At 41.9% G+C, this 72,089-nt stretch overlaps 1 protein-coding gene across 2 annotated transcripts; it reads right to left on the reverse strand.

Moving 5' to 3' along the window:
- Positions 1–5,902: 5,902 nt before the first annotated feature.
- GCLC (glutamate-cysteine ligase catalytic subunit) lies at positions 5,903–49,730 on the reverse strand. 2 transcript variants are annotated; one of them, XM_040643583.1, is made up of 16 exons: positions 49,153–49,730; positions 29,846–29,958; positions 28,821–29,003; positions 25,413–25,526; positions 23,829–23,887; positions 23,587–23,720; positions 19,644–19,718; positions 19,070–19,186; positions 17,887–18,025; positions 17,330–17,442; positions 16,755–16,847; positions 16,357–16,461; positions 9,193–9,274; positions 9,006–9,109; positions 8,813–8,933; positions 5,903–7,546 (listed from the first exon to the last, which is right to left on the reverse strand). In XM_040643583.1, the coding sequence occupies exons 1-16, from the start codon at positions 49,300–49,302 to the stop codon at positions 7,335–7,337; spliced, it is 1,914 nt and encodes a 637-aa protein (XP_040499517.1). In that variant the 5' UTR covers positions 49,303–49,730; the 3' UTR covers positions 5,903–7,334. The 2 variants fall into 2 exon arrangements, with proteins under 2 accessions (XP_040499517.1, XP_040499518.1); XM_040643584.1 differs by lacking the exons at positions 19,070–19,186; positions 19,644–19,718 and having other exon boundaries at positions 49,153–49,729.
- Positions 49,731–72,089: the final 22,359 nt, after the last annotated feature.

Genomic DNA, 72,089 nt, shown 5'->3' on the forward strand with positions numbered 1-72,089 from the left:
CTTGCATTCTTGGAATAAATTCCACTTGATTGTGGTGAATGATCCTTTTAAAGTATTTTTGAGTGCAGTTTGCTAATATTTTTGTTGAGGGTTTCTGCATCTATATTCATCATGGTTATTGGCCTGTAGTTTTCTTTTTCTTTTTTTTTTTTTTTTTTGTAGTGTCTTTGGCGTTTATATCAGGGTAATGTTGGCCTATAGAATATATTTAGAAGCTTTCTTTCCTCTTCTATTTTGGAACAGATTGAGAAGAATAGGTATTAACTCTTTTTCAAATGTTTGGTAGAATTCACTTGAAAAACCGTCTGGTCCTGGATTTTTGTTTGTTGGGAGTTTTTTATATACAAGTTCAATTTTGTTATTAGTAATTCGTTTATTTAGATTTTCTATTTCTTCCTGATTCAGTTTTGGAAGATTATACATTTCTAGGAATTTATCCATTTTTTCTTGGTTGTCCAATTTGGTGGCATATAGTTTTTTGTAGTATTCTCTAATAATCCTTTATAGCAATTGTTATCTGTGGTATCAATTGTTATTTCTCTTTCATTTATGATTTTATTTATATGAATCCTCCCTGTTTTTTTCTTGATGAGTCATCTAAAGATCTACCAATTTTCTTTATCTTTTCCAAGAGGTAGCCCTTGGTCTCATGGATCTTTTCCATTTCTTTTGAAAGTCTCTATGTCATATATTCCACTCTGTTTTTTATTATTTCCTTCCTTCTACTAATATTGGGTTTTGTTCTTGTTGTTGTAGCTCCTTTAAGTTTAGATTATTTGAGATTTTTGTTTCTCAAGGTGTGCTTGTATAAATTTTCCTCTTAGAACTGCTTTCACTGGATCCTAAAGATCTTTAGACTGCTGGGTGTTCGTTTTCCTTTGTCTTGATGAATTTTTAAATTTCCTTTTTGATTTCTTGGTTGACTTGTTGTTTAGTAGCATGTTGTTTAGCCTCCACGTTTGTGTTTTTTTCCAGTTTTTTTCTGTAATTGATTTCCTGTTTCATATCATTGTGCCATGAAAAGATGCTTGATATGATTTTAATCTCCTTAAATCTACTGAGACTTGTTTTGTGGCCTAACATGTGATCTCTCCTGGAGAATGTTCCATGAACTTGAAAAGAATGTATATGCTGTTATTTTTGGATGGAATATTCTGCATATATATGTTAAGTCCATCTGGTCTAATACGTTGTTTAAAAACACTGTTTCCTGGGGCGCCTGGGTAGCGCAGTCGTTAAGCGTCTGCCTTCGGCTCAGGGCGTGATCCTGGCGTTATGGGATCGAGCCCCACATTGGGCTCCTCCGCTGGGAGCCTGCTTCTTCCTCTCCCGCTCCCCCTGCTGTGTTCCCTCTCTCGCTGGCTGTCTCTCTGTCACATAAATAAATAAAATCTTAAAAAAAAAAAAAACACTGTTTCCTTCTTTATTATCTGGCTGGATGATCTTTTTTTTTTTTTCCTGTAGTAGTCTTGCAATCTAATATTTTTTTTAATATAATTTTTTATTATGTTATGTTAGTCACCATACAGTACATCCTAGGATGTTTTTGATACAGTGTTCCATGATTCATTGTTTGCCTATAACACCCAGTGCTCCATGCAATACATGCCCTCCTTAATAACCATCACTGGCCTATCCTAATCCCCCACTCCTTCCCCTCTGAAGCCCTCCGTTTGTTTCCCAGAGTCCATAGTCTCTCGTGGTTCATTCCCCTTTCTGTTTACCCCCCTCCTTCATTCCTCCCTTCCTTCTCCTACTGGTCTTCCTGCTATTTCTTATGTTCCATAAATGAGTGATCATATGGCTTCACTCATCTGTGGCTGGATGATCTATTCACTGATGTAAGTGGGATGTTGGAAAGTCCCCTACTATTATTGTATTACTGTCAATTTCTCCCTTTATGTCTATTAATATTTGGTTTCTGTATTTAGGTGCTCCCTCTTCTCTGATCAATCTCTTTATCCTTATGTAATGCCCTTCTTTGTATCTTGTTGCAATTATTGTTTTAAAGTCTATTTTGTCTAGGTATTGCTAACTGGTGTTTTTTCTTTCCCCTTCCATTTGCTTGGAACATCTTTCCCATCCCTTCACTTTCTGCTGCATTTGTCTTTCGGTTTGAAGTGACTCTCTTATAGGCAGCATATAAATGGGTCTTATTTTTTTATACATTAAGTCATCCCATGTCTTTTGATTGTGGAGCATTTAGGGCATTTACATTTAAAGTAATTATTGATAGGTATGTATTTAACTGCCATTTTGCTAATTGTTTCTGGTTATTTTTGCAGTTCTTCTCTGAATTTTTACTCCCCCTCTTGCATGCTTTATGTATGTTGTCATATTTTACATCTTTTAAAAATCCCCTTAACTAATGTTTAGATATAACTGATTTCACTACTTTGTCTTTTAACCTTCATACTACCTTTGTAAGTGATTGGTCTGTTACCTTTACTGTATGTTTGCTTTTACTCATGAATGTTTTTCCTTTCATAATTTTCTTCTAATCGTGGCTTTTTCTTTTCCACTTAAAAAGTCCCTTTAATATTTCTTGTAAGACTTGTTTCATAGTGATGAACCCTTTAAGTTTGTTTTGTTTTGTTTTGGTCTGGGAAACTCTTTATCCTCGCCTTCAATTCTGAATGATAATCTTGTCAGGTGGAGTATTCTTGGTTGTAGATTTTTTCCTTTAGTACTTTCAATATATTGTGCTATTTTCTCCTGGACTGCAAAGTTTCTGCCGAAAACTCAGTTGATAGCCCTATGGTATTTCCTTATATGTATAACCAGTTGCTTTTCTCTTGTTGCTTTTTAAGTTGTTATCTTTAATCTCTGACATTTTAATTATCACGTATCATGGTGTGGGCCTGTTTGGAACTCTCTGTGCAACCTGGATGTCTATTTTCTTCCCCAGATTAAGGAATTCCCAAGCTATTATTTCTTTCAGTTTTCTGCTCCTTTCTTCCTCTCTCCTCTTTCTTGGACCCCCTATAATGCGAATGTTTGTGTTTGATGTTCAAGAGATCTCTTAACCTGTCTTCATTTTAAAAAATTCTTTTCTTTTTGCTCTTCAGTGTGGGTGCTTTTTATTACTCTTGTCTTCCGATTTGCCGACCCATTTTTCTGCATGCTCTGTGTTGATTCTGTGTAATATATTTTTATTTCAGTTTTGTATTTTCTTCAGCTGATTGGTTTTTTTAAAAAAAATATTTTCTATCTCTTATTGATGTTCTGAGTTCATCCACTCCTCTCCAGTCCAGTGAGCATCTTTATGATTACTTTAAACTCCTTATCAAGTCGATTATCTGTTTCATTTACTTCTTTTTCTGAGATTTTTGTCTTGTTCTCTCATTTGGAGCATATTCTTGTCTCATTTGGCTTTACTTCTTGTGTTTCTGTGGATTAGGTGGGAGAGCTACTTCTAAATGTGAAAGAATGGTCTTGTGCACGGTTGTCATCTGTGTAGATTGTGTGTGCTTGGTGACTTTGGCTGGCTGGAGGTGTGGATGGCAGGAATGGTGGCTGGCATGAGTAGGGGGTCCCAGGATATGCCGAGAGCTGAAGTGGGCACAGGCTGGGCAGTTTCAGGGCTCTCTGGAAAGAGTGTCCCCAACAGGATAGCTGAAGTGGGTGCAAGCTGGGGTATCTCCACCTCTTCCTCTTAGGAGGCATTCGGGTGGGTGCCTGGGGCCCAGGCAGGGCCCAGGCTGGAGGAATCCCAGAGCACTCCACACAGGGGGTGTGCTGGCCGGGCAGCTGGAGGCAAAGTGAATGCAGGTTAGGTGTCCTGGCAAGTTATGGGGAGCTGAAGTGGTGCATACCTGGAAGGTTTTAGGACGCTTTGTGCCCGTGTCACCTTTGTGAGATGGCTAGAGCTATGTGTGTTCACTGGTAGTGTCCTGGTGTGTGCCACCTTGGGGGCCACTTTGGTGGAAAGGCTCAATCTGGTATGGCCTAGGGGCTGGGGCTCCGAGGTGGTGGACTGGGTCTGGCCCTGCTCCCGCTCATACTATGTAGGTGGAAGGGGAATGTAAACCAGAGAGAGTTCCAGCAGCTCCCCCCAGCGTTTCTAGGGCTGGAGCCTTCATACTGCAGTTGTTCTTATAAACTGCAGCTTTTTTCCCTCTGCCCTAGAGCACCCAGGGCTGCTGGGGGCTAGGGTCCCAGGGCTCACTGAGGCAGTAGGCCGGCTCGGGCCTGGAACCCTGCTCCCATCCACACTATCAAGGTGGAGGGGTAATGTAAACTGTGCTGCTCACCAGCCTCCCATCCAGAGAGTTCCACAGCTCTCCTGTCATTTGGCAGGATTCTAGGGCTGGTTCCTTTATATTCTAGTTCCCTTTTCACACCAGTTTCTTTTCTGCCCTAGAGAAGATCAATCTGCCCCCGGTCCCTCAGTACTGTCCTTCCCCATTGCAGTTTGCAGCATCAGGGGTGGCCTTTCCCTTGTTACGGTGTCTCTGTTGCTCTTGCTGTTCTCCATGTGGCCTCCCTAGCTTTGGTGGTGCCACTGCTCAGTGAGCCCCCAGGTCTTCAGGGAGGAGTTGCTCTATAAATAGGTGTTGATTTGGTTGATTTCCTGGAGGAGGTAAGTTCAGGGTCTTCCATCACCATGCCGTCTTACACCAGAAATTGTCTAGTCTTTAATTCGAGTTAGTAATCTAGTTCCCTTCTTTTGCATGTGGCTGTTCAGTATTCCCAACACCATTTATTGAAGAGACTGTCCTTTCCCCATTGTATATTCTTGGCTCTTTTGTCATAAATTAACCAGATATGCATGGGTTTATTCCTGGGCTAGTCTGTTCCATTAATCTGTGTTTTTATGCCAATACCATACTGTCTGGATTCCCACAGCTTTGTTATATAGCTTGCAATCAAAACAAAGCTGGATGCACCATTGCCCTTTCTTAATCCATCTTCCATACTTAACTTTGTAATATTTCATTTTATAGAATGTTAAGAGTGAGTGGGGCTTTAGGCATTACCCAGCTAGTTTCAGCCTTCACTTACAAGAAAAACACCATTAGTCTGAGGAGTGTATTCCTCCCAGCAAAGGTCACCTACCCACGTCTCTGCCTTTCCAACTCAGACCTCATCAGTTACCCTTGTAATTCACATTTTTCTAAGTATCTCTTGGCCTGTAAGTTCAGCACTGTTTACAAGGAGTGTTAAAACATTTACACAAAAGCATAATGGAAGAGAAAGCAGCCGGTAGAACTCAGCCGGCTTAAGGAAAGGGAAGGAAGCCTTAAAATAAATGAAAAGCTCATTAGCAGCACCTATAAAAAAAAACCTTGCAATTAAGCAGCCTATTTATAGCTCTGAAAGGGCCCCTTATCTAAGCCCACACCACATCCTGGATTTCCACACCTTTCGTGGTTCATGTTTGTGTAGGGGGGTGGTTTAGAAAGAAGTGGCCAAGGCAGGCTTTCTCCATTTTGAACAGAAAGGCTCACCAACAGCCTCAGGGATGAGCCAGATGGTAGGGTCAGAGGCATCCTGGGACCAGAAGCTGACCTCTTACTCATCCAGGAGACCTGACGGGTAGGAAAAGCCGCCTTTGGGTTAAGTAACAGCCAGCTGTATTCTAAGTGAGTGAGAGTCTGGGTCCGGCTGTAACTGTTTCCACCAGGGAGAAGGCCCTTCTTGCTCTTCTCGGTGCTTATAGTTCTATTCCTAAAACCCTGAATTCTGTTGTGCTCAGGTGGTAAAGCTCAGGGAAGGTGGTGGTCTGGTTTTCAGGAAGAGAAGAATCCAGCCACAACACATTAGAACTAAAGACAAGTGTCATTTGAGACTTAAATTGATTTGTCTGTAACTGAGGTACAGAAGAAATCTGGGCTAATTACAACAACCCCCACCACCCTCCTTGTAGCTGTGGAACTCACACATCCGAGAGTTGTCAGAATGCTAATTCCATTCGTTTATTTCCTCATACCACAAACATTTTAGTTCATCTGCCTTTTTACAATCTGATTTACACAAGCAAACTGCAAATGAAAAACAGGCATTCTTTAATCCCCCAAAATACATGTATGAAACATCGCACAAAGCGTAGTATTTATACACAAACAGGCTTAGCTGAAGCTTTATCACGGCTTGTTAAAATTAGCATTACAGTTTAAATATTTATGCCTGTAGAAGTTTGCATAATCTACTATACATAGTTATTTCAGAAGCAGTTAGGACCTAACTAATTGGCGTGGAAAAAAAAAACCTTCAACAGAAAGCGCTAACAATTATGTAAACTTAAATTATTTACAATTAAACATGGAGGGTCCTGATTCACAAAACTTAGTGCACATCATGATTCATTCATGGTTTTCATAGAGAAGGTAAGCACTATGTGGAATATTCCCCAGGTAAAATCTAGAATGGTTTTTAGGAGAATGTCAATCTGTTTACTGGAAACTAGAAAAAAAGTAAAACAAAGACTTCAGCAACTGCCTCTGATTTGAAAATTGAAGTATATATATATGGCAGCGATCAGAACCAACAGTGGCCACAAGAGAAGGGCTGGCGCCATTTCTGACCTTACTCTTACTATGTACAGGACGAGAAACAATTCTGCCCCTTTTTTTAAATAAAAAAATCACAGCCCCCTAATCACCACAGGTGAACTCAAAGAAATAGTCTTTCTTCCTACAGACTTCTCTTTAAACTTAAGGCCTAAATCGGCAAATTTAAACAAAGCAGTACCTTTTATAACAGCCTTCAGTTCAATGGATTTTATTTAGAGGTGAAAGCTTGAGGCAGGGTGACCAAGCTGGTAGCTATTCCAATTACACAAGAAACATCATAGACAAGGTGCCAGAAACCCAAGGTTACCCTTGAAGCGTTTCAAGGGATTCAATAGTGATTTTAAGTATACAACAACGGAGGGGGCTCAGAAAATTAACGAGAACAACTGTTTTTAAAGTGATAAATTTCAGTGAATCAGGTCCCAGGTAAAGTCTTTTAAAAAACCAAACATTTACAGTAAACATCTTAAACTCTGGAATGCAGGTATAGTACAGTTACCAGTTCGTTACATTTACAAAACTGCTCGGACAGTAGGTATTCCAGAGTAAGAACTGAGAAATGTACACGCCGTTCACAATGACTTTAGATACAATGTTATTAAAATACGTCGTTAATCATAAAAATACTTTACTATGTACATGTACACTGTATAAACTCTAGCTCCACCTACCGAAGGAAAGCCTCTAAATCCACCTCTGGCCGACTGGCCCGACAGACAGTGCCGTTCTAGGTTTGGTCTTCATACCACACACGGGCTGAGGGGTACTGCAGTCAGTTCCTCAATGAAACAGTCATGTGCGTTTCCTTCTGCAGAAGGTCTAGTTGGAAGAGTCAGTTTTACTTCCACTATATTTTACTTTCCTAAATGCTGGTCCAAGTAACTCTGGGCATTCACATAATTCATTTGCGATTTGGTTACACTTTAAAATAAGGCTATAGTTCATTTCATCAGTTAAAACACTGTCTTGCTTGTAGTCAGGATGGTTTGCAATAAACTCTCTCATCCACCTGGCAACTGTCATTAGTTCTCCTGGGGGAAAAAAAAATTAAGACAACATAAGTTAATAGAAGTACCTTTTTTTTTTTAAAGTTGACATTTAGTGACCAGCATAAACACAGTCCTGAAGAAAAATCAGTAGGACCTCCTGGTGTACCCACATGGCAGAGGCTGGGGGAAAGGTCTTCCAGGGTGTTGGAAGAATTCCTCCAGGGGAAGAATTTTAGGTTGCAGGCAGGCAACCAGAGCACACATCCCAAGGTTCGATGTTACCACGCAGGGACACTGCCAGCTCTTCGGAAATGGGGAGCCGCTAAGGATGTCACGTACACGAGGACTAGAGCTAATACTGATGTGCGACGTGGAAGTTCGTTAAGACAGTAGATCCTAGGAGTTCTCATCACCAGGAGAAATTTTCTTTTTCTTCTGTCTATACAACAAGAGGATCTTAACTGAGCCTACTGTGGTAATCACTTCACAATATGTGTCAATCAAACCGTCATGCTACATATAGGCCTTCCACTTCCACTTTGACGTATGTTAATTATTCTTCAACAAAACTGGAAAGAAACCCAAAACTGGGAGCTAACATGCGTACTAGAGCAGTGTCCTCCCATTTGGCCAAAAAAGCTGTAACTGATTCAGGAACTGTAGGGTCTGAAGTTCCCAGAACCATCTTTGATCAAAGAGGTGGAGAAAATAAGGACTAGTAAGTAGACTGAATGAAAGGAAGAACTGGCAGACACGCCATTTGGGGGTATATCCTTTGTGACTCCAGAAAGTTCATGAAAGTCTCAAGGGAAATGGTGACGCCATTACCATTACTCTTACAGCTGACGGCCCCCTTGTGCCAGGCCCTGGTTAGGCACCATCAATGTGATATCAAAAAAAGAGGGGTTCTGGGGCGCTCACTGGATGGGAAACAGGTTGAAGAGCCAGGCGTCCTAGCTGTGGCTCCTGTAACCTAGAGTTCCTTAGCCCCAAAGAGCAAGCCCAGGACGAGGTACAGCAAACACCGCTGCCCAAAGTGACTACCGGGCAATCTGCATACTCTAGTTCCTTGTCTGTGCACTTACTGATGGCTCGCTGCTTTACGAACCAGTAAGAGGAAAAGCACTGCTAATTAAACGGTCAACGATTTAAAGGTGTATTCCACTGCAGAGACCTCGAATGTGAAAAAGAATGCACTGATGAAATACGGTATACTTGAAAAGACTACGTCAAGAACCGTTAAGATGGTAAGATCGTACGGTTCTGCCTACTTTAAGATTTAAAACAAGAAAGCAAAGGATGCCATACCAGATGCTCTCTTCTTAATCAGCTTCAGGTAGTTCAGAATACTACATCTGGTGTCCACATCCACCTCCATGTTTTCAAGGTAAGAGTTCAGAATCGGGATCAGCCCAGGAAACACACCTTCCTACGAGAAGCAGGACACGTCGTTAGTGCTCCAGCCACGGGCGCAGCCAGTGGGGCGCGCAGCAGGCCCTACCTTCCCGTTGATGATGGTGTCTATGCTCATCAGGGCGTACTCCTCCACCGCCAGCTCCGGGCTGTTCTGGGCCTTGCCGTAGCCATCCACCACGGTGTTGCCACCTGCCGAGGACAGGACAGAGGCGCTTGAGTGGCCTGTTGCAGCCCACAGGAAGTGACCGGAGAAATCCAAGAGAACGTAGTACCTTTGCAAATATCTTTCCTGAAATAAAACATTCCCTGCAAGACAGCATCTCGCTTCTGTGCAACTTTCATGTTTTCATCAACCTAAGGGAGAAAAATAATCATGGCAATGTCAGAACATTCTCGATCCAACACAGAAGGTGTGGTGCCATCCTCGCTTTTGCAATTAAGCCTCACCCCGTAAGAACCCTACTTTCCCCTTCGACGCTTTCTGTTGTAGGAACAGACTTTTCACTTTTATGTGGGGCCTGTGTCATCCAACCACAGATCAACATGGGCTTTTTAGTAAGAATGGGCGAATTCTAAGTTTACTTTAAAAAACACCACAAAAACTTACAGGCTGCCTGCACTCCAAAGCACCTTTGTGACTAAGCCTAGTAGGAAATCTCTGGAGGGCAAGGGGTTGGTTCTCTTCACACAGCACAATGACTCACCCAAGATGCCAGGTAACCAAAGGGAGAGAACCCAGAGAGAACTTCTGGTTCGCTGCTGTGCCCTCCCTACCACTGGGGTTTGGCTGCCTCACTGTGGTGAGGAGAGGAAAAGAGTCAACAGGTTGTCAGATACGGAATAAGGTTAGCCCTCCAAGAACAGAAGATCCATCTGGTAGTTCTGGCCACATCAACTATACATGAGCCCAAAAAACGTTTTTAAAAACATATACCCAGGAGCGCCTGGGTAGCTCAGTTGGTTAAGCATCCAACTCTTGATCTCAGCTCCGGTCTTGACCTCAGGGTCATGAGTTCAAGCCCCATGTTGGGCTCCATGGTGGGCATGGAGCCTACTTAAAAAAGAAAAGAAGAAAAAGGGAAAAAAAAGAAAATATATATATATATATATTCAGCAGTAAGGCTGGATCATGTGGTATGCCCAGGCCACACAGCAGACCAGTTAAATCAGAGCCTGTGATTATGGGTCCCAGCTATCCGTATCTTTATTTTATATCAAAGCTTTGTTGACACACAATGTTATATTAGTTTCTGGTGTACAAAACAGTGATTCAACAACTCTATCCATTATGCTGTGCTTGCAACAAATGTAGCTCCCATCTGCCACCATACAGCGCCACTGCAGTACCACTGACTATGTTCCCTATACTTCATGCTTTCTCTGTCCTCCCTAGGACTTAGTCACTGATGACTGGAAGACTGTGCCACCTGCTGCCCTTCCCCATTTTGCTCGCTCGCTCCCCCACTTCCTTCCCTCTGGCAACTATCAGTTTGTTCTCTGTATTTAAGGGTCTGATTCCGGTTTTTTTTGTTCATTTTGCTTTTTTAGATGACACATAGAAGTGAAATCACAAGGAATTTGTCCTTCTCTGACTTGAATAATACTCTCTAGGTCCATCCATGCTGTTGCAAATGGCAAGATCTCATTCTTTTTTACGGCTGAGTACTATTCCATCGTATACATGCCACATCTTTTTTCTCCATCTGTTGATGGACACTTGGATTGCTTCCGTGTCTTGGCTACTGTAAATAATCCTGCAGTAAACGTAATAGGGGTGTATGCCTTTCTGAATTAATGTTTTCATTTTCCTTGGGTAATACCCGAGTAGTGGAATTACGAAGTCATATGGTAATTCTATTTTTAATTTTTTTGAGGAAGCTCCATACAGTTTTCCTCAGTAGCTGCACTAACTTACACTCTCACCAACAATGTACAAGGGTTCCTTTTTTTCCACATCCTCGCCAACATTGTTATTTCTTGTCTTTTTCATTCTAGCCATTTTGATGGGTGTAAGGTGAACTCACTGTGGTTTTGATTTGCACTTCCCTGATGGTCAGTGATGTTGAACAACTTTTCATGTGTCTGTTGGCCATCGGAAGGTCTTCTGTGGAAAAATGTCTATTTGGGTCCTTTGTCCATTTTTAAATCAGATTTTTGTTTTTTTGTGTTTTTAAAATATATTTTGGATATTAACCCTTATCAGACATAACATTTGTAGAGATCTTCTCCTATTCAGTACATTGCCTTTTTGTTTTGCTGATGGAGTTTCCTTTTCTGTGCAGCGGCTTTTTAGTTTAATGTGGTTCCTGTAGTTGATTTTTGCTCATTTCCCTTGCCAGAGGAGATGTATCTAGAAAAATATTGCTAAGGTACATGTCAAAGATTACTGCTTATGTTTTCTTCTAGGAGGTTTATGGTTTCAGGTCTCACATTAAGGTCTTCAATCCATTTGCAGTTGATTTCTGTGTACGGTGTAAGAAAGTGGTCCAGTCTCATCCTTTCGCATGTCGCTGTCCAGTTTTCCCAGCACCATTGAAGAGACTCTCCCCATTGTATATTCTTGCCTCCTTTGTCACAGATCAACCTCCTAAGAGTGGATTTATTTTTCGGCTCTCTATTCTGTTCCACTGACGTGTGTGTCTACTTTTGGGCCAATACCTTACTGTTTCAATTACAATAGCTTTGTAGTGTATCTTGAAATCTGGAACTGTGATACCTCCGGCTTTGTTCTTTCTCAAGATTGCTTTGGCTGGTTGGGGGAGGGGTTTTTTGTTGTTCTAAACAAATTTTAGGATTATGCTATGAAAAATACTATTGGTATTTTGATAGGGATAGCACTGAATCTGAAGGTTGCTTTGAGTAGTAAGGACATTTTAACAATATTCTTCCAGTCTAAAAGCAGGGTAGGTCTTTCCATTTGTTAGTGTCATCTTCAATTTCTTTCATCAATGTTTTCTAGTTTTCAGAGTACAGGTTTTTCACTCCTTGGTTAAGTTTATTCCTAGGTATTTTATTCTTTTTGGCTTAATTTTATACAAAATTGTTTCCTTTCTGCTTTGTTATTAGTGTATAAAACTACAACAGATGTCTGTGAATTTCATATCCTGTGGCTTTACTGAGTTCAATTATTACCTCCGAGTTTCTGGTGTAGTCTTTAGAGTTTCCTACGTAGTATCAAGTCATCTGCAAATGAGTTTTATCTACTCCTTACCAATCTGGATGCCTTTTATTTTCTTGTCCGGTTGCTAGGACTAGGATGACTTCCAGTACTATGCTGAATAAAAGCGGTAAGAGCGGACATCCTTGTCTTGTTCCTGATCTTAGAGGACAAGCTCTCAGGTTTTTCACCATTGAGTATGATGTTAGCCAGGGGTTTTCATACATGGCCTTTACTAAGTTGAGGTATGTTTCCTCTAAACCCACATTGTTGGGAGTATTCATGAATGGATGTTGAATTTTGCCAAATTTTTTTTTGCATCCACTGAAATAATTTTTATCTTTCACTCTGTTAATGTGGCGTACCACATTGATTGATTCGCAAATCATCCCCAGAATAAATCTCACTTGGTCATGGGGAATGATCCTCTTAATGTGTCTGCTAATATCTTGTTGAGGATTTTGCATCTATGTTCATCAAAGATATTCTCCTACACTATCTTCATCCTCTTCTATTTTTTCCAACAGTTTTAGGGAAATAGGTATTAACTCTTCTTTAAATGTCTGGTAGAATTCACCTGTAAATCCATCTAATCCTGGACTTTTGAGTTTTTGGATTATCAATTCATCTTCGTTACTAGTATTTGGTCTGTTCGGATTTTCTATTTCTTCCAGATTCAGTTTTGGAAGATTCTACTTCTAGGAATTTATCCATTTCTTCTTGTTTGTCCAATTTGTTCGCATATAATTCTCTGTAGTAGTCGCTTATAATCCTTTGTATTTCTGTGGTGTCAGCTGTTACTTCCCTTTCATTTGATTTTATTTGTGTCCTCTTTTGCTTGAGGAATCTAACAGTGTTTCAATTTCATTTATCTTTTCAAAGAACCAGCTCTTGGTTTCATTATCATCTTTTCTATTTTTTAGTATCTGTTTCATTTATTCCTGTTCTGAGCTGTATTTCCTTCCTCCTACTAACTTTGGGCTTTGTTCTCCTTTCTCTAGTCCCTTTAGGCATAAGGCTCTTTGAATTTTTTTCTTGTGGTAGGCTTGTGTCGCTGTAAATTCCCACTTAGAACTGTTTTTTTCCCCACTCTGTCCCCCAAATTTGGACCATTGTGTTTTTATCTTCATTTATCTCCATGTACAAAAAACTCCTCTTGATTGTGAATTCTTTATTTTTCCAATGACTTCTTAAGACCCTTAAAGTAGAGCTTTTAACACTTTTTAGTCTGTTTCCCCTAATGAAATCTTAGGAGAATCTTAGCATGCATACACTAAAGGGTCATGCTGAACTAGGATGGATGGTGCGAAGTCTTTGATTACTGAGGCTGTCTCCCATACTCAATTTCTACTGTTATGGTTTTGTTTTTTTAAAGAAACACATGACCTCCTGAATAATCTAGACACTTCTAGGAACATATCCAAATAACAGTCTAAAATTCCATCATGGCTATCAATGGGTTTTCATTTCGAATATTTTTTTTCTTACTCTTGACAGAAGTTCATAAAGATCACTGTTTTAAAGAGAAATTCATAAAAGCAAAAATTAAAAGTATGTTTTACTACTGCACTGTAAATTCTCAGTTTGACTGCTACGGTTTACTTTAAAGCTATGATTTTCCCTTTAGAGACTAGCTTTGCCAGCATCCTAGTTTAGAGTTCCTCTAAAACCTATGAGGAAAGCAATTTTAAATTTCCAACAGTTAGATTTCTCTTGACCATCTTTTTGTTGAATTATGGCGGGAATGCATCCTGTTAATGGTGTTTACTTTTGAGAGGTGAAGATTTTCCTTAATTTTTGTAAAATCTTCCTCAGGGCACTTGGAAAAACATGTGCTGTGGTAGGAGATTTGTGACAAGGACTGTACAAACCAGCTTCTTAACCGTGCCGTTTAATTCCCCAAAGCCTTTCTCTTTGGTTATAGGGCCTGTCAGAGACTGAGTAACAGGTAAGGCCCTCTAAGTGATTTACCTCCAGGAATCCCACACGTTCTTACAACAGCCCACTTACCCCAATTCTACACATGCAAACAGAGGCACGGAGATGCTAAGTACCTTGGTCAGGTTAAAAAGCCAGTGAAGAGTGTAGGTGATTTATGAGCTGAATGCTCACACTGCAGCCATGTCAGAGCCATAATACTATAGTGCCTTGAATTCTTTCATGCTTCTAAAGAAGTTCTGCTACGCATTGAGGTACAAAACAGAAATCATGGCTCTGACATTATTTTGGAAGAATAGAGAAAACTGCTTTCTCTATTGAATAGTTTATCCTCACACTTTTGTGTCTGTTATCAATTTTGTCATTTCTGCTATCTCTTTAAAAGGTCATTATCCAGTTCTTTGTTTTCCATAGTTGTCCTTGTTTTAGGGATGCAAACACCCTACACCATTATGATGCTCTTTTTTTATCATCTGTTTTAGCTTTGTAATAGGATAGTTTAGTCTGTTCAAATTTGTCTTCATCTTATTTTCACCATTTTATGTTCTCTGGGCTATACCATCGTACCACTCCCTTGCCCTACCCACAACTTTTGCAGCACTGGAAAGGTTCTGGGCTTTTTCCCCCACTCCTTTTAACATTTCTATTACCTTAGTCTACCATACATCTCCTTCCATTATCCCCTTGGTAGGTAAGAGTTCTGGCATACTTTCAGCACTAGTAATCTATTAAGTTTTGATAGAATCACCTGGAATTTCAAGTTTGGGAAGACAATTCTGTTTTCCTTACCCTTCAGGATTCTGTAGACTTTTAATGTTGGAGAGGAAGAGGGACTGCAACTTTTTTTTTTTTTCCTCTTCCCTCTTGGTGTTATCTGATCTGAATTTTCTCTCCCATTTTCAGATGGTTGATTTTTCTCTTTAGGATTCAGAAATTCCTAGATTTGGGTTCTTTAAATATTTCTGTCTCATCCTTAATAGAACTTTCTTGAGTGAGAGTCTATTTCTCAGATTACTGGATCTCATTTTTTATATAAAGATCATTCTCGTCTAAATGATTGTAAACATTGAACTTTTCAGAGGAATTCTCCATGTTTCAGTTTTTCCACGATTTCCATTTCCTTGTCATCCTGCTGAGCTCAATCTCAATTTGGTTCCTAAGTTATTAACTTGGATCTTTAATAACATTGGCTCTACTGGTGAATATAATGAGTTTTAGAAGCGTAGCTTTTTCTAAAACTCTTCTCCAAGAGCTCTCTCATCAATAATGCTTGTTTGTTTGTGACCTTTCTTTAGAATTTTTTCAAGGGCATTAAGAATTCTTTCCAGTTGTTTGAACACTATTCAGTCCTAAGCTTTTGGACCTGCTTTTACCATGTACACGTTTGGTCTGTATTTGGAAAGCCTCTGAGAAGAGCACTAGAAGGGTAATGGGCAGAGCAGGGGCATGACTGAATCACTTTCCGCTGATGTGCGTCTTACCTCCATGGGTCGGAATTCTACTCTCCATCCAATATCGGAGTTTGGAGGAGGGGGGCTTAAATCGCATCGTCTGCGGGTGGGGCAGGTACAGGCTGGAGCTGCCCCTCATGGAGAAGGAGGGAGCCAGGTGGGGCAGCTGCTGCGTTAGGCGTTCCTTCCCTCCGCGCTCGCTCTGACAGGGCTGCTCCACCTCTCCTTCCTCGGCAGACCCCTCACTCAGCCGAGCAACCTCCTCCAGCCACCTGCTGTGCCTGGGGACCCACTGGCCCAGGAACCAAAGGGCTCCACTTAGTTAGCTGCCGCCTCACAGTCTGAATTATTCCAGGGCTCCGCTGGGAAACTGCTTCCAGAGAACTCCTTTTTTGGTTGTTGTTGGGCTGGAGCTGATTGTCCAATCTATCTTCTCTAGAAATATATCCAGTTCGGTTCCACGGAGGTGACCCTTCCCTGCATCCCCACAGTTACATCTGCCCCCTCCTCTTTACTTTTGCTATCATAACCAGAATGGCATTTGGGGGAGGATGAAATCAATCTGTGGATTCTCTCCAACCATCGTCTTGAAATGTAAGCCTCTAGAAATAGTGATTCAAAAGCAACCCTAAATCTCGTTCACATGGCCTGAGGAGCTACTGTTAGCACTTGTTGGTTTCCAGGAATCTCTACCAATGCTGTACCATAATCTACAGCGTAAGCTTTGGTGGAAAAGGGAAAAGAGAATGGGTACGGTATAGGAGAGACATTTTATTCTAAATGGTGAAAATTCTCAATCAGGTCAGATCTAAAACAAATATTATAGGTAAATAAGCAACAGATAATCTGTAGATACCCAAACCCACTGCTATACTGAAACGCATTCTTACCTTTGATAGTGGAATGAGAAAATCCAGTTTGTATGAAAGGATCACCCTGGTAAGCAGCACCACAAACACCACATAGGCAGAGTTCTCAAAGTCTGTTAACTGAACCTAGACAAGAGCAGGAGCCCAGAGAAGTTATGGAGCAATTACACAAACCGGCTCTTCCCCGACAGACCCCTCCTTAGATCTTGCCACGCCCAAGCCAGTGCCTACCTCACCACGTGGGGCTTGGAAGCCCTGTGTCCACAGTCTATTCTCAGAAATCAGTCCTAAGCTTTTGGACCTGCTTTTACCATGTACACGTTTGGTCTGTATTTGGAAAGCCTCTGAGAAGAGCACTAGAAGGGTAATGGGCAGAGCAGGGGCATGACTGAATCACTTTCCGCTGATGTGCGTCTTACCTCCATGGGTCGGAATTCTACTCTCCATCCAATATCGGAGTTTGGAGGAGGGGGCTTAAATCGCATCGTCTGCCAATTTGTGGACTGAATATTCTATAATAAAAAAGCAGAAAACCAACTTTCCACGTGTCCAGGAAAATGTTAAGATGGTTTGATACTTGGTAAGGGAAGATTATACACTGTTGATACCCAATACTCTTTAATTTACAAATACCAAAAGGTACAATTTAAGATGTCCTCGACATGTGACCTGCTAGGAAAACAAACAAGTGTTTAACAGAAGTTGAGTGATAGGTTGGCAGCACAGAAATAATTGATGCCATTTTTTTATGCAGCATGTCTGAATTTTTCAACTTTGTGCAAGCAAGAGAAAATAGTGAAAAAATGCAGAATCAGAGATATAACTAGTCAGAATTATAAAATAAGGTACGTTAAACCATTCCAAAATTTCTTAATTCTTTACTGCACCAGACAATGAAAGGCATCGGAATGCCAATTCCTAACTGCTCACAGGTACAGAAAATGGCCTCCATCTTGGTTAGTGAAGTGAAATGCATTTAGAACAGAAGAGATACCTCAAAATGGTCAGATTCATTGGCATCATCCAAGTGTATTTTCTCTTCGAACAGAGTCAGGGGGTCTCTAATGAAGAGATGAGCAACATGCTGGGCCAGGAGACGATCGATGCCTGTCAAGAGAGGTTACACCAGACTCCTGTCAAGGTCCCGGGCTCCACTGTGTCTAAGTCCAGTAAGAAGACAAGACAGCTCAGCAAGTTTGAAGACAGGGCATCTAGAAGCTCAGGAAATGGCTGGTTTATTCAGTATCCGCGTGCGCCCCAGGGTTTTATCCTACAGACCCTGAGGAAGTGCCAGAGTTTTATTTGCTACTTACACAATGCCTGGTGGGGCACTGGTGTGGACCTAAATACAGACCTCCAGAGTAAGTTCCTTTGCTAAAAGTCAAGAAGATCTCACAAATATTTGGAACTTGAAACTTTAGGAACAAGCAGCCTCATAAGAAAAGTTAAGAGACTTCACACTAAAAATAGAAACCAGACCGGAAGTCAGCAAAAAGTTCTAAAGAGCTCTGAAGAACCAATCAAACCCGGAGAAAAGGAGTGGCTGCTCACCTTCCTGCAGGAGTTGTTCGTAGATTTCCTTATCTATTGTCAAGTCGATGTCATTGTATTTCTCACCGCACTCAGATAAGTAACTGTCTATCGAATCGTATCGGGACTTACTGATCCTATAGTTATTGTTCTTCAGCGGCTAAAATTGAAAACAATACGCATGAATGCCATATAAAATGCTCCGGAAATAAACTAATGCCCCATATACTTCTACTTAAATGCTTTTATATTTTATATATAATAGTTATATAAAAATATCCAACCTTAAGATCCTGAAAAAAAGTTATTAGGGAAAATTATGTCTTTTAAAAATTTGGAAGTAACTTAAGTAGCTGTTCTCTGATATGATTTACATATCACTTTTTTTAAAAGGCAGTTTGCCTTCATTCTTACTAAGCCAGGAAAATATATGCCAAGGTTGAAAGCAAACCTATTAACGTAAAAAAGAGCTGTTAACATCATTTCTCCTTTAAGGTTTAATTCTACTTAGGCAGCACGCTCGACAATTTATGAGCACTTACATGAAGACAAGAGCAGTAGCAATGCAGCCCTGGTGAGAACATCAGAGGCACTTGAAAGAGCTCATTTAAAAACCATGTCCAGGTCTCGGTTCTGGAGACACTTGTTTATTCGATCTACCGTGGGCCGGTGTCTATTTTTAAAGCTCTCCATAGGCGGTTTTGATGCACACTTCAGGTTGGAGAGGTGCACGGTCACAGTTCAATATGCAAACAAGAGGCACTAACCTACCCTTATTAGGCAAACCTAACCCTTTATACGGGGCAAAATAATCTTTGACCACAGATTCCACAGCAGAAAGCACCATATACAAAGCGCCCGCGGGGTGCCAGAAAGCCTTTTGGTAACAACAGCCCATCGGCACTTACTTCCAAAATACAGGAAGAAAGCGCCACTAAGTTTTAGAAGAGGATGAAACAAATACAGATTTCAGCAAGTGATGAAAATTCCTTACCCCAACCAGATCATGCTTCCCATATATTCACCCCAAAACAAACACTAATGACATCAAAGACAGGCTTATAACCTGTGAATTTCTTCCCACATGCGACCAGCCCACTCAAGATAAAAATTTAAGGGAGACTTCAACATTGTAAGTAGTTACAATAACCCCATTTTACCCACTTCGTTTTTTAAAAAGGCTATTAAGGAAAATCACTCCCACCTCCAGTCCTCTCTCCTCCCGAGTTCTATCATCTACAGATGCGGAAATCACTCCCCAGCGACAATCAATGTCTGACACATAGCCTCGGTAAAAAGGAGACGCAGCGCTCAAAGCCATCTAAAAACAAACAAGAGTCAGCACCTGCAGGTTCGAAGTGTCACTCACATGCTGAGAAAAGCACCATGCAATTACCTCTGGTCTAGAAGAATCGGTTTAGGTGAGCCCCATGGGAGTTCTAGTCCTCTGTGCCTACTTTTTTATAGTGAAAGACACCAGAAGGGACTCAAATCCCTCGACGGGATTCATTTAAATCACCCCCTCTGTCACGTGAATGGGAAGGATGGGAGAGCGGAAACAGCTACACTCCAACTTGACACTTGAACACCCAGATGTCTTACTAGCAACAGTAAACTTCCACAGCTTGGAGTCTTAGTCCAGTAGCTCTAAATGCATACTATTTATGTTAGTTCATTTCTGAATAAAGCCTTTACCGGACTTAAATGGCACAGAGTCAGCAAATGTTGCACAAGCACTCTCTCTACAAAGAAGTCTTTAAGATGTCGTTTCTACTTACGACAATTGGACAGATAGTGGCCAACTGATCATAAAGGTATCTGGCCTCAGATATGCTGCAGGCTTGGAACGTTACCTGTTTAAGAATTACAAGTTATTAACAACGACGAATCAACATCCTCCCCAAGGAGTCGAGTCTGAGAAGGATGGTGGCCGGGGAAGACAGAGGGCATGGTGTGCAATGGTCACTCTACGGCTAGTAACACTTATTAACACAGTTTTGCTTAAAAGTTGCCTTGGATGAATTTTGCCAAACAATGGTATTTGATCACACTCACATATAAATAGCCATTTCCTAAATTAAATAAGATTAAAATGTCAGGAAAGGAAAGGAAGACACTAGGTAAATGGCAAGTTCAGCAAGGCATCTCCTCTTCTGCTGGCTTATCTCCCTCGACAGCATGCCCCCACACTTCAGTTAGCTCAAGGGTTAGAGAAATTTTGGTACAGAAGGACAGAGATGCTCATGACTGGTTTCAAAGCTCACTGGTGGCAAGTACAAGGAATAGCCTGGGACAGAGCAAGCCTGGAGGAAGGGAGAACAGGTAAGATACTCAGCTGACAAGGATGTAACCCAAGAGGGCTGCAGGAGGAGGCATACCAAAGTGGCAGTCACTGGGGGCCAGTGGGTATAGTATAGAGAATGAAGGCGTGACTCAGGTTTTGGCTTGGGTGTTCCTGAGACAGACAGTAAGCAGAGGCACCAAGACACAATGGGCATATGAAGGAAAGGAGCAGGTAAAGAAGCCCTTTAAGTGGCTGGGTCTCCAGGGCTGATGACCAGAAGACAAGTCTGGGGTGAAGAAGTACTTAGGGAGTAGTAGGCTCAGATAATGTTCTGAAGATGGGCAGGATCACCCAGGAAGCCTGCACAAGAGGGGTAAAAGTAGCACATTTCAGAGTTAGGTAGAGAAAAAAAAATCATATTGTTCATTAGCACTAATGTTCTACAAACAATTACCCAAAAGAAACCAAAAAAGTCCTGCTTGCTTTGGGATGCGGAGCAGTGGAAGGGACTAGGAACACAAATCCTGGTTGTGTGAGCATATCCATATTAACTGCAAATAGGGAACAGTTTTCCGGTCCTCTGTTGTTATTTAATAATATTTTGAATTTAATGTTGGTGTAGAAAGTAATTTAAGGGCTTAATCCCTGAAAGAGTAGCCAAGTATGTTTATTGTTATAATCCCAACCTGTTATTTCCCATAGTTTTAGCCAGGTCTCAATTTTGCTTTTTTAACGAAGAACTTCTATGAGGAGACTCACTTGTCTACCTGGAGAATTATATTCATGTCGGTGTGGTCACTAACTACAGAAAAATATTTAGACAACTTGCTATAATTTCTGTTAATGATTCACTGCTCTATTTTAATTAAAATGTATTAGCAATTAACCAGCCATTATAAATTAATTCAACACAGAGAAGAGCTGTGTCGCAGACCTCAAGGAATAAGGGTATCAAAGGTTAAAATAAGAGCTCTTAAGAAGGGTTAGCAATTAGGTCACTCTACAGCAAAACAAGGGCAGTTTCTGCAAAGAGATGGAAACTCAGAAATCAGCTTGTGCAAGGCTAAGGATAAAATGGGAAGTGAGGAAACGTGAGACAGTAAGCCAAGTATTTACACACTTCTCTGCTGGGACAGATTGGCTTCTCTTAGATGACCTAGTATATATTAGACAATTCACAGGCAAATCCTGGAAGAAAGTATGCTTAAAATTCGCACCTGGAATTCCATAGTTAAGTTACAACAGCGAAGTGACTTAGTTATTCTAAATATATTCAGTAAGTGGCTTCAGCACTCTAGAGCTAATGTAGCTACAAATCAAACAGGACATGACTATGGTAATGGCTGGGGGTAGTGGGGGGGGGGGAAGAGTTCTTATGCCTTAAAGTATGAACAGTTTTGGCTTCTGGTGTTCCTTTAAAGTATCTCATAAGAGGAGAAGCAGTGTCACTAGGAAACAGAGGGGAAAAAAGAGCAAGTATGAAAAATAGATGTTAGAAACTTAGATGTCTAATCTAAAATTTACCTAGAACCCACTTCTGAAGCCACCTGATTTTCTTACAGAGGGAAAAAAACCTATTACAACGTGCACGAACTTATGATTCCTGAAAAATTCCCCAAGAGTCAAGCATTCGAGTGTGGTTATGTGACTTTTTTGTTTTGTACAGTTAAGTCTTCCACTAACCTTAAGAAATTGTAACATTTTCTGCTTTAACAAGCAGTTTCTAGTTTTCTACTTGAGAGACGCAAAGTAGGGTGTTTCCTGTGGTGAGGTATGGAATTCATCTCCTTTCCCATACACTTTACGTGATTTGTGCTAATAATTTTTTGAGTATTCAAAGTAGGGTCTTGGACAACAGAAAGAAAACTTAATCCTGAACCCATGAAAAAGAGTAAATTTGGATGGAAAATTGTATCTACAGGTAATAAAAATGTTAACTACCCACCATTAGAACCCTTTGTATGGTGTTTCAAGGGAAAGACTGTCCCTTTGGAACGAAGTAACTGTACTGTCCCTGGCAGGGTACCCTGGTTTAATATTAAACCAAGAAAAGGCAATCAGTACTCCAATTACACTGATACAATTTTAAAGCCATGCACTGTAAGTTCTAGAGCTTAATGGTTCCTTTTAAAAACATTTGTAATTAAGATAGAAAAGCAGATATGCAAGTGAAAGTCGAAAGATCTCTTTTTTATGAAATGTGACCCTCTGTAACAAAACTTACTGGCCTATGTTTGTTTGGAAGACCACACACTTTATGCCGCCTGTGTATGTCAGGAAAACCAGAAAAAAAAACTATGGTTATATAAACACATTTAGCATGGAGAAATCTGACTCTGGCTTTCAATTTCCATTTTACAGAGTTGTAAAAATAAGCGCATCAGAGCTTTATGTGCAAGAAGGCATGTGTCTACACTGCAGCTGTCTGAGATGATGGGAATGCTGAGTTTTTTGGCCTCTGCCTGGACCCGAGGCCCCGGGCCTCACATGGGGGCCAGGTTTCACACCACTCCAGACCTCTGAGGACGTTACTTCTAATCTTCTGAAGTTATCAGAAATGGATACAATCACCTTAGACAATAACAAGTGACCTTTTTATCTGAAATTTGAAATTTTCACTTTATACTCTGTGCAACTCCTACTCCTGTTCTCACACGATTTTAAGCAAAGTAAAGGTTAAAACAAGCACTTCTGTTGATAAAAACAACGAAGTATAGCTTAGAGTCAGACCTAGAAGGGGACTTAATACAAACCTTCCGGTTAACTGGGGAGAAAATCAAGACGCCAAGAAGTAAGGGGAGCTACCCAAACCCCGAAGGAGCAGCAACAGCTGTGGCCCGAGCGCAGGCCCACCGCTGCCAGGTGGGTCCCGTGTCCGGCCACCCAGGTCCCTGCCAGGGGCACCAGCCATCTGACTAGATCCACGGGAAGTTTTAAAGGAGGAAACAGAGAAAGGCTGTACTGCCTCCTGTGTCACTTCGCCAGGGGCAAGGCAAACACGGGTTGCTCAGTAGTTCTTTTTATACCACTAGGCGGCCTTGCCTGAATATGAACGTTTGGAGTCCAAACAATCCTTCCCTTGGATCCCAAGGTCACGGGAGTACATCCAAAGTTCACTTTCAGAAACAGAGATCTGAATGGTATTATAAGCTCTAGGCCCGACCATCACTGGAAAGAACAGAGGCAGGGATCATGGAATATTTCACACTGTAAGTAACAACCACTTATCTTTGTAGTAAACTGGAGATTCCATGAACTCTCCATCAAGAGATAGCTACCAATGAATTTACTAAAAACCACTGGTTTTCAGAAAGGCACACTTTTAGCTTTCATTTAAACCTGATTACAATGTAATTGTAAAAAAATGTGTATTTAAAGAAGTTAGTGAGTAGAAATGGATGAAGGCACTCTGCCTCTCTGTATATTGGAATCAATACCTGAAGACAGCAATTGCCCATCCCAAAGCCCATGGCATCCATGTAAATATGATCAGGCTTAGAAGCTTTGGCCGCCTCCTCATCCTCAGGAAATGTTTCTATAAACGGAGACGGTGTATTCTTGTCCTTAAATACTGCAGGATTAAATTTAAAAAAAAAAGAGAGAGAGAAGGGTGACATTCAAGGATTCAACAGCGATTCCCCAGGTGTCTCTCCCATCCCGCCAACCACTGTGGACTTACTTGGTACATTGATGACAACCTTTTCTCCTCTCCTGTGTCGGATATTTCGTGTTAGGGTACTGAAACAGACAACCAAACGTCATAAATCGGCCACCTAAGAACCACCATGCAAAAGAAGAATTTGATCATATAACATGTAAATAGAATGAAATCCTACCTCAAACTAATTCTCTGAGGCAATCCTATAGAATATTGATGTGGATCAAGGTATTCTGAGGGAATATGCTGTGAGAAAGCTCTGTGTTACCACCACTTCCTCTGCCCCTTGCTCAAGAATGCCATGCTCTTCCCTGTTCAACCCCGGATACCCCAGCTCCCTGTAACTTCTCAAATCAAACTCAACTGTCTGGGGTCTGCCGTGGTCTGGTCTCACCGTGTTTCTAACACTCCCCATGTCTTCCAAAAACTTCAAGCTTTACTATTCACTTTCCCTAGGCATCTCTGGAGCCCCAATACCTTGTTACTATCCCTCCCAATTGGCAATATGAATACCTATCTTCTAGACCCACAGTGTCAAACCAGAAGCCACCAGGCACACTGTGGCTGCTGTGCACTTGAAATGGGGCTAATCCTAATTAAAATATGCTGTGATGATAACATACACACCAGATTTTGAAGACTACAAAATACAAAAATAAAGTACAATGTCTTATCGATAATTTTAAAATACTGATTACATGTTGAAGTAATTTTGGATAAACTGGATTAAATAAAATTATAAAATTCCATCTTTCTTTTTTACTTTTTTCATGTGACTGTTAGAAAATTTAAAACAACATCTGAGGCTAGCATGATTCTAGCAGACAGTGGTGATGCAGACTCCGATAGCAGACCAGCTCTTTCCCATGTCTGCCAGGATCTCCTCAGAAGCATCCTCTTTCTCCGAGGAGGGTCTCTGATCCTCCTTCCTACCTTTGGGAATCCGGCATAGTATCTTTCCTTGCAGCTGAATCTATTTTCCCCCTGGCACACTATAACATTTGAAGTTGGGGACTCCATCTATAAATCTGTTCCCCCCCCAGACTCTGCATATAGCAGATGTGCAGACCTGTCAAAGGAATCAATACTGACAAGTCCCAAGGTCCCCACTTGCAGGTCGGGACCCTCAGTTTAGGATGACAGAGGAGACTCAAGGTACAAAGCAAGATCAGAGTGGTGTGGGCCCTGAAGCCACTTTAAACCCAGGAATGAAACTACAAACTACCAGAGCTAGAAGTTAATAGAACAGAAGGTAAAGAGTTGTACATATTTTGCCTTATTATGAAGGGTATATTGAGTAGAATGTGATCACATGGAGAGTGGGAAAAAAGGTAGGAGTAACTAAGAGGAAACATCCCCAAATAGATGTTTATACAACAGGGCTGAAAAAAATCTGTATTCTAAAGACAACAGTGGCTAAGCCAACAACTAAGATGATTTGTAAGACGGGCAAGTCAAGCCGTGCTCTAAGAAGCAACGTTCATTACAAAAGGAGCCTGAATTCAGTAAGCGCTCAACAAGGATTCTAGAAAGAGGAGCGCCTTACTCTCAGCAGGCAGGGTAAGAGTGAGGGACATCTGCGTTTAAAGGCGCAGCCATACTCACCTGAAGCGGGGGTGCTTATTTATGGCTTCATCAGGAAAGAAGAGGGACTTGGAAGCTCCTCCTTCAACCGGATTGGGTTTGAACTCTGGCAGCGTGAACCCAGGACAGCCTAATCTACAACAAATTGAAGAACTAAGTAGGTAGGATTTGTTTTCAAAAGTTAATAATGTCTCGCCATCACCGCACCTTAAGAACCACCCACACCTGTCTAGCTTCCCCCCTACAGGGGGTCTAGCACATGAATGCTGTGTGAATACTGTGCTCTACAAACACCCCCTTGTACTTGGTCTTCCCCACCAACATCTTTTGCGATTGCAGCCTGTGAGAGACTTTACCAGAGACCCTCCATCCACTCAGGATCTCCAGAGTGCTGTTCACGTCCTAGCCATCTCTTCATTTAACAGCGAGGACCAACAGCACAGAAGTCCCTCAGCTAGGTCACATCAATGGTCACAGGCTATGGGTTCCCCCTACATGGGGTCTGCTGGTCTTCCTTTACCAGCTCTCATTTCTGATTGTATTTGACCCCTGCACATCCCTACTGCCCCCCACCTGTCGATAAGCTTTGTTCAAGTATCTAAGGGCTCTCCTGCTTTCTGCCTCTACAGATCACCTCAGGAGTCCCTCAGGATTAGGTAGCGTCTCTGCAGGTGTCCCCATCCGCCCCTGAGATCTCCCTCTGATGTTTGAAACCCAACCCCATTCTCTTACTTGACCTAACCAAGAGCTTTAATTCCAACACAGAAAAAGGAACCTCTGTCTTCATCCCTAAACGTAAAGCTCAAATTCCACATCTAGCTCTTCAAGTTAAGAATTTTAAGGTCATTGTTAAATGCGCTGTGAGAGAGGACAAAGACCGACAAAGTTCGTGAATGCAAAACAAGGGAGGCTCTTGTCAGGGCTTTAGATCAGTGGTAGGAAACTCTGGGCTTAAGAGCCAAGACTACCCATGCCTTATGGTTCAGCCCCTACCTTTTATAAAATAAAGCACCTGTTGGCTGCCCATATCCGTCTTGTGAACAACAATGGAATTTGCTGATCTTATCTGGAAAACCATTTCCAGCTATAATGAGGGTTCCTGAGAATTCTTGCAGCTGTGTGCATTATTTACTAGGAGCCTGCAAACTTTGGGGAAGTCCTGTAAGAGTGGCAGACTTCAGTCTTGGGGACTCGGAGGCAACCAGAATTAGGCTGAATGGAGGGAGAACGAAAATGTGTTTGGCAGGACAAAGACAGTCAGAACTCCGATCCTCAAACTCCGACAGCCCTGCTTTCCTCGCAGACCGGCACCATCCGACAGAAGCTTTGCAGCACGGGAAGGTCTCATGTCCACACTGTCCAATCCAGTGCGTCCAATACATGCACCTAGCGAGCACTTGAACTGAGCCCCGTGTGACTGAGGAACTAAAATTTCCACTTCAGTGTCATTAATTTAAATTTAAACATTCACTTGGCCACTGTTTTGGATTATAGCTCCATGACAGAGTTTTGTCTCTTCACAGAGAAAAATCGCAGTTTACACTTAAGAAACCAAGTACTCCTTTCTCTCTTGACACCACAACAAAACTTTCCTTATCATTTACCACTGATAGAAGGTGAGGCTTCTTCAACTAAATAATAATTATTCTTGTTTTGTTTACAAGCCCAAAAATACCCTCCCATCAAAAAATATGAGTAAGCTTTTTAAAAAAATTAGATTTGTAGAATAAAATTTATTCCTCTGTCTTAGCTCTCCCTTTATAATAACTCCTACTGCTTTTAGGATAGCAACCTAAATTCTCAGCTAACAGGATCTGGCCCAACAACCACCTGCCCAGCCTCCCCTTCCCTCTCAAGGTCCCGGCCCCAGCGGCCAGCCTTCTTCTGGTTCTCATGAGGCTCTGCGCTCTCCCTGTTCATCCTGGGACGTCTGCCCACTCTGCTCACCCTCCCTAGGCTGTCCCTCCCCTCCCCAGGCTGTCCCTCCCCTCCCCACTCCCAGTAAACTCCTACCGGGACTCTGGACATCACCCCAATCATCTTCCCCACTTCGCAGAGTCCACCTGACAACCACGTCCCACTCTCTGCTCCGCATCTTTCCCTCACAGCACGTCCTCAACTTCATATTCCCCGGATCTGTGGCCATCTGGTCCCTCAGTCTCGGCAGTGGCAGAGACTGTGTCTGTCTCTATTCATGCCTGCATCCTCGCACTGCATGGGTCTGGCATGCAGCAGGCACTCAATTATCTGAGTGAAAGGCAGAGTCATGATTTTTTTTTTTTTTTACCTTCTCCTTAAAACACTAGGGCAAAGGACTATGCCAACTCTCTTCCAAGCAAACCTGCCCACCCTCATCCGGCTGGGGCCTTTCTTCTGCAGGGAAAGGGGAGTGGCCTGCATAAAGGAATGAAGCAATCACAGAAAATATGACATGTATCTCTAAATGTCTGAGTTGCTTAAATAGGGTTTCAACCATTTAGATGTTACACTGAAGATTTTTAAAAAAGAAAATCCCAAGTGTCCTTCCAAGACCAGTGGTAGGTCTCCAAATGCCTGTGTTTATTATGGACATTTATCAGAAAAAAAGAGGGAGGGTATAAAAATAGTTCTAAGTGTTTCAGTCTATGGATACCAATCCCCAAAGAGTTTGAACCTTGAGGAGGTAAGCATACTTTGCCGTAATCTGACAGATATCTAGCACAGATAAGTCAGATTTACAAATTTGGTAGAACTGCATTCCTATGCAGAGCTCCTATGTATGACTGTACAATATTTACGTACTTAATTCTAAGCCAAGAGCATAGCTTCACTATTTATGTTTTCTTTATATTTACTTCTAGGAACTTTTGGCCATAACTAGATTTGATGACAACCCGTAAGTTTCCTTTTCAACACAAGACTCAAACATGGCCTAATGACCCCCTCATTCATAGTTAGGATGTATCAACAGTGGACTGGGAGCACTGATGCCAGCTCTCCACCAGGTGACCCTCCCATCGGCCACCAATACCAGCATTCGCCAGCAGGCAAACAGGCACACGGAAGCAACAGAGTCGAGCGAGAAGAGCACCATCAGGCTCAGCTACGCCTTACGGGGTTAGAACCGCTTGGCAGACGCACTGCTCCCTCCACCCCAGCCTCGGGTGGATGCCGCCACGATGCTAGCAGTCACGGTGGTCCTCACGGTCTCGCCCAGAGGCCAGATGAATGCTCTCACGGCAGTGCTCCGGGCCACCTCCCACCCGCTGGAACTGGCACGCAAGTTTGCCTGAGGCCATAACATCACAGGTTCTATCAAATGCAGCACATAAAGCATGAACTGTCTGTAAAGTATGTGAACTATACGGTCAAATGCTTGGGTCATGATCTGCTCTTTTAGAACCCAAAGCTCTGAACGATCTGCTGGGGCAGGTTCAGATAGGAACTAACCTGGGAAATGAAGTTATTGTGCAGAGAGCCTGGTTTTCTCCTAATAAAGAAGTTGCTTCCTTCCGGCGTTTCCTCATGTTGTCTTCGACTGTGTTGAACTCGGACATCGTTCCTCCGTACGGCTGTCCAGGTGTGCCTTCAATCATGTAACTGCCATACTCTGGTCTCCACAGGGTAGGATGGCTACAGAGGAGAAAAAATTCCATTCCACCACATTTTGCTGCCGTCTATTCAATTTTTACAAGTTTTTAAAAAGTCACTTCCAAAAACTGAGACACCATTCCATGTAAGTGAAGCTAAGAACTTTACTGTTCCCAAAGGCTGGTCATTCTCCAGAGCTCTTCAACCAGGTGAGGGTTAGAAGTACAGGGTCCAGAATACTTGTAAGTAACTGAAAACCACACACAGGGCACTCGCTGTCCAAGACAAGCTAGTCCACTTTGTGAGAAAGGAGAGGAGGCCATAAGGGCTCTTTCAGTTCACTGCTGGCCTCCAAACTCAAATGCCGTCTCCAAAACTCAAGGGAGTAGGAAAATGGAACTGGAAAGTACTTGCCCCTTCGCCTTTTTGTCTACTTGAAGAAATATTAAAAAACACCCTGCCAACCAAACAAACTCAGTCTAAGCTTCATCTGGTTCATCTGGCACCATGGTTTGGGATCTCAGTAACACTCTGTCCATGGTTTTGGTTTTTCTTTTCTTTTCTTTTTCTTTTCTTTCTTTTTTTTTTTTTTAACATTTAGTCATGGTAAACAGGCTTTATGTTGTGTTTATAGTTCTAAGTGCTTAAATACATTCACGTATTTAAAATGTCAACACCCTATTCAGGAGGTATTATTATCCCTACTTTACAGATGAGGAAAGGGAGGCACAGAGACGTTAAGTAACTTGCCCAAGGTTACACGCAGCTATGAAGCAGGGGAACCAGAGCATGTGCTCTCAACTACGATGCCAGCCTGCCTCCTATACATCTGCAGTTCCAGCAAGTTCAGAAATGCTAAAGCAACCTTTGGTATTTCAGCTTACTTTGGGTTTGTCCTTTCCCCCTTTTCTTGCAGAGTTTCAAGAACTTCCTCTCCAGACAGGACCAACCGAACTTTTTTATTTTCATGATCAAAAGACACCAACATGTATTCCACCTATTGAAAGTTAAAAAAAAAAAAAAAAATTAACCTTCCAGACTCGTGTTCAGTGTAACCTTCAAGAGGAGGAGGCAGGGAAATGTGAGGGTTGGAAAGGACCCACAGTAACTCAAGACAGTCACATCTGCTTACGCTACATGGCACACAATGAGCGTTCTTTTGCATAATATGAAAGACTGGAGAAAATGATCAGTCAACAGCGCCAGTGTTTGAGGACCAGAACTTATTCCTTTGTTACTTCTTTCTCCTGCTCTACTTAATATCCCAAAGAAAAGTCAAGATGTCCACTCTGACAGATTGTACTTCAAAAGAGAAACATTTCAAAGCTAAAAATCTGTAAATTGCAGTTACAAAATGAAGTTGCATTTTTAACTTTATTTCCTCAACTGGCTTATTGTAGTTTACGAAAGTGGTTATCTGGGCAGATTATCATGGCAGATTATCCTTATTTACTGGCAGGTTATTAAATGCCATTGTAAGTCTCACTGTTGGGAGAGTTAAGTCATAATCATAAACACACCAGTATGCGGAAGTTATTTTAGGAGTTTCAACAATTGAGTCTTGGTTTTTCAAGAGTAACTTAAGACAACTTCCCCACCCTGAAACCGTGTATGATTTACTATGCAAGGTGCCCTAGTGCATTTATAACAATACCTGGTGGAATTCTGATAAAAATCAGGAGTTAAATACCAAAGAAAGACTTTTCTGGGCAGAGTACAAACAGAGCCTGCTTTTGTTTTCCATGAAATCACATAGTTTAAATCATGATGGTTGGTATCAACAGTGAAGACTATGAATCCCGATTTGTGGCTGAAATAAAACATTATCCATCAGTAAGTGAAAAGGTATGGAATCAGATCATTCAGGAGAACACTCAAGAGTACCCTTTGGACAAGATACCAAGACAGAGAAAAGAAGGTGATAAACTGGTGCCCCATGAAGCTGACCACTCAGCGGAAGAATTTTGTTTGGCTTATCATAAAAAAAAAAAAGAAAGAAAAAAGCAGCAATACAGCAATAAATCCAGATTTCCAGACTTAGAAACAAATACCCAGAAGCCCATTCCTACTGGGTGGGGTATGAGCTGCTCTCCTCTGAGAGGTCATGCTCTGGTCTGCAGTGGCCTATTCTTCTCTGTACCTGGCTGGTCTTGGAAGGCATTTCAGTCAGCCATCCATTACCACAGACACAGTCATGTTCAACAAGAGAGTTTCGCACCTCCGCTAAGAAATGGAATTATAAAGGGGAAAAAAATGTTAGTAACCACAGAAGAGAGCCTGGCAGGTTTAAAAAAACAAATGAAACTTTCAACTACCTTTTACTACTAGTTGTTGCTATGGACTGAATGTTTGTGCCCCACTTCCCCACATTCATATGTTGAAGCCCTTAATCCCCTACGGGATGGGATTAGTGCCCTTATTAGAAGAAATGAGAAAAATAATCTCTCTTGCCACCACATGAGGACACAGCAAGAAGGCAGCTGTTTATAAGCCAGGAAGAGGACCCTCATCTGGAAACGAATCTCTCTCCACCTTTGACCTTGGACTTCCCAACCTCCAGAACCTCCAGAACCATGAGAAATATGCCTGTTGTTTAAGCCACCTAATCTATGGTATATGTTATAATAGCCTGAACTAAAATGTCTTACTGATAAGTTTAAGTTCCCACTCTTGCTTTTCTATTAGAATATTGCATGTTCAAGAAATAGGTAAGACTACTTGGGTTAGCCTACGTGAACCAGAAATGTGAAATTTGTATTTGTACAATCAACTCAATATCAAATGCCTGAAAACTGGGCTGCAGAATCTGGATTTGCTCCCAAATTTAAATACAGGTTTCCAGATAGCTATTCAGGAGACCTAAATCTGGATAGAGACGCTAAGAGCTGATGGAATAGGAAACCTTATTAAGTCTCAGGATAGATATATAAAAATATCGTAAGTATGAGAAACAAGTTTTCTCTTAAATGAGAATAAGAAAGATGGTATGCTGTGAATTTTCTTATGTGGATCCTAATCTCCAAATCCATCATTTGAAAGTAGGCACGATCACCTATTTTACAGATGTGCAAAGACGCTCAGAGAGGCTGAGTAAGCTGCCCAAGGCCACAGTGTCAGGCATGGGTGTGAACCGAGCCTGTCTGGCCTCAAAGCACAGCACGCCTTGCTACTAGGACTCTAAAAGGATGCCAATCTTGGTTAGTAATGATAAGCTTTTAGAAAAATTGTTATAGGGGCGCCTGGGTGGCTCAGCTGGTGAAGCATCTGCCTTCAGCTCAGGTCAAGATGCCAGAGTCCAGGATCGAGCCCCGAGTTGGGCTCCCTGCTCACCAGGGAGCGTGCTTCTCCCTCTCTGCCCAGCTTGTGCTCTATCTCTTTTTCTCAAATAAAATCCTTAAAAAAGAATTGTTAGAAGCTCTATGAGGCAGGGACAGTATATAATACTGGCTGAAAACCTCACAAATTGATTATGCCTCAATTTTAAGAAGTGGGCCTGACATTAATATATTACAGAAGTTGAGACACAGCAGTTACAGTTACAGATCTAAACGGATGCCTTAGCTCATCCTAGGCCCAGGACAGAGCTGCGGGCTCTACGACCCCTGCTAGCTCTCAGGAGGAATCTTCCTACTTCAGTACTTCCTCCTTTGATCACGGGCTCCAACACATCTGCAGGGCATCGTCAATTATCTGTGTTCTCTTCTTAATCAGACAGCATGTTTCCTGCAAGACAGATGAAGAGATACTCCCTAGCTTACTGGGTTCCCATCATTTATCTATTATCAAAATGAGCAAGAATTTTTGTACCACTTATATAAGCCGAAGTGCAATAACTCTTGTTGGTTTCCTAGTTTTGAAATAATTGAAATCCTTAGTTTTCAAAATCACTCTGAGACCACGAGTTTAAAGCATGGGAAGGGCAGGAGAACAAAACGCTCAAACTCAGCCTGCGTTTTAAATATCAGCCAAGCGGATGACATTTAAAATGCTTACAAACCAAACTCTCCTTAATTAAAAAATAATCATCCATGATCTCATTAAGCAAATGTGACAGAAACACATCAGAATATTTACTCAAGGAGACAAAAAAAAAACCAAATAAATGCACTTACTTTCGGATAAAATGAAAGTTCAGTTAGAAGCCTTTAAGAACCCCCTGAACATTTTGCAAACTCAAATTGAAGGTGCTTGGAAGTAATCTCCCCGCCGCCCCGCCCCAGTCACTTTGCTTTTCTGCCTCCGTGCTCAGGATGGTTCTTTCAGCTCTTGGCTTTTTTGTTATCTTTTTAAACCCCCTCAATACATTTATGTTTATTTCTAATGCTACATCACACAAGCAACAAATAAGTAACTCGATCTTTCCTAAGAGCCAAGCGAGAGCCAAAATGGAGTTTGGTTCAGTGAGCTAGCTGTTGAGTGATAATGAAGTGACACGTTAAGGCAATGTTCTCCCCATGCAGACTACCCTAAAGCCACAGTGATTTTATTGTATCTGGATTTTGTCCCCATCTTAAGCTTCCTTTTTGCATCCAAAGGATGAGAGGAAAAGACAAAATAAAAAAAATAACAGAAGACGGCACAGAGGCCCTTCTGAACACAACAGATTCCAAGGATTAAACATACTAGCTTTCCTAACTTCGAAGAGCATGTGGGCTGTGTGTTCTGAGATACAGCGACATCTACGTACACGGAGCACATACACAATCCCGAAGGCATTATCAGTGCACTGCAGAGTGACTAATTCAAATGTGTGTAATCAACATAGTACTTGGAAGTAGCATAAACAGCCAATGGGCTCTCTTCTCGGTACACAGATCGTAACTCCCTAAATGTAACTTAGGGACACTGCTACGTAGTACCCATCAGGGATCTTTTAGACACACTAAAAATAATGAAGCACTATGTGAGACACTCATTTTAAAATGTGTACTTTTTCTACAAATGAAAATTAAAATTAGGTTTCATTGCTAAAAAGGCTAAATTTTATCCCACTAGGGTAAAAAGCCACTAATATCTCAGAGCTGTTGAATCAAAGCCGAAGGCCCATTCAGTAGACTACTATGTGTTAGTATATAGCGTTGCTAGGGATGACCTGAGCAATAACTCACTAGTCATTCAGTGCAGGTTTACACAAGGATGAGGTGCTTTATGTTCATCCGAAATTAGGCCAACAGAAGTAAAGAATCTTAATTGAGGGTGATGTAAGTACTCCGGACAACGCTGGATATGTTGTAGACAGGAAAATATTCATGGCATCAGAGTTCAAGATAACAAGAGTAACTGTTAATATCAAAGTGTGTTTTAGGATTTATGTTGTCTTTAAATGGCATTTACCACTAGTTTAAAATAAATTTCCTTTTTTTGATACACTACCATGAAGGTAAGGGTTTCAAGGAGCTTAGACTTTGAGGAAAGGTTGGACATTTTATAAAACATGAGTGTTTACATTTCTACTCCCTGGAGGTAAAAACGGTGATTAGGAAAGCAATCTAGTTCTATAAGGCTCATAAGCAGTTAGAAGCAGTTCCTTGTTCAGGGAGGTTCGACTTCGAGAAATTCTTTTGTCTCCAGCCATCCTACTGGAATTCAAAATTTGGGGTTCAGGGCCAACGCCTCCACTCCACTGTTGGTGTTCTTCCAGTGGCCCAAGCAATAGGCTTGACTCCTGCTAGAACTACCTGTCGCTCCTCAGAGACCCAGTTTTCTCTTTACGCTAACTCCAAAACAAGCCCACAGCCACTTTGAGGGTTAGGATCCAGTTAAAGTTCATGACCCATCAGTACCCAAACCCATGGTCTTGCTGTCTGGCCCCACCCCTCTGTCCTTTCACTCACTCAACAAGGCCCAATACTGGGTAAGTGCTGGCAATATGGTGAAGAGTCAGGCTGGTGCGGCTCCTGTTCTCAAGCTTCCATTGCTGCTACAGCCACAGCCAGTAACTCAACGGAGCAAAATGATCTCGGGGAACGCTTGGGATGACCAAGCAGAACTGCGGCCTCTGCAGAACGGATTCAGTCTAGGGGATCAGAAGGCTTCCTGGAGGAAAGGGACTAGCCAGACGAAGGGGAGGGTCTACTGATGTTTCAACAACCTCCCAGAGGATTCCCACGCTTTTCCCAACCCCCATTCTGACTGCAGCATAATCACAGGTCTGGCTGGTCAGAGATGCAGATAAACTGGGTCCACCCCATAGAGATCACGCCAAAGAAATGCTTTTGTAGTTGAGTCTAAAGTCATATCAAATTCTTAAATTGTTGGATGTATTTTGACTTTCTCTCCTACTGTGAAATGTCATTTCATACCACAGGAATACACAGGGTGTACTCTAGGAAAGTTTACACTTTTGGAAACTAAAATAAATGTGGCCTCACCCTGACCTGGTCTTCTGCTGGCATCCTAGATTAGGACTGCAGCTTACAGAGTACGCAGCTTTTTATTTATAATATGTTAATCTCAATTTTAACAACACATAACATCAGTGAATTTCCTGTATGATTCAGTGAAGTAACTTCCTTGAATCATTACCTTGGCCCACACAGAGAAAAATTTTTCACATGCCAAGATTAGTAATTTGAAGCCTAAGTGAAAAAATTGAAGACTTAAGAGGGAAAGAAGGGGCACCTGGGTGGCTCAGGTGGTTAAGCGCCTGCCTTCAGCCAGGTCATGATCGAGTCCTGCATTGGGCTCCTTGCTCAGCAAGGAGCCTGCTTCTCCCTCTGCCTCCCACTGCCCCTATTTGTACTCTCTTCTCTGACAAATAAAATCTTAAGGAAAAAAAAAAAAAGACTATGTTAAGGCATTCTTACCTTCTTTCTAATCAAATCTAGCAGAACCCAACCAGTCTCCTCACACAAATTAACCTCACAAAAGGTAGTTCCATCAAGTAAAGTTACCAATGAATGGTGAGGTTTCCTATGGCCACCAACTTAAGACAACCCGAAACCTAAACCAGAAGACAATTCCTTCTGAAGAAACAATATTGTAAATATAGTTTTTATTTACCTCAGAACATCTGTACTTTAGACCTATGGTTTCTGGGTTCTAAGGACAAGTGAATTCCTTGGCTCTTTCCTGTGGACATACTCCTCTCAGAGTCCTGGTCACCACGTGGCTAACAAGAAAGCAGGTAACCTGGTCCCCACGCAGAGAGAGGCTGCTTTGGATCGGCTGCTCTGCAGTGCTTGGTGCTGAGGGAGGGTGTGCATCGAGAACGTCTGGGGCGGCACACGCCAGGTATGGGCGAGCCTAGGGCTTTAGCACGGGGCACGCAGGTGCTGGCGAGAACACCCACTCTCCATGGTGGTACCCAGCTCTGCCCAAATGCACTCCTAGAGCTGGGCAAGCAAGAGAACATCCTTTAAGGTCTAAGTTAGGTTGGCCTAAATTCAAGGACTGCCCGAGAAACAGAAATTTGGAGTTTTAGTTTTTAGAACTAGTGGTAGACTAACCCACCAAAGGGGTTTTTAAAAAAAAAGAAAAAAAAGTTCTAAAGAGTGAGAGCCAATGTTAAAACAGAAATTCCACCTTCAAAGTGAATGCTGTGTCCAGAGGGGCTCACCTCTGCCCCCAGTGACAGGGCAGGGGGTGGGGGGCAGGGATTCAACACCTCCAAGTTTAATGCTATATTCCGCCATCACAAGAATCTGAGCACAGACACTCTTTCATAATCACATCTCATAAAGGCAGCATCAGGGCTCCCCCTCAGGCCCGACACCTGGATGTTTGGGCAGACCCCACTGAGAGAGCAATTTTAACTTTCAGTTGGGATGTGGAAGACGGAGACTCCTGTTACTATAAACTCCTTTCCTGCCATATTTGAAGTTCGTGTTAAAGAGGTAAGACAAAGCTCCTGATTTGGGCCCACTACCTGCTGCCCTGGGCCGAGGCTGGCACGGGCTGCATAACTATCGAGTGAGGTCAGCCTGACGTTCGTATAAAGGGCTCACCCGCCTCTGCCCTTTCACAGGGCTCCGCTGCCAGCCGAAGATTAGCTGGGAAGGCTGCAGTCACATTACTGAACCCGTTCGCATTTGTCCTGCGGACCGAGAAATTTACCAAGCAGATTCAATATTATAGCTTTGAAAAGATGTTGGCATTTCTCTAGAAGGGAATCACTGGCGATCTGGTAACAAGAAATACTGAAGCAACTGTGGCTCTGAGACATTCATATTTTCACTCAAACAAAAAGCCTACTTCCTTTATCACTACCATCCCCTCGCTGTTTTCTTTTTCTGTCCACCTTCACTCTCATCTTGGGTTGGAGCCCATGAAAATTGTCAGAGCGCTTTTCCTCCTGCTTATTTGGGAGCTGCTATACGGGGGGAGCAGGCTTTGGAGTCCCTCAGCTTCTGGGAAGTACATAAAAACTGCGTGTAAACTGCCTGAGGCAGTGGTAAGCACGCAGCACCACGCAGATGCTAGTGGCTACGGTTTTCTGGCTCGTGGGCGGGGGTACGTTTATGGAGGCAGCATAGTGTCTTAGAGCTGTTTTCCAAATGCCGGTTACAAGCTCCGTAGTGAGCCAAAGTCGGCTGTCATTAACATTACATAAAAATCTTGAAATAGAGACGCTCAGAATATGTCACTCGTGGGAAGGCAAGTTCCATTTCACCAAAGTATTGCATCTGGCAGTTGTTTCAGGTACTACTGGTCTCAGTCAAAAGTGAAAGCTGGTAGTGTCGACCACCACCTAATTCTACAGTTAAGTAGTCCTGGGTTTCTGCACCAAGCTGATCAAGTCATTCCCCTCTTTGAAACTTTCGAGCGGCTCACACTGAGCAAAAACCCCACCCCCTCACCAAGAGCATTAGGACCGGTCTTCTGGCTCTGCCTCCTTCATTTCAAACCTCCCTCCTCCCCACCATGTTGTGGCCATACCTATGTTTTTCCAACAACCAAGTCAGGGCCTGGACAGCACTTCTATTCTCTCTGCTTGGGAAGATTTCACCTTAGCCCTTCAAATAGCTGGCTCCTGTGGGTCTCAATAACTTAAGTGCTACCTTTCCAGAGAAACCTTTGCTGACCATGCCACTCCCCCAGCACTAGGACCTCCTTGCTCCTATCCCCAAGGGGACACCACCCTGCTCAGAACAGTCTTAATTTTCCCTCTTTTCTTAGAAATATTACAATTACAGACATTTGGCATTTGTCTTAGACTCTGGGACTTAGTTTCATCATTTGGAAAAACAGGAGGGGGAAAAAAAAGTCCCTTCCTGCTCTAAAGCAATACAAGTATCCCCCTGCTTTTCAAAAATTTGAACCAAGCCACTTCGTTTGTATGAAAGACCTACATTAGCACAGGTTTCCCTGTTATCAGAAAGTACGGTGTTCTATAAAAAGTTTTGTAAGCAGTAAGAAGTGGTGTAGAGAGAAGAGTGTTCCCTGTTTTCCAGAAGTTTGCTATAGGCCACTTGCTTTTACAAGACCTACATTAGCATAGTAACTTGCTCCCCCCCCCCAAAAGCAAAAATCCTCTTTGGAAAAACATATTAACGTAGGTCTTTCATAAAAGCAAAACGCCATATTGCAAAACTTTCATAAAGTGGGGGATAACTGTACCTGTTTTTGCTAAATGAAAGAAATCTGAAGGGGATTTTTCCCCCCTTTACGGAAAAAGGCAAAAATAACGTCCCCCCACCAGGACCTTATAGAGACAATGGGCACTCCGAACAGTGAGAGGGTAGCCAAGTCCCTTCCTTGGGACCCACAGCCAGCATGTCAGCCTAAAGCAGGCAGAGTTCTGACCTGTGTCAGTGAGCACCTGGGCTTTATCCTGGTTTATTTTGAGCATCGAAGATATGTGTCCTAAAGTATCAAAAAAGTCTAAGGTGATTTTTGGGGTCCAGGAACACTCAAAAATTCTTCTATATATTAATGGTAATTGCTGCTTCTCTTTATTCTATTTTGGGTTACAAAAGGTTTCACAGGGATGCTCTACTTGCGGTTGGTGGCGGAAATCTATATTTCTGTATTTCTATTAAGCTCTTCTAGAAATTCTTCGTATATGATCATCCACTTTTCTTTCACTTTCAAATACGTTACTCACTGCACAGCCAGGAAGGTAATTTTATTCAAATGCATTGTCTTGCCCAAAGCTTACCCTTTTAAGCATATGATCTCTTAAAAATTTTTATGTATATATCAGTGGAAGTCTTTCTAAAATTGATCACATCCTCTTCTGCTATCAATAGGAAGATCCTAAACACATTTTCATTTTTTATTAAGGCTTCAGACTTCATTAGCAATTCATTTAACTAGAATCACAGCAGAGCAACTTGGAAGTACAATGGGCTGCAACGTCTAGATGTGCTTTTCACAGCTGCTCTCGGAATCAGGCTCTCTTGCTTCTGCCTCGATTGATTTGTTTATATTTCCTTCTGAGCTGAGAAACCAGATGCCAAGCTTTCAGGAATTGTGTATTAAGGGCTTAAGACGCTTTTAGGAGTAAAGTGCATAAACTTTGTAATTAGAAGCCTTTTGTTTACTTCCTAGTCCTCTGAGTACTAAAGCCCCCAGGATCAGGACCCCCTAGATATGGTTTAATACAGCAGTGGCAGCCTTGGGGGGCCAAGAGGAAAGGACTACCATACTTAAGCACAGGCAGGGCTGTCGAAAGCATGCTAGATAAAAAGGTACCTTTCAAGTGCCCAACTTGTGTAAATATGTGAACGTTTCCAGATGGAAATGAAGGACACACTCCTCAATAACCTCTTCAGGTTTGTGTAAGGTTTAAAGTGCTCAGAGCATATCCTTTCAAACAAAAACTTTTTTTTTTTTTATTAAAAAATATTAACTTTCTAGGGTTGCAAGTCACTGCTGCAACCCTTAACTCTTGAAAACAGCTCAGACAAGTGCCAGACAGCTTTTTACAGGTACTTCAAGATCTTTACTATATCTCTGGAGCATTAAAATATGTGAAGCCCTGTGTACCCCAGCCCATGACCCCTGCAGGTAATCCAAACGGGGCAGAGTCATAGCCCGGATTCTTACTAGCTTCCAGGAGAAGGGTCATGGAGTCTCTTGCCTAACAGTTTAACTCCGCTACATCAGCATCCAGGAAGGGGGAAAAAAAAAAGCATTAACCAAATCCAAAGGACCTCAAGGGAAGGGAGACAAGACCAGTGGATCTGTGTGAACATTTATGTAATGAGGAACATCTGGTTTGGGGTTCTTTTGTAATCTTGTTCTGGAAATAAGTTTAACTACCAAACCCCAAATGGTCTGACTATGACAGACACGGAAAACCTAAGCATACAGAAAGCTCTCCAAAGAGCGTCCAACAGTACAAACATAGCCATATAAACTCTCCAAGGATACACCAATCCAGATAACCAAGGTTTCTGAATACCTATCAAGATGCATCCAAAATGAGCTCTTCTGGCCAGAAGTCTGAGCTTTAATCATGTTTCCCTAATGTCTTAAACAATGTCTGAGAAACCTAATCTTTAAGTGGAGACTCAGGGTCATCACTCTAATATACTCAATCCATTACAATCATTTTCAATATACTACAGAACACTTACTAGCCACGGAGGTATTGCTTAAGTGATACCCAAACTCACATGCTATCCAGTTCAACTAGAATAGTTCAGTTTTGCTTCTTTCTAAAATTATAATCAAGATTTCAAGGACCCTATGAGCTGTGAAAACATCCGTGGGCTCTGTGCCATTTATTTTGGCCAGAAACCAACTTTTGCTTTTCTCCCAAATTCTTAATATGTTCCAGATAGGCTGTTGCCAAAGCCTTCAGACCCTCCCTAACCAGCAAATCCAGTGGCTTCACTTCAGTTCCCATCCTTCCACAGCTCTCGAAAGTGTGCTCTCCTTCTTCCCATGCAGGACAGGGCTACTAACCCTCACACACTTTCCTCTCAGGATCCCACAAGTCTTCATCAGAGTTCTGAGGCGCCACCAATGTTTCTTCTCCCTGGGCTAGCTCGCTCTCCACTTTGGTTTTAACCACCATCTTTAGGCCTGTGGCTGCCCCGCCATACACACAGTCAGCTCAGATGTTGCTCCAGCTTTCTCCTGTCTACCTGGTTATTTCTACTGAATGAGTACAGGGCTCCTTAAATAAAAGGGTTCCAGACCTGAATATCCAACCAACAGTTCCCTGAAGAACCATCCTTACAGGGAGTCTTATTCACTTGGTCATCTTTGCCAGGAACAGATATGAGAGACATGACCTAACCACTTATGTGCTAGGTCCTTTCACTCCTTCTCTAAAGTATCTTTTTTTTTTTTAATGATTTTATTTGTCAGAGAGTGAAAGAGCGCACATAAGCAAAGGAAAGGCAGGCAGAAGGAGAAGCAGGCTCCCCGCTAAGCAAGGAGCCTGACGTAGGACTCGATCCCAGAACCCTGGGATCATGACCTGAGTTGAAGGCAGGCACTTAACTGACTGAGCCACCCAGGTGTCCCTAAAGTATCTCTTTAATATACACAAATCGATCCCCAGAGTTCTAGGCTACACTCTCCTCTCTCTCCTAGCAATGACATGTCCTCTGTAGTGTGGGCTCCTTGTCTCTAGTTATTCCACCCAACCCATTACATTTCCCGCTATGACCAAAAGGACCTAGAAAAAATACTCTTGTACCAGTCTTGGACTTAACAATACTACATCTCCTGACATGGCCTATTACAAAGGACCTTTGACAGCCTGAACCCAACCCACCTTTCTAGCCTCAACTTCTAGCCATTCCCTTTTCCCTGCTTTGGTCCTGTGTTTCAGCAATATTCCCTCAACAACAGGCACCTCCATAATCTCACATTTGTGCATTCCCTTTCCTTTCTTCTCCATCTCCCTTTGAGACCTACCAGACGGTTCACTCCCCACCTTCCATCCCTAAGACTCCCAGGATCTCTAGATACACAACCAACTCCTCCTCGCCTCCCTCCCCTGCACCCACCCACCTGTGTACCACTGGAGTTCAAGGGCAGAGAGCTGCTCACTTTTCTTGATTATGCTCTTCAACCCCATGACCTAACACAGGAAGTCCTTGACATACAGGAAGTACACAATAAATACTTAATTTAACAATTATCCATCATGGAAATAAAGCCTTTAGTGTTTTGCCATATGTAAGTAAAACTTAAATATCAGCTATTTTCAAGAAAACATTTTTGCAATACCATCTTGCTTTTAACAAAAAAGTTGTGAGGCTCAAATAGGCTTAAGACATTAAAAAATTTCTAGAAACCTAGTATCTATGGCTTTATAATTAGATTACTTTGTCAGCAGCCAGTGAAGTATATTATCCTAGACCAATGCTAAAACCCAAAAGATGACAGGGTAAGGAAATAGATTCTCCCATTTCTTGTATACATTTCCCGATTTTAATAAGTTGTATGGAATTTAGAGTACTCTGAAACAGTTAAATTGTTAAATACAATTAGAAACTATATATATGTAAACATGCAATTCGAAACTAAATGGTAGTTTGTGTTTTTATTAGTCTTATAGATGAGATTGTGGTCTTAAGAATTTAAGTTCTGGATTAAGATAACACAATCATTCGGGGGAAGACTTGGGGCTTAGCCTTGCCTCTTCAAATTAAAATCTTTCATAAAATGTATGCAAACTTTTCAAAGAATTGTGTTTTCCGCAAATACCCAGTCATAGGATGAAAACGGTGATACTAAGTGATGAACGTCACAGCATAAAGGCAAAGAAAATCCTGACTTAAAAAAAAAAAAAAAAAAAAAACTTGGCTAGGGGAACCTGGCTGGCTCAGCTGGAAGAGCATGCAACTCAATCTTAGGGTCATCAGTTCAAGCCCCACGAGCGGTGAAGAGATTACTTACAAATAATACAAATAATAAAGAAAAAAGAAAAACTTGGCTAAATGTTGGTTGCTGGAGATATCATATAACCACATGGGCAGCCAGCCTTTGGACAAAGTTTACAGAGAAAGGGGAACAGAGCTGAAAGGATAATAGAACAAATGGGAAAGACTTCTACTTCTGCTCAAGATGGAGTAAAAGCAACCAATTTTACTTTCCCACCTGAAACAGCCAAAATGAGAGAGAGTATATGAAATAGCTTTTTCAAGACACTGGATGGCAGGTAACACAAGGCAGAGATTCCGGAGATGTGGGGGAGAAAAAGCGAAGTGAGCCCTCCAATTGCCCCAACTTACTGCCTGGAAGAGAGGCTCCAGATCACGGGCAGGAAGGTGAAACAGAACCTGGAGTACTCCCTGAACTGAAGAGAGAGAGCTGAAGGCCTGAGGAAACCAAATCAATTAGAGTTCACAGGACCAAGTACCACAGAGAAGAGAGCTGTACAGAGAACCCTGGAGATCTGCAGAGGGTTCCCCCTCAAGGATTCAGTAGTACATCAACCCATAAGAAGGCAAGACCCAAAGCTGGGACCGAGTGTGTTCCCACAAGCCCAAATAGAGTAACTCCTAATTCAGGGGCACTGGGGAAAATATTCATAAAGGTCTTGCCTCAGTAGAAGGATTAAACTAGAGACTTCTCCAGATCTGCCTAATTATAAAATCGAGACCTCAAAGGACTGAACTACCTCCAAATAATTACATTGTAGAACAAGGCTTAAAGAATACGGTTAGAAATATACAAATAACAAGCACCCAAAAGGTAAAATTCATAATATCTGACATCCAATCAAAGATTACCAGGCATGCAAAGAAGCAGGGAAACATTCAGAAAAGAATAAACCTGAACTTAATCTTAAATAACAAAGATGTTAGAATTAGCTGAGACATTAAAACAGTTATTAGAACTGTATCCCACATGTTCAAGGAGTTTAGTAAGGTTGCAGAAGATCAATGAACAGTCAGAAACTGCAACATAATACCATTTACAATAGGAAAAAAATAGGAAAAAAATATGAAACTGTGATATATCTAACAAAAGATGGGAAAGACTTGGACGTTAAAAACTAAAAAACCATGGAGGAGAGAAATTAAAGATCTCCTTGTTCATGGGTCAGAATTCAAAGGAATGAACTACTGATACATGCAATAAAATGAATGAATCTCAAAACATACAAGCGGCTTAAAAAGCCAAACCAGAAAAGTACAGGCTTTATGATTTCCTAGATGATAAACTCTAGGAAATGCAGTCTACTACGGTGCCAGATCAGTGGTTGCCTATGGAAGTGGGGAGGGAAGAGGAGAATTACAAAGGGGCACGACGACATTTTTAGAGATGATGTATGTTATTTTGATTGTGCTGGTAGTTTCACAGGTGTATACATATATCAAAACTTATCAAACTATATTTTAAATATGTGCAGTTTACTGTATGTCAATTATATCAAAATAAATGTGTCAAAGAGTTTATAAAAACCCACCTAACTTGGTTAAAGTATGTATAAAGAATATTAATTAGCAAGCTTATTAGAATATGGTCCATCCAATACCAGCAACATCAGTAATGCCCCAAATTTAGTTTTCTAAATTTAACAACACATTCAGATGCCTTGAGTATATAAAAAGTTCAGAAACACAAATGTATTTTTCCTTGATTTCACCACTGTGCTTTAGAGACAGGTGAACAATAAATACTGTTAAAACAACGTCCACAGTGATAGCAAAGTGACAGAAAGATAAAATTTTGCTTTATAGGTCACAAAATACTCAATGACCTATGTAAGAAACCTGAACATTCCTAATGACTATCAAGAAATATTTGTGCTCAATATCTAATTCTAGTCAGTGTCCAATAATGCATTTTTAAGACACAATTTAGATTTCTAAACGCAATTTAGAAATACTATAGTTATCAAATACCATCAATACCATCGAAAATAACCAAGCTAATGGTTAATAACTGGCTAAAAAAACACCCACACACATGGAATGCCTCATTCCCCAACGACCATAGCCATTTATTTTTTAAACTATTTTTTTCAAGTTTTTATTTAAATTCCAGTTAGTTAATAGTAGTATTAGTTTCTGGTGTAGAATTCAGTGATTCATCACCTACAAACACCCGGCACTCATCACAAGTGCCCTCCCTAATCCCCATCACCTGTTTAACCCATGGCCCCCACCTCCCTCCCAGCAACCCTCAGTTTATGTTCTATCGTTAAGAGTCTGCTTGACCAGGGCTTTTTAAATGAGATATAGCAGATATTTAAAAACTTCCAAGTGAATATTTTAAGTTACTATTTATGAGTCTTCACTCAAAAGGCAAAGTACTTACTTGTAAACCATTTCATCATTATCTCATTTAATCTTAATAACCCTATAGGGCATTATCATCTCTATTTTATAGATTAAAAAAACTGAGGTTTAGATAAAGCAATTTGTCCAAAGCTACACGTTCATTTACACTCAAATGAAAATGCTTTTGTCCATTCTAGATTTATGGCTCAGAGTTGTTATTTTTTTATAGGATTATAAGCTTATTAACAAGCTATGCATTTTCTAAATAGTCACTTAAGCATTCTTAACCTACACAGGCAAGTTTGTCCTTCCAACTCAATGGATGACATATCAGCCCTTAACAAATCCCATCCTGGTTTTATTGGCTTTATGCATGTTAAGAACACACTCAAATATTAAGAACGTATTATATTTTCCTAAGTTCACGTGCACTTCTCTGCTAAGTAGAGAACAGTTTACCTTAACTTGAGAGCCACTACACTGGGTTAAAAAAATTAGAAAACCTATACATTTGCTTTTAAATGTTGTTTTCTGACACCTCTACAACCTGTAGTGTTAACTCTGTAAAAGGAGATTTGATGAAATCTCATACTTTGTAAATAATCCAAAACCTGGTATTATGTGTTTGAGAAATGGACCTGAAGGCAGACAGATTTCAATTCTGATAACGCCTCTGCTGGTTAGTAGCTGAAAAGGCCTGGCAGGCGTTAACACCAGAGTGGACTCAGAAGTTGTACTTACTGCCACATTTGCAGCATACGTTTCCTAAGTCTGTCCTTTAATGGACACACTCCAGTTAAAAACAAAATCTGCGCCTCCAAAGTTTGTGTCAGCTGTGAAAAGGTAAGTGCTTTCTTTTTTTTTTTTTGCACACGTAGAATGCCTGGCAGGCAAAAGAGAACCCAGGAACCTCCATCTTACCTCTCCCCCTCCAGGCCCCATCCTGGGGCAAAATGAAGTGCTTCTCCCGGCAACCCAGGAGTTAGAACTTCTATCTCCTATAGAAACAATAAATGGTGGCCAGGGTTAGGACCCTGTTACACCAAAGGCAAAATATACATCTGTAAATGGATCTGGAAATCTACGCATTCATAAGATTGTCACACGAAAATACTTCTGATTTCCAAAAAGCCAGCAGACACACATCTTTAGAATACAACCCATTTTTACTGCAGCAATTGGTGGCAGCCCTCGCTTTACTCAACAGTCTAAAGACTATCTTCAGGTGAATTTCAAAAAGTAACATTCTGGTTTGAAACATGTACATTTAAAAATCTGATTCAATGCTGTTCTTACACTATAAAAGCTAGGACAGAGTCCAACCCTGTCACTTTCTACAAGAGGAAAATGAGGCTCACAATCACACAGGGAGTTTGGCAGGCCCTGGAATATGACACAAGTGTTCAAATCCAGGGTTCTTTCTGATAAACACTACCAGATGTAAATACTGTCCTAGTAACTAGGGCTAGGCATTTCCAAAAGTGGCAGGGTCTCCTAACCATGGTTTTAATGTTTTTTTTTTTGGGGGGGGGGGACAGGGAAGCTTATAAGACCAAAACTTCCCACAAAAAGCAGTACTTTGGTATCACGCCAAGCAGTCCAACATATCACATCTCAAACACCTTTTCTGTCTGGCAAGGCCATCCTCCATCTCCAGGGCCACACCACCCACCACGCCCTTCTCCACTTTTATCTGCCCAGCCTGTTTCTCAGTTACTTCTCAGGCTTCTGCATACAATGCATGTTTGCTTGCTGCCTGATCCTGCCTGCAGACTTCTACTTCAGTAGACGTGATCCCTGAGCTCCTATGCGCAAGGAATGGCGCCAACACTGGAGTCGTTAACTTCTCTCCTGCTCTTTTCGAAAAGCTCATCTCATCAAGGAAGCCTCCCACGATAAATGTGAGAGTCTGGCTTTCAAACTCCTCAAGTGGCAACCATACTAAGAAATAATTTACATACGACTCAATATAGACCTGCTCACAGGGACCCTCAAATAACTCAAAAGTTTGACATGCTACGCTTGCTATTTATGACAAAGTGGTCCTCTTCATCCGATTCCCCCCCCCCTTTTTTTTTTAAGTTCCAGAGAGAAAAAAAGTCTAGGAGAACCTAAATTTGTTTCTCAACCCGCTAATGGATCATGACCTGCAGTCTGAAAACAATGTTCTGTAACATAAAAGAGTGATTACTTTGACATGGTACCAGAGGCATCAGCCAATATTTAGGCACGAGACTCCCCACCCTCCTCCAGAACCTCACCTTCTCCCTGCCCAGTCCTAGAGACACCACAATGGAGAATTCGTTCCTACAATACCACAGGTCAAGGATCAGAGAGAGAACCAACTTCATGCGACAAAGCTTTTACTTAAGTGCCATTTCAGAAATAGAAAATAGAGTGAGGTGTTTTGTTTTTTTTTTTTCTTTAACCATCTGAGCAGCCTTCACAATCTCAATTCTTCCCCATGTGTCAGGCTGCCTATTTCTGCCTGGACCGTCAACACTTGGGCAGGAATTCCACTCTTCTTGAAAATCCTACGCTCCACCCCGACACATATGACTGGAGCAGAATTTAAAACTATGAGAAGTGTGTTATTTTTAATATCTAAAATAACTTTTCTACTTCATGGATACAGATTTCTACTACACATACAAATTCCCCACTCCAAAAGACGCTGGTTTATTAAGGAGAAAAGCAGCGAAGAGGTGTGGGAGAGAAAACAAAATCAGGAGGGACAGAGGACAGATCATTAAATGCACACAATACACAAATGAACACAATGTCAGATGCTGTGAAGCAACAAGGAACTTTGGAATAAAATTGAAGCATTATCACCAAACACAATACCGTACCCCTTTTCTGTCCAAAGTATGACAAACCCCTTCTCGTATAAACGTGAATTACTATTATACTTTTCTAACTTAAAATACCACAATTCAACTGTAAAAAGAATTATCTTCCAGCTTTAGAAACAGACAAACTAATTTTGCAAGGAAACAGATTCTGCACCACCCTGACGCTTAGGTCAAGAGTAATAACATCAACTGAAAGATACATTTACACCTGAGCAAGCCATGGAACACAAATGGTTAAAAAAAAAAAGGATGCACTTTTCAAAAAAGCACTTAATTATTTGAATGTTATCTACACGTGACTTTTAAAAACGGGAAGGGAGAGCATAAAACAGCTTTGGCAGAAGAAAACTAAATCTAAAGGGGGCAATGCTTTCCAGATCATTCCAATAAACAATGGTTCAACAAATTGAAAATGCAAAGACATTTCAGCTGTAGGCAGAACGTATGTTGAAACACTGATTTGCACAGTTTAGACACTGGACGCAGGCCATGGAAAGGCACTAACAAACCCCAACTGCGAAGCTTCAAGAGTTCCCATTTAGAATTAAACAGGAACAAGAAGTTTCCTCCCCTTTAGGAAAACCGAGGTATAATTTCTGTTCTATGCCTGTAAAGTGGTGGTGAAGCGGGGAGGGTGAGGAAAGGTGTGTGAAGAGAGTGCGAGGGAGCTGATGAGCAGCACCTGGAGGTTTAAAAAAGTAACCTGCTGGAGATGGGGCGGAAGCGAACATCCCGAAGACCTGACTCCTAGCAGCAACGGCCCTTCTAGGACAACTTGGTCCCTTTCTCGCTGATCGCAAAAGCGCATTTTGACACCGGACGCCAGATCGCGATACTGTGCCGGCAGATATACCAGACGAAAAACTCCTGGAAGCACAAATGTCACACTTGCTCACGCTCGCGCCCTCCCAGCGCCTAACCCATTTGTTGAATGAAGGAGAAAACCCTAAGAATGAATGAATGGGATAGAGAAGTCTAGTGAGAAGACTCTGGGCAGGGCCCCACGCGCTAGAGCGCCCCGGACACCCGCCGGGCGAGGGCAGGGGCAGCGCGCCAGGGCGGGGACGCGTCCGGGGACCCTCGGGGCGCACCGCAGGACGCGGACCGCTGTGGGGGCGCGGGGCACGCCTCGCCGAACAAAGGAGACACGGGGTGGCCTGACAGGGCCGCCTGGCGGGGGCGGAGGCCGCGGGCGCTCACCTCATCGCCCCACTTGAGCACGTCCTTGTGCCGGTCCTTGACGGCGTGGTAGATGTGCAGGAACTGGAGAATCCCGTGCCGCCGCACGTGGTCGGCGTGGCGCTTGGTCTCCTCCCAGCTCAGCGGCGAGCCCTGGGACAGCAGCCCCATGGCTGCCCCCTCCTCCTCCTCGGGGCTGACGGCGACCGCCCGCTCAGGGCGCGGGGCGCGAGCCGGACACTCAGCTGCCCGCAGAAAGCGGCGGCGGCGGCTGCAGCTCCGCCCCGCGGGGGCGCCCTCGGGCCGCAGCCGGCGGAGGGAAGGTCCGCTCCGCTCCCCTGCGCGGGGTCCTTGCCGCCCAGGTGACCGACTCAGGGGTCCGGCGCGCCGTGCGGACACAGAGGCAGAGGACGGGAGGGCAGGCTGGGCGGCTCTCGGCCCGGCGGCCTCGCCCGTCGCCCGCTCCGGCTCCCACCCCGCTCCTGCTCCGAGGCGGCGGCGACGGACCCCACAGCCACGGTGCGGCAGCGGCTCTGGCTTCTCTTTACCGGTGTCGTGCACTGGCTTCTTCCTACTTGTGACCAAGACCTGCGCCGCCACAGAGCATGCCCAGTCCCCCTATCGGCTCACTCGCGGCTCCGGGGCGCGATCCGTCGCTCCGGATTTTATAGGCTACGGGCGGAGGCGGGGAAAGAAGGCGGTGCAGGAGAGGAGGCGTGGCCGAGCGCCCAAAGAGGCTCCAAAGAGGCCTCGGAGGAGGCGTGCGCAGGCGTGGTTGGGGCGGAGTCAAAGGGAAGGGGCGGGGCTGAGGGGGGAGAGTGAGGTCTGGCATGCTTTCAGCAAATGAGATATGTAAAAACCTGTGTTCTCTAGTCCAAAGAGATAAACTTTAGGTTGCGGAAAGAATTTGGTTATTTGAATTAATGAACAACCCACTATATTCTTTTTGAGGAGAGAAAAGGCCTCACGCTTATAAAAAGCAGGGGAGAGCTGCAGGGTATGGTAATAACTACATAGTTTGGGAGTCAGATGAAACACCCATTCAATTCTAGTTTCCACTATTTACTGACTGTGAGAGCTTGGGCACGTTATTTCCATACCGTGTATAATTATATTAATTCTATCTTTTATGGATGTTGTAAGAGTGTGCATGATGGAGACATGCATAGAGTCGCTGGCCAATAAATTACCTGGTTATTAAAGAGGAATCAATTTGTCTACAAGTTTTCTGTACATACAATGTGTATGTATTACAAGTATTTGTGTATTCTCTAAATTATTTGGTGACATAAAGTCTTTGGAGGGCCCAGACACCATTCATCACAACAAAAAGGACTTTGTCAACATCTCTAGATGAATTTTTTGAAGGAATCATCTCCAAAAGCTTATCTCTCATTCAAACCTAATATTCATACATTATGTGACTACAATGATGTTCACATGAGCTTACCAAGGAGAAGATATTAGAAACAACTGGGGTTGATAGTATTCCGGTGGGAAAGAGAAAGGAGGAGGGACCTGACCCCCATAAGTCTGTGTTGACAGAATGATATGTCAAGGAGGGAAAGAGTGACAGCAACTAGATCACACATGCAGTGAGGCCAGAAAGTCTGCATTTATTGTGCCCACTTCCATCAACTACGAAGTTAAAATTTACTAAGCACGTATTAACTGCTGAATGGATATATAGGGTAGTAGGAGTCTCTTCTCCCACACCCCTTCATAGTGGATGTGCCCCTGTCAGGGATTGGGGAGGAGGATACCCAAGGTCTGGCTGTAATTTCCACAGTGGAGTGCTTGTATGTGTGGGGTGTGGATGGCGGCGGGGCTGTGGGGGTGTTTGAAGCTCAGGAGATGTTTCAATCCCCAGTGTACAGCAAGAATAAAAACCAAGCCTCATTCTAATTTGTTCACGGCTGACTCAGCAACCTCAGCTCCTGCACCCACTCTTGCTTGTACCCTCTGCACCAATATCACTAAGCTTGTTTGGTCCTGGCTTCCCACTGATTTTTTTTCTGCTTGGAATTCTCCACCTGACACATTCCTGTTTATCGGTTGAGTCCCAGTTTTTCCTCTCCTTAGTTTGGTTGCATTTGTACAAGAATGAAATCATTTAAAAAATACCTCCACACTAGTGACTTCCTCTGGGATAGAGATGATTTATACCTTTTGATCTTTTTATTTCTTTTTTAAGAAAAGTGCGTGTATGAATCTTAGCTTCCTATGGAAGGCAGGGAGTGTGGGGAGCTGGGGGAGGGCAGTGGTTGCTCATGTTTCACATGCAAGTGAGGCTTCTAAAAGATCATTTTTTATTCTCAAAATCTCACCTCACTTTCATAGGCCTGCATTGTTCAACACAACAGCCATCAACCACAGGTGGCTACTGAGCATTTGAAACATGGCTAATTTGACCGTAAAACTGAATTTTAGTTTTATTTTAATCCACTTAAATATAAATTTCAAAACTGCTATTCCATTTCATTACTGGAAAACTTTTACATAAATTTGGAGCAGGTTGGGAATGTGAATTTACTTTTTTGTCTGTTAATTTTATGACATGGAAATATTGAGATACAATATAGTGCTTAAATTAGTTCACCTGCTTTTTAGTTTTAAAGGTGGTTAATGGGAAATTTAAGATTATCTCTGCGGCTTGCATTCCATTTAATTGAAACAGAGCAGGTGTAGACATTTACACTTTGCAACGCACACACTTTTCTCCTACACCTGCTGGATTTCCTCACAATACCTGAACCTGGGCTCTTGGGACAATATCAGTTTCGTTTTAATGAAGAATACAGGGACAAGGGTGGTTCAGTAAGAGACTAAGTTCAAGTCTAGCCAAAGCTCTACAGGGTGCTGATCTTAATGAGAGTTAACACACTGTAATTTGAGTCATTCAGCCCTAGATTCCGGTTGACACACAAGGGGGCCTCTCGTACCCAATTCTGAGCCAGCACCCCGAAGATCACCCCCCCCCCCGGGCTCTGTTCAATCTCAAATCGGGTGCAGCATGGTGGCACTATAGGGCAGTTGTGTCAAAGTTAAACCATCGCCGCCAGTGCCTTTACCAATTGCTGTTACAAGGGACGGGGGAACCCACCATAGATCAACACAAGTCACATTCAAAACCAATCCATCCCCTCTATCTGACAGTGTTTTTCATTTTTAGGTTTACTTCTTCTTCTGTACTTCTATGAGCAGGTTTTCAGCGACCAGTCCCGGACAGATCTTTTACGGTTTTAATGATCGCTAAGGGGGGAAAGGCGCTCGTAGACTGAAAAATCAGCTCTTCTCCAGGCCTTGCCCAGCGGCGGATTCCTGTTCATATCTTCCGCGGAAAAAACCCGGACTCACTCAGCCTGAGCCGACCTTTGCCAGCGGCGATACAGACAACGCTTCCCCGCCTTCTACCCCGGTTACAGCCGCAAGCCCCGCCTCCAGGACCGCCCGGAAAACCCGGACCGTGGAGCCAGGAGGCTGGCGACTCGGCGCAACCGCGGGGCCGAGCTGAGCATGCTCGGAGAGCGGCTCAGTCGCGGTAGGAAGCGGCGCGGGCCGAGGGCGCTGCACGCCGCGTCGTTGTTGTGATACAGCCCCCGCCACGTGACTGCGCCGGGCCCGCCTCCAGGCGCGCGGTGCCGCCTCCCAGTGACTCAGCACTTTGTGCGGGTTCCGTGCTAGAGGTCATTGCCGGGGATGCTGCTGGGGGCAAAGTCTCTGCGCTCCGCTCTTGACACTCCCCCCACCCCCACCCCGGCTGCTGCTCATAGTGTTGCAGCAGCCATTTCAGACTCGGTGGTTTTCGGGCCTCCCCGCAAAGAGGAAAAAATATATTTCCCTGTGGTTGCGCCGAGTCCAATTTTCCCTGAGTCAGCAGCTCCGCTGAGATCACGGAGATGGCCTCGCAGAGATCAAATGGGGAAAGCAGAGGGGCTCTGCCTAAGGGTCTCTGGGCGGGATGTTTTGCAGGTTCAGGATACTTGCGGTCATCTGCTCCAGGCCTTACTGTTCTGTTTGGCTTGAGCATCCCTTAGATGCTCTCTCGGGGGTCTCAGTAATTTACTCTTCATGGTGCACCTGCTTTATGCCAAGCACTTTGATCTAGAATCCATGGAACAATTCCGATTGTTGCCGTATTTTATAAATAAGGCAACTGAGATCCAGTAATAGTAAATAACAGGTAGTGGTGACGCAGGGATCCGAACTCCGGTTTAGTTTCTACTATACCGCACTACCTGGCTGAAGTTGAGGGCCTCTTTCTGGGGGCTCTTTCTGGCTCTTGTTTCTGCCTCCCCTAAGCCTCCTCTCCTTTGACACTCCCTTGCCCCCCAAAAGAACTCTATTCAATGAGGTGTTTAAGATTTTCTTGCTTTGTATTTTAATTCATTGGTAGAAACAAACGGCTATCTCTTAAGTGTACACAGTACAAAATGGGGAAGATGCAGAAAGGATTTTTCCCTACCATTGCATTATACTTGGAATTTGATTTGACTACATTGAAGAAGTACCCCAGGGCTTTATCATAGAAGTGCAGTACCCGAAAGACTGTGGTCTTCCCTCTAGTTCAGGGTAACCTGCCCAATCTAAGTAAAGTTGTCTTCCTTATCATCAGGGACTCTTTCTTCTTCCCCTGTTCAAATAAGGTTTCCCTTCCAACCTAAACATTCTTTGATGTCAATGCTACTAAATTAGTTGGAAAAGTGCAAATCTTTTTGTATCACGTAGTATTTCCAACACATGTTGAGATGGGCTATTGTCATTCCAAGTCAACGAAACACAGAACCTCTGTCAACTTGGTTTTTAAAGCTGACTTGTAGTTCATGGAGGTTTTTCAAAAGTATAAAATGCTTATTTTCATGTAGAGTTGCAAAAGGTCTGCTCTGTCAAGTGAAGGCCTTTATTAAGACAGGGAAAGCTTGAGTGTGTAAAGAAGATGGGTGGGAATCAATGGGGTGAGATTAAAGATGTGGGAAAGAGAGAGGATGCCTTTAGAAGCAAGATCTCTCAGGAGGCATGATAGAATCCAGAACATATGTCAAGTGGTGACATTTTTCATAACAGTATCATGGCCTTTTTACGAGATGCTAGGAAAGAAGATGAGGATGCTGAGATTGATGTGTTGGGACAGGAAAGGTAATAGCTGAGTCCAGGAGACTCCCTCTTTTTCACTGGAATATGGATAAAGAAATACAACCTTTTATTACAGACATTTCCAAACAAGCACGGAAGTACAGAGGACATGGTGTAATATACCTATCGTAACTGTTACCCATCTTCAGTATCGCCACATGGCTCATCTCATTTCAGGTATTCACTCCCTCCCAGTAATTTAAAGCAAATCTCGCTGGTGTATGATCTCAGGTAGTTAGCTCCAAGTGAGGAATGTCAAAGGCAATTTGAGCAATTGGTATGAGGGGTGATCCAAGAAGATGAAAAGGAGTGAGCACTAGGCTAATTCCTTACTGGAAATCAATTTCCTTTGTCCTGAAATTGGAGACAGTTGGTGTTAACCAATGGTTTTTTATTCCAAGTTTTCTAGCTATCATTCTACCTTATGTGACCTTGCATTTAAAAACAAAACTGAAAATCCCTCCCTGTCACATGTAGTGTAAACTGTTTCACAACGGCTGGCAGGGATGATTATTATTGTCAGAGTAGGCCCACTGTCAAACCTGAGTATGGTCTTTAAGGTATGTGTTTACGTGTTTTAAGATCCTAATTTTAGTCTCTACCTCTTTCTTCCCATTTCACTCACCTTCGTTCCCATAAATGTATGTGAACTTTATTCATGGTTAGATAATGCTAAATTGAACTTTGGCCATGGCACCCCATCATTTGTGGACAATGGAATGTACAAAAGTACTTATCATATTCATAGCATTTAGAAAGGCAGTGGTACTGGATATCATGCAATTTTGCTTCGATAAGACTAGTTCCTAAAAACAAAAACAAAGGAGTAACATAATTGTACTTCCGGAAGGTATTTTTCTACAGACAATACCCCCTACTGTTTATTTTAGTACTTAGGCTAAAATTTAATAGGTATTTTGAGGGGAAAAATCAACTCATCTAAAAACAACCTATCCTGCAATACACAGGACAGCCCCACACAAAGAATCATTCATCCCCAAATGTCAGCAATAGGAAGGTTAAGAAACCTTGGTTTACACATATCATGATTAACTCTAAATATTACGTGGGTACGTTTCCTTATTTAAAAAAAAATTTTTATATTTTTTATTTGTCAGAGAGAGAGCAAGCACAAGCAGGGGAAGAAGCAGGCTCCCCACTGAACAAGGAACCCGATGTGGGACTCGATCCTAGGACCCTGGGATCATGACCTGACCCAAAGGCAGACACTTAAGCAACTGAGCCACCCAGGCGTCACAATAGGCACCTTTCTTTAAATATTTTCAAGGGTTTCTAAGGTCATCAAAATGACTAATTGGAAAGCACTGATATATACAATGATTAGTATCATTTTATTTGCAGTCATAATGTGCACAAATATATACAGCTATTGAATATTCTACTAGTCTCCAGTGTGTTGATGGAGCCCATGATAAGAGGAGATAGGGCCCCTTCTTTATCCTGTTTCTCTTTTCCTTGTGGCTACTTACTGATCCAGCTTTGGTCTACTCTCCTGGTCTTATTTCCTGTCCGTGTGAGACCAGTTATATACATATACCAATATTAATATTAAACTGCAGAGTTCTTAGTCCCCTGCCTACATTTTATAAAAACTCAGTTTTAAACAATGAAAACTCATTAGATCTCTTAGAAGCTCTGTTACTACTGGGCAGAGAACATGGAATACTAGAAAAGTCTTGGCTTGGGTGTTAGAACTGGTTTGGAAATCCAGCTCTGGCCCCTTCTAGCTCTGTGACCTTGGGCAAGCTCCCGTGCTTGAGTTTCATCATCTGCATAATGGGGGGGAAATTGATGCTTCTCTGAGTGCTTATAGAGACTGAAAATAACATGCAGAGCATCTGACATAGATGGGGAGGGGGAACTCCATGAATGATAATTGTTTTGCATCAATTAAGGCCAGTAGGAATTTTAGGAGGCACATTACTACACTCAAGTAGCAGTAAGCTCAGAAAAGATCTTCCTGCCATGGATGTTTTCTGCTGTTGCGATGGTAAGATGTTTTAGACTTTCCTGGAAAGACACACCCCTATTATTCAAAAGCCCAGCCCCTGTAAAAGCCAGGGTTAAAAGCTCTCTCCTGGCCACGAAAATCCTCTCTGGCACTTTCATTTTTAAGGTTTTGTGACTACTGCCAGTGTTTTCCCTGCAAGAGTAGTTCAGGCAAACCTTCACTGGCTATTCACCAAGTAGAGCCCTGCACAAAGAGAACTGCTTGCTGGTCACCAGCTGCCTGCATGGCCTTGGAGGAACACTGTGGAGCTATGCTTAAGGTGGGCAGGCCACGGCTCACACAGAAGGGTGTGCCAGTAAATTTAGAAAGAGAGTTGCCACAAAGCGTCACTTGGTGTGGACAGCTGTGTTCTAGCACAATCCAACTGTCCCCTTCAGAGGAGTGTGCAGCCAGGGAGATGGGCTCCAGCTAAGCAGGTTGCTCTGTTTGTCCTTGATCCAGGGAAGGAAGGGGGACTAAGAAATCCTTCACTTATTATGACCAGGAAGATTCACATTTATTCCTCCCCCCAAAACAAATAAGGCAGAGTTTTCCAAAGAGCATGCCTTGGATAAATGAAATGACAAAATGACATTCCCTTCAGCAGGACCCAATTTCGGTGAGCAGAGTCTCCTGGTCTGGTCACATCTCACCGTGGGCAACAACATCCTTTGCAGTAAAAATATTCTCATTTTCAAGGTGTGTAATGTTATCAAAAGGGTTGGGAACGATTTCTATGAGGTGTTGGCCCATTTTCCAGAGGGGGAAGCTGAGGCACACAGATTAGGAAGAACACCCAAGGCCAGACAGATTAGGAAGCACACTCAAAAGCCACACTTGTAAATAGCAAGAAAACATAGGAACTTGGATTTGATCCCAGGTCCGTTAGCTTTCAGAGTCCACATTTATTCCACTTTACTCTCATTGCTGAAAACAGAACACAGTCATATCAACAGTAATAGCTGAATTTCGAGTAGGCCTTTACGCTCTATGATGTACTTTGACAGAAGAAAAGGGGAATTAAGGAGTGAACAAATGAACATTTCTCTTATACCTACGCTGAATTTTGTGCTTTACGTCAACAGACTTATTTAAGCTTCTTAACAGTTTTAATTTCTGAACCATAAACTTACAGTAGAGAGCTTGGATGTATTTTATAAATTTAATTTGTTCTTTCATAATTTTCTTTCTATGTCTCACTACTTCTAAGAACTGGACTCAAAGAATGAGTACACTAATAGCCCATATTTATGTATGATACATAGCTTTTACATATTTTTTATCTTGTTTGATTCTTATAACACATCAGTAGAGTAGGGCAATTTTACAGGGGAGGAAACAGGCTGCAAGGTGATTTGTCTTGCCCAAAGCATTCAACTTTTCAAAAGTACCCACTACACTGGTAGTGGCCAAGCTAGTGGCCCTTTAGAGGCCAAGCTAGGATCAGAGCACATCTTTTTTTCTTTCTTTTTAAGATTTTATATATTTGTTTATGAGAGAGAGAGAGAGGGAGAGAGAGAACAAGGACGAACAGGGGGAGGCGCAAAAGGAGAAGCATACTCTCCACTGAGCAGAGAGCCTGATGCAGGACTCAATCCCAGGACCCTGGGATCATGACCTGAGCCGGAGGCAGACACTTAACCGACTGAGCCACCCAGGCTCCCAAAACATGTCATTATTGCTCCAACCTTGCCAGCTCTTGGCAGTGGACACTGATTAGTGAATATTTCATCACAAACTGAGGTCCTCAAGAGTTGAAGTTTAGCAGATAGTTTCCCCCCTGCTTTTCCATATAAAAAATATTCTCAGTCAACTGTCTTCTAAGAATACAATACAAAAGGAAGGCTAGTCCAGGAAATGACTCTCTTCTCGGGGTAGAGGAACCACTGGCTTGGGACAGGTGGTGAGGTCCCTCCTCATCAGGGTGATGGCTTGAGTGCTCACATTCACCCCATCTCCTGCTCACAGAGTCTTTCCTGACGATACCCTCATATGACCTCCTGCCTTCAAGGGGTCTTAATATGTAGGCTGCATTAATGTAACACATAATGTAATATATGATAGGCTGCCTTAATATATATGTCCCATTTTCACACTTTACAAAATTTTAATGCACTTTTATTTTAGATATGAAAAACTGAGCTAAAGAAAAGTTGAATGCTAGAACTTATACTTAAATCCAGGACTTTCAACCACAAATCCAGGACCCAACTTTCCCCAAGAGTGATGGTGTAATTTCATTCAGTAGAGAGTTTCAAAATTATTGTCATCTTTACTCTGTTGAGACTATACAAAAGAAACTCTTCAATTTAATATTTTAAGTCTTTTCTTTATATATTTCTATTTCTCTTTCTATGCCTTTTGACTTCTTTGTTCATAATTTTTGGGTTTTAGAATAATAGCTATGTCTTGGGCTCATGGAGGAAAATATAAAGAAGAATCAAAGAGCAGATGAGGGGTTGAATCACCCATCACTCAAAGAATAGCTTTGAGAGGTGAGAATACCAAAGGAGCTACTTAGCTACCCTCAAAAAATGGCCTCTTTTTAAAGAAAAATCCCAAGGATGATCCATAAAGTAAATCCATGGATGTAAAAGAGCCCACCTTTTTAGTATCATATAACCGTATCCTTCACTAAAATTCACGGTATTGAAAATGAAAATTCTCTGTCCAGAAATGTCTCTCAAGCACATATCAAAGCCCTTTTTCCTGTCCAGGAAACCAAACATAACTTATGTGAGAGATCATGAACCACTTCCACGTACAGGGAGCTAAACAGGATTCACCTTGCCCTCAGTCAGGTCAGGGGCATCGTCCTGTGGTTGTGGGCATGCGTGATAGGGAAATTCACTAGGTGTTTTGAGTCATAATTAGATTGCAATGGTTATAACAATAGCTAAAAACTCGAAGGTGAGAATTTGTCCATGAAGATAGTATTATTATTGAACTTAGAGTTAGGTACTATCTTCTCATTTTCACTATGCAAAACAAATAACTAAGAATTTGTTTAAGGAGGGCACGTATTGCGTGGTACACTGGGTGTTATACGCAACTAATGAATCATAGAACTTTACATCGGAAACCGGGGATGTACTGTATGGTGACTAATGTAATATAATAAAAAAACATTAAAAAAAAAAAAGAACATGGGTTAAATATGTCCATAAACGAGCTGCAAAATTAGTACCAGTGTCGATCTGGACTCCAAAGAACATCTGGGAGTTTGGACAGTATATAAAGTTCCATGATTATGTAACTAAGGCAATTCTCTTCCAGTTGGATTAAATTTGTGTTTGTTTATTTAACAAGTATATACAAGGTACCCAGTCTGCATGGGTCCTGCTCTTGGTGCTGAAGATCCTGGGTGAATGGGAAAGGCAATATTTCTGTTCTCATGGAGCTTTCCTTCTAGAGGGAGAGGACAATCAACAAAAAAATAAACTCAATAATTTTAGGTGCCATTTTAGAAAATAGTAGACAGTACCTATTGTTATCGCGATGATTTGTGTGTGTCAAACTGTCTTCTGGTTAGTTTTACTGATGACTTAGCCACCAGTGCTCTTATATTGCACACTGGAAAAGACAGCAACTCTGGAGAATTTCCCTTTGCTCTAGCTGGGGATAAAATCTCTCAGTTGAAGAATTTCTCCCCCCTTTATCTTCAGGTAGGGCATATAGCTTCCTCCTTAGATTCCTTCAAAATGAGATAATCAGTAGGAAATGTTGTGGAAAGACAGATGCTTTAGTTACCTTTGATAGTCCCTGGTTTCTGTTATGAATCTATAGGCCTTAGAAGCATAATATTTAAACAGTATCTAAAGCCTGAAGGGTTTACAAGAGATTTATGACGGGACTTATTTAGGAAGTCAAAATAGTGTCAAAAGGTCAAGGAGTATTTGATTTGATGTTTATTACATTGACTGGACTTGTTACATGATTAAGGTTTTTATTTTTTTGAACATTACTCAGGATGAAGACGATAATTAATAGCATGCCTTTGTTAACATTACACTATACTATTCTGCAAGCAAACCACGTTGATACAAAGTTCCTAGCACAGATGGTGGAAGGCATCTAGAATGTAGAACTAGAGAGGAAAAGTACCAATAATTACATTTTTCAGAAATTTGGTACGTTTGACGATGTCAGGTTTGTAAAATGTGAACGAGCTAATCCCTGCTCATTGTATTACACGCAAGGTTGCTTATAAATCCTCCTTTTTCCTTGTAAGAAAACAACATAAATTCTGCTCGAAGACGGAATCCTCAACAAGAGTCATCTCTCTCTTAACTATTTAAAAATCTTAGATGGGGGCACCTGGCTGGCTCGGTCGGTACAGCATGAGACTCTTGATCTCAGGGTTGTCTGTTCGAGCCCCACATTGGGTGTAGGGATTACTTTAAAAAAATATTTTTTAAAAATTTCTAGATGTAAAAAAGGAGGTTGAGGGTCATCACTTTTTAACGAAAGTAATATGCCTTGAGGTTTCCAAGTTTTAGTTTTCAAGTTATGGCTAGTTTAAACAGTTTCAGGCTGTTTGTTTTATATTCAGATGATTATATGGTAGTTTATTTAAAAGGCAGAAACATGACAACGTAAGTCGGCAAGTATTCACTTCAACGTTTTAAGTCTGTTAACAGCTCAGTTCAGTTAACGTGTCGTTGCATGATTCATGAGTGCTGGATTTCTTGTAACTGTACTTAGCACTCTGCCGAAATAATAAAAAACAATGGCTATTATGTTTTGTTTTCTCTGAGGCTTGTCGTTTAGGGATCACATTAGTATTGCATTCCAGAGTCCCAGGGGAAGGACATAAAGGCGGGTGCAGATTAGGAGAAGTTACCAGAAAATGGAAGGAAAGAAGATAGGAATAGTGTTTTAGATTCCTGACCTACCAGCTCAGTATAAAGCACCCGTTCTTCCTTTCAAATATTCATGTGCTGGTGATATTACTTTGGACAAATAAATTCATGTCTTAGCCTGGATTCTGGGGACGGGGTGAAGATTAAGAAAAAAAAGTAAGAGAAGAAACTAGTGGGAATGATAATAATTCTGGCCCCAGTTCATCATCATCGTGAGGGTTTGAACATCATAACATATATGAAAGTGCTTTGAAAAAAGTCTCTACAGAAAAATGTTCTCTATAGATAGTATTAATTAAGGCACAGGCCCACTTACCATCCTATTTCTAAAACTACACTGGAGGTATTGCAAGTGGCCTTCAAGCGGGGCTCTGGCCCCATCGCACAGACAGTAAGATGAACAGCCTTTATCTTGTGAGAAAGCTTGCAGAGTGCCCAGGACTCCAGTGGAGAGTATGAGGGTACAGTAGGAGCAGAACAACATGTCTTTCATTAGTGCCTATGGTAAAATTAAAAAAAAAAAAAAAAACTATAGTTTTGCATATTTAAGATATGATATCTCAGTTTTGGGGAAGAAATTGGGTAGATGATTCATTCAACAAAACAGGAAAAGATCAAGGAGGCTGATTCATCTCATTCATCCATCGAATTCAAGGCCAGGATCAGATCATTATGGAGGCTGTGTTCCATTAACTGAGGCCACAGTGTGGGTCTGTCACTGTGTTCAAACTCTCGAGCATGCTCACATTTAATTCTCAACAATACGAGGTGTACAACGATATCTCCATTTGCCAGTTGAATAAAGAAAGCAACCCTTTGAGGATTTAAGCCTACTTGTAAAGTTACGTATCTAGTAAAGGGCAGAATCTAAATTCAAATTCAGGTGTTTGCCACCTTGCTTCTCCACTTCCGGTTCTCCAGGCATCCCTATGCCCCACGCTCTTTCCCAATACCACAGGAGAGCAAAGGTCCCAGGCCCAGGGCTCTCCTGCAAAGTCAGCTGTTGGCTCTGAGGACACTGAGGTCAATGACCTTTCTTTCCCTGACCTTTCCCAATTTTCTCTAGCATTTCTGGGGAGGGTGGGCCTTTCCTCCTCTCTTCGTGTGGTGGTGGCACCATCTTGGAGGGCAGCTCTCCATCTGGTTGCATCGTTTCTTCTCCTGCTTCTCAGTGATATCCTTCTAGTTCCTGTATTCAGTGAATACTTTGCAGGGGTTAATGGAAGTGCTGGGAAGGTGGGAGTCAATAAAGAGAGGTAGCCAGAGGAGTAAAGTAAGGGTACTGGGGAAATATGAATAGATCTAATGCATATTTATTAAGTTCCTACTAGGTGCCACATATGTGCTAGATGCTGGGACAAAAAAGTGAGCAAAAGGCCTGGTATTTCTCTCACAGTTTGCAGCTAAGCTACACAGCTTAGCTGTGTAGAGACTGGTGTTCAATAAAGAGCCATATGAATTAATGCATAATTTAAAATTATTATGCTTTATGACAATAAAAGAATGAGGGGAGGAGAACATAGTTTAGATGGGACAGGACGTGGCTGTTCCAGGTCTCAGGAAAGGCTCCTCTGGGAAAATGGTGTTCAAAACAACATATTTATCAACAGTTTGAATCCTGAAATACTTGTATTATTGAGGATTCCAGAATGATAAAATAATTAACTTCTGATGAAAGTTATAGGTAATAGTAGGAAATACATTTATTTTTATTACACACGCATACTTTTCCGACAGCTTTTAAAAGTAAATTGCAGCTTGAGGCAAATATTTCTACATACGCTATAATTATACATTTTAAGAAACTATTATTGTCTTTGTATCTCCTGGAATAAACCATGATAACCACCAATTTTTACAGATAAAATAACTATTGGGGTGCCTGGATGGCTCAGTAGGTTAAGCGTCTGCCTTTGGTTCAGGTCATGATCCCAGGGTTGTGGGATCAAGCCCCAAGTCAGGCTCCCTGCTCAGTAGGGAGCCTGCTTTCTCTCTCTCCCTCTGCCTCTTTCCCCCCTTGTGCTCTCTCTCTCTCTCTTGCTCACTCTCTCTCTCAAAAAAATAAATAAAATCTTAGAAAAAAATTACTATTATGTTGTGAAGGGATTTCTTTTTTCCTCATATCCCCCAACTAACCAAAGTTGACTCCTTTTTATACATACACATGTATATACATATATGTACATATACATATACATACTTTCTACACATATACATTCTCTTCTCACCATTTAATGTCTGTTTTAATGTTAATATTCTACAGTATGTGGGCAATATCTCATTTTTAAGTCTCAGGTAAGCACACAGTGTTTTGCGCCCAGTAAAATGTTACTTAAGTACTTATTTACGATATACCTACATTTCCACAGAGAATAAATTGATGAAATTTTGGCAACCTCTAATGGTGACCAAATGAAACACACCAAAAGCTTTTAGAAAGTATTTAATAAAATAGGTACTTTCTCCCCTTTTTGGGGGGTATAAATTAGCACCTTGTTTTCTACTGAAAGTTACTGTTTAAATAGCTTACATTTAAAAAAATGAAGTTATCTTAATTAGTGGGAAAGAATATTGACAAAAATATTCTACATTCCATTCTTCTATACGAAAACTTTAGGTAAAACTGTATATGCCTATTTCAAAATGTCAAAGGAATGTTTGTAAGGAATCTCACCATCATCAAAGCATTAAAAGTAGTTAATTTTTTACTTGCTGAATAACAGACAAGTTTGTTAAGTAGTATAAATACCATATTTCCTCGGTTCTGATTCTTCTTTGTTATAGTTTATGATATCTGAATTCAAGATTTATTTTATAATCATTGTTTATGATTGATGTTATGGGCAAAATTCTCCCAAAAAAAACCCCTCTTATTTAAATGCATGGTGCAGTTTACAACTAATGGAATCTTAGAACTGGCAAAATACAGGGTGACGTACATACCATTATCAGCAGCATGTCTTGACTTCATCCATCTGAGGTATATACAAAATGAAATACCAGGGATGCCAGGGTGGCTCCGTCGGTTAAGCATCTGCCTTTGGCTCAGGTCATGATCCCAGGCTCCTGGGATCGAGTCCCGCATCGGGCTCCTAGCTCCTGCTTCTCCCTCTGCCTGCCGCTCCCCCTGTTTATGTGCTCCCTCTCTCTGACAAATAAACAAATAAAATCTTTTTTAAAAAAATGAAATACTGTTAAATTTTAATACCCAATTTACCACGGTTCTTCTGCCCAGAATGGTATCGCTTGACCTCAGTCCTGCCCGTCAGCTCCCCACTTTCCATGCATCTGCTAGGTATTTCTGTGAGTCCTGGAAGGGATGCCTTCCACCAGGTGTGTAAGCTGGCTCTCTGGCATCCCCATAAAGGACCTATGTGCTCTCATTCCTGCTCTGGTTCCTGCAGCAGGAAGCAGGATTACAGGAGATTTCCCAGGTCTGCACAGAGAGCGAAGAGGTCCCCTGATGCTGCCCACCCGGTACTGATTAGTTGTCCCAGCCTCTATAGCTTCAGCGTGCAGAGGCCAGAAGGCACTGGGCCTCAATGCCAAACTGCGCTTGGTCTGGAAGCAGCTCTGCTCAGAGCCGGATGGTCTCCAAGTCTCTCTGGGAAACTTCTGCTGCATCTCGTTACCTTATTGCCTGTCTGGACCCTTTAACCTTCTTTTTGGTCGACCTTCCTCCCAGATGCTGGGCCCCACAGTATGTCCAGGTGATTCCAACCAATTCATTACCTTCTCAACAAGAAAACTCTGCAACAGCCTCCCTTTTCCCCACAAAGCATCAAGTCACTTAAAGGAAAATTGAGACAGGGCAGTCAGCAACAGACCACAATAGCTGTTACCCCATTTTTAGGTTAGGAAACTCAACAGAGAAAATCAGAGCTTGAAAATCTTGCCCAACATCACCGACCTCTGAAGAGCGTTCTCAGAATTTGCACTGAGGACAGCCTCTTCAAAGCCGGCTATGCCACCTCCCATAAAAGGTTCTGAGTTTCTTCTGTCCCCATGGCTGTTTTTGCTTCTTGCTGGGCATATCAGCTGAGGTAAACAGATACTTTAAAAAAAAAAAAAAAAAGAAGCTCCAGATAGCTGAGAAATAAAAATTATAAAATTGATGACATCTTTTGTTACTAAATTGTTATTTATGGTTTTAAGTGAGCTTGGATGCTTTGTTGACCAGTTTTCACCGTTAAGAGAACCACGAATTGAAATTCAATTTATTCATTCAGTCCAGCATTTCCTTTCTTCTTTCCTTTTCTCCTCCCTCCACCCCGCCCCTATCATTTTAGGAAACACTTCCAAGATTTCAGACACAGGTGCTAAGCATTATGGGATATACAGATGAACACAACCGATATGTTTCCTAGGATACTACACTGCAAAGAACTGGATTTTTAGAACAGAAGGTAAATACAAAAACAAAACCCCAGACAAACAAAAACTTCTAATACATATTAGAAAAGGACGAATATTTAAGCAAAATTCTGATAAAGTGCTATTTTGTCTGTCTCGTACATTAATTTCTCTCTACTCTAAGGTGGGCATTGGGGAAAACATCTTGCAGAGGCGGGATACGGGCTAGACTCTGACAGGTGAAAAGTCGTTACATAGAGATGGGACCTGGACATAGAATTTTAGGCAGTAGGACATTAAGGAACTACATCGTGGAATCAGAAAATGGGCTGTTCATAGTCAACAGTATTTTGTTTTGATGAAATGTTAGATTTTGAAGGTGAATGATAAAAAATAAGTTTTATGAAGGCTGAGCCAACTGCACTCCTTAGTTTATAGCAGATTGGCCACTGGTCTGTGCTGGACTCTTCTGTTTCATTCATTCATTCATTTATTCATTCATTTTTATTTCCTTTTACTTTCACTTTCTGATTTCTATCCCCATCTCCACCAACAGCAACCCCTCCCCATTGAGCTAGGAGCCCGATGTGAGACTCGATCCCAGGACCCTGGGATCATGACCTGAGCCGAAGGCAGATGCTTAACCAACTGAGCCACCCAGGTGCCCCATTCCTTTTTAATTTTTTAGTTCTTTTAAACCTGGCTAGCAGTTCCTGAATTACGTTAAATTCTCTCTGTCAACAATAGCGTGTGTTTCTGCCTTTTGACTAGACTCCAACTGATAAACATCATTTCCTGTCCCTCCAGCTTCTCCTCCCCACCACTGTGTTGTTATTACCTAGAATCTGAGTTCTACTTCATTAAATATATATATATGTATATATATTTTATTTTATTTGTTTATTTTTTAATAAACAATGGAGGTCTGTATATCATCTATCTTTTTCAGACAAAAATTTCATTTTTTTGGTAACTTTTTTTCATATTAACAACTTTATATTTATTTTCTCTCTCTTTTTTTAAAGATTTTAATTAATTAATTTATTTGGGAGAGAGAGAGAATGAGCAGTGAGGAGGGGGAGAGGGAGAGAGAGAGAGGCTGACTCCCCGCTGAGTAGGAGGCCAATGCAGGACTCGATCCCAGGACCCCAAGATCATGACCTGAGCTGAAGGCAGACGCCTAACTGACTGAGCCACCCAGGCGCCCTACAACTTTATCTTTGTGTCATCGACCTACAACAAACTGCAATTTAAAGTATACATTTTGATAAATTTTAATATATGCATACACTTTTGAAACCATCACCATTATCAAGATAACGAACATATTTATCACCCCCAAAAGTTTTCTTTTGCTCTTTTGTAATCCTGCTCTCACACCCTTTCCTGACCTTCTTCCCCATCCCCTGGCTACCACTGATCTGTTTTTTATCTCTATAGATAGGTTGCATTTTCTAGAATTTTATATAAATGGGTCAAACAATATGTACTCTTGATTTTGAAGTTCGTTCATGTTATTGTCCGTATCAATAGTTCATTCCTTTGTATTGCTCACTAGAATTCCATTGTATGAAAATGCTGCACTTTGCTTCTCCATTCACCTGTTAATGGACATTTAGGTTTTTTCCAGTTTGGGCTATTCCCAGTAAATTTGCTAGGAGCATTCAAGTACACGTCTTAGTATGAACATACACTTTCTTTTTCCTTGGACAATACTTTGGAATGGAATGACTGGTTAGATGGTATATGTATGTTTAACTTCTTAAAAAATGACCAAACTATTTTTCAAAGTTGTTGAACCACTTCACGTTCCAACCAGAAGCATAGGGGAGTTCTCGTTCCTCTATATTCTTGGCAACACTTGGTATGGTTGGTGTATAGACGTATTTCCTTATGGTTTTTAATTTGCATATGCTTAATGACAAATTGTGTTGAGCCTCTCTTCATGTGCTTATTTGCCATCTATATATATCTTCTTTGCTGAAGTGTCTGCTAAAGATAGACCACGTTTTGAGCCGTAAGACAAGTCTCCATAAATTTAAAAGGATTCAAGTCATACAAAGTGTATTTTCAGTCCACGATGGAATTAAATTAGAAATCAGGAACAGAATGATATCTGGAAAACCCCTAAATATTTGGATCCAGTGTTACTATTAAAAAATCTGATGCCAGTCTGACTCTTATAACTTTGTAGGAGATATGCTTTTTTCTCTGAAAGTTCTTAGAATTTTCCTTTTCTCTTTGATGTGCTTAAATTTTCCAATCCAGTATCTGAGTTCTTAATCTCTCTTCTTGGGCACTCAGTTCTCTCCATCTGAGTTCTTTCATCTTTCTTTAATTCAGGGACATTTGTTTTTATTATTTCCTTACATATTTTTCCCTCCCTTTCTTTTTCTCTCCTTTTGGATTCCTATGTTCAGTATGTCACCTTGTCTACTTTTATCCTCCATGCAAAGACCTTTTTCTCCCCCCTGCTTTCTGGGAGTTTTCCTCCGTCTGCTCTTTGAGTTTCACAGTTTATTCCTTGGCTCTATTCAGCTTGCTACTTATTCCATCCACTATTCCTTAGTCTTTTCATCTGGATCTTTTTTTGACTTTTTTTCCCGCTTCGTATTACCAATATCTTTTTCACAACTTTGGTTGTGCTCGTGTTACGTTCTTAATCTGTTTGTTCCAGTATTTCTGCTTGATACAATATATGTTGTTCAGTTTGTGGTTTTCCTTCTGTAATGGTTCTAACCTCAGGTATTTTAGGCTGCAAGCTGATGTTCCTCCGGAGTCATCAAGTACAAAGATGAGATACCAGGGCTCAGGCCTTAGTTCATGGCTCTTTTGTGATTGTAAGATATTAGAAGACGAGCCCCAGGGCAAAGAGTCCTAGACACCAGACTGCAGCTAACCACTTATCTGTTGCCCCTCCAACACGCATTCCTCTGGTCAGGATTCTCCTCGAAGTTTTAAAGGGGAGAAGTCAATTATCTCATGTGTGGTCTACTATCCCTGAGGCAGGCTTGCTGACGGGATCTGAAGAATGAGTGCTCAGGGTAACTGGTCAGCCTCCCCCCTTCTGTGGGCTGTTGCTGCCTTCTGACTTACCAAGGATCTGAGGCAGGCAGTGATTCAAAGGAAACTTGAGAGAGAGGGAGAGCAATCTCGTGGGGTTCTCTTTACCTGTTACTCCATCTGTGCATGCCCCGTTCCCAAAGTTGATGATGGCCTTAAATCTCTCCAGGAATTTCTCAGTTTTTAAGATCAATACATTCCTGTCTCTCCTGTAGTTTTCCCCAGAGCTGGTTGCCTGCCTGGTAAATAGCTTGTTTATACTTCATGGGTTATCAGTGGGCGCTAGGTTACTGAAAGCTTTTGAATTTTGCTATAAGAAAATTAATCTTGCAGCAAAGTGACATGAAAAGAGGAAGGAAACAATTACTGGTCTAGGTAAGCAGTAATGAAGATTTGAAGGAACAGTTTGTATGTTGAAGTGAAAAGACTTTTTTTTCTGTGTAAATGATTTGTTAGTTGAGTCCAAACTTGAAGAAGCTGTTGTTTGATTTTGCTTTTTTCCTCCCGAAAATATGTTTATTCTTAGCTTTTTTTTTTTTTCTTTTTTAAGTGAATTGCAAACTAAGCCCTGGGAGAAATTCAAGATGTTACAGTGAAAAAGGAAGCTAAATGAGACCAGATTGGAGAGCAAATTGTTATTATTTAAAACTTATGGACCACCCTGGATATGCTGTTTTACTTAAGAAAATATGAAACATGATCCCTTCCGCTGAAGAGCTAACATTTTCAGGAAATGTATACCACATTTCTATGTGTGTTTTCCTGCCCCTACTGCCAATATTTCAACTTGTTTAATTTGAGGAATTTCCTCTTCTTAGTTTTCTTTCCCTCTTTTTTTTTTTTTTTTTGAGAGTGGTTCCCTGTCTTTTTTCTTAAAAATAGAGACTACGAACAGATGTCATTGTATGTATTCATATTCTCGGCTTGAAAGTTCATGATTAAAACACTATCTTCCTCCTACGATTCTTCCTAAAGCAGGCTAGATGGAGAGTTTGCTGCCTCCTTGCAAGTTTTCAGTGTGTTTGCCCTTCCCCCTGATAGGAACTGGCTGGTCTCTGTATTTATTTTAGACTAAAATAAAAGAAATGGGACAAACCATAAGAGGCTCTTAGTCATAGGGAACGGGCTGAGGGCTGCTGGAGGGGAGGGGGTGGAGGGAGGGGTGTTTGGGTGGTGGACATGAGGGAGGGCAGACAATGTACTGAGCGCTGGGTGTTGTATAAGACTGATGAATCCCAGACCTGTATCCCTGAAACCAGTACTACATTATATGTTAATTAATTGAATTTAAATTAAAAAACAGCAATGATGTTAAAAAAATAAATTAGTTTGAACCGCAGCATGCAGGATTTATGTTCATGATAAACATAGGGGAAAGGTTCAGTCTTAGGTCAGATGAACAATTTGTGTGTGAGTGTGTGTATTTGTTTGTGTTTGTTTGCCTATCAAACTGCCCAAAAATTATATATAAAAAGATTTGGGCAGTAAGAATGCTCATAAAATGCTGCTGAGAACAGAACCCTGCTGACCAAGACGGATACTTACACACACAGTTACCGTGGCCTCGGTGCCGCAGCTGAGCCCCACCTCCACCCCGTCCCGTTACGGCTGCCGCTCAAACCTCGGCACGCATCACAGTCACCCAGACAGCTTGTGAAGACGTGGGTTGCTGGGCCCAACCAGGAGAATTCCAATTCAGTAAGTCTGGGGTGACGCCTGACAATTTGCATTTTTAGCAAGTTCCCAGGTTACGGTGACACCGGTCGCCCACGACCAGCTTCAAGAACCGCTGCCGTGTACGGGCGGTTCTCAACCCTGGCTGTAAGAGCGGCTGGAGGTCGTAAAAGAATACCATTGCCGGGGCACCTGGCTGGCTCAGCCCGCAGAGCACACGACTCCTGATCTCAGGGATGCGAGTTGAGCCCTGCACTGGGTGTAGAGCTTACTTAAAAATAAAATCTCTAGGGCACCCGGGTGGCTCAGTTGGTTAAGCATCTGCCTTCCGGGTCAGGTCATGATCGCAGGTCCTGGGATTGAGCCCCGAATAGGGCTCCCTGCTTTGTGGGGAGTCTGCTTCTCCTTCAGCCCCTCCCCCTGCTCATGAGCGCTCTCTCACTCACTCTCTCAAATACATAAAATACATTTTTTATTATGATATGTTAGTCACCATACAGTACATCATTAGTTTTTGATATAGTGTTGCATGATTCATTGTTAGTGTATAACACCCAGTGCTCCATGCAATTCGTGCCCTCCTTAATACCCGTCACTGGGCTAACCCATCCCCCCAGACCTTCAGTTTGTTTCCCGGAGTCCATAGTCTCTCATGGTTCATCTCCCCCTCTGATTTCCACCCCTTCATTTTTCCCTTCCTTCTCCTAATGTTCTCCATGCTATTCCTTATGTTCCACATGTAAGTGAAACCATATGATAATTGTCTTTCTCTGCTGGACTTATTTCACGTAGCATAATCCCCTCCAGTTCCATCCATGTCAATGCAAATGGTGGGTATTCATCCTTTCTGATGGCTGAGTAATATTCCATCGTATGTATGTACACATCTAGAAGACGTACCACATCTTCTTAATCCAGTCGTCTGTTGAAGGGCATCTGGGCTCCTTCCACAGTTTGGCTATTGTGGACAATGCTGCTATGAACATTGGGGTGAACGTGTCTCTTCTCTTCACTACGTCTGTATCTTTGGGGTAAATACCCAGTAGTGCAATTGCTGGGTCATAGGGTAGCTCTATTTTTAACTTTTTGAGGAACCTCCACACTGTTTTCCGGAGTAGCTGTACCAGCTGGCATTCCCACCAACAGTGTAAGAGGGATCCCCTTTCTTCACATCCTCGCCAACATTTGTTTTCTCCTGTCTTGTTAATTTTTGCCCTTCTAACTGGTGTAAGGTGATATCTCATTGTGGTTTTCATTTGTATTTCCCTGATAGCTAGTGATGTTGAGCATTTTTCATGTTTCTGTTAGCCTAAATAAATAAAATCTTTAAAAATTTTTTTAAAAATCTCTGAAAAAAAATACTGCTGCCCAACACTACCAGTGTTCACGTCCACTCTCAGCGATTTTGATTTAATTGTTTGGGAGCGGGGCCTAGATATCTATGTTTTATAAAAGTTCTTTGAAAGATTCTGAGGTACCCTTGGCATTGAGAACCCCTGCTGTATACTCATTCTCCACTCAGCATCCAGAGGAACTCATAGAGTTACTGTTCTACTTCCATTCAAACTTCCAACATGAAGGTATTATAGAGGTATTTTCTTTTAAGCTGATTTGCACGTTGGTCCTGGTCGCCACCAAAAACTAAGTCATTACTTATTTTCTCCCTTACTCTTATTAGTTCAACCATGATTTCTCTCCTCTGATCTAATCTCTCCTTCCTCTTCTCCCCTCTCCTTCACCTTGCTCATCTTCCTGATGCTTTTTCTAGAATTCTTTACTAACAATCTCGTCTATACTTTCAGGCTTTCTAGTACTTTTTCCTTTGTCTCTTTGCCTACCTGAAGACTGGCTTGATTTGGAGA

The sequence above is a fragment of the Ursus maritimus genome, unplaced genomic scaffold, assembly GCF_017311325.1.
Source record: "Ursus maritimus isolate PB19 unplaced genomic scaffold, ASM1731132v1 scaffold_29, whole genome shotgun sequence".
In the NCBI taxonomy this organism is placed as follows: domain Eukaryota; kingdom Metazoa; phylum Chordata; class Mammalia; order Carnivora; family Ursidae; genus Ursus; species Ursus maritimus.

Bases quoted from the DNA above. Each gene is read 5' to 3' on its own strand.
- GCLC (XM_040643583.1), bottom strand. From the start codon at position 49,302: ATGGGGCTGCTGTCCCAGGGCTCGCCGCTGAGCTGGGAGGAGACCAAG. The intron at 18,026-19,069 runs GTGGGAGTGATT...TTTCAATTTTAG, and splicing joins GGGAGGAGAGAGGACTGGAG to CCGCTGAAGAACAATAACTA. The intron at 9,275-16,356 runs GTAAGAATGCGT...TTTCTCCCTTAG, and splicing joins TTCTCATTCCACTATCAAAG to GTTGATGAAAACATGAAAGT.